Raw genomic sequence first — 72,089 nt, forward strand, 5'->3', positions numbered from 1 at the left:
ATCTGCTGCGGCTGGAACTGTCATCAGGAAGCGTTTGTCAGAAAACAGCATTGTATTTCCATATTTTTTCGATCTTCAACAAGCGTACGATACAGCATGGCGATATGGTATCGTTCGCGACTTGTACAATTTCGGTGGACGCGGTCGTATGCTCCGCTGCATTGCAAATTTTCTACAGGACAGAACTTTTAGGGTCCAGTTGGGCACATCACTCTCACGTTCTTTTATTCAGGAGAACGGTGTGCCACAGGGTTCCGTTCTGAGTGTCACACTCTTCATAGTCAGAATGAACTCCATTGTGCACGCTATTCCGCCATCCGTCATGTACTCACTATACGTTGACGACGTTCAGATATCTTGTTCGTCACAAGCATTTCAAGATGTGAGAGACAACTCCAGCTCTGTGTGAACAAATTAGCAAAATGGTCATCTGAGAATGGGTTTAATTTCTCACCTGAGGAAACGGTTTGCGTATCCTTCTCAAGAGTAAGGGGTTATGTTTCCTGAGCCAGAATTTAAATTGAATGGCCAAGATATTACGGTCAAATCTGAGCATAAATTCCTGGGTATACTTTTTGACCGCAAGCTCATTCCAACCCTCACATAAGGAACCTAAAAGTAAATGTGGGAATCGCTGAACATTCTCAAAATCTTGTCACATAGATCCTGGGGTGCAGACCGTGAGGTTCTGCATCGCATCTACACATCTTGCATCCGTTCCAAACTGGACTATGGATCTGTCGTGTACGGCTCTGCACGAAAGTCCGTCTTGAAAGCCCTAGACCCTGTCAGTAGTATGGGATCAGCTCAACTGGCCCACAACTCTCACAGTGGCCTGGACGCCATTAATGAGCAATTAGAGCTAATTGGGACCCCCCACAGTAATTAGGACCCACCAGGGAGTCATTACACTAATTGGGGGCATCTAGGACGTGTCCAGACCACTGTGTGAGTTGTGGGCTAGTTGAGCTGATAAAAAATAAAAAAAATAGGTAGAAAATAAAATGAAAAGATAGATAGAGTGGAGAGAAACAATTTATTCGAAAATCAACGATGCCGCGGCGAAGAAGCCGCTCCGCAACACCCGAGTGACCAGCGCCGCCATGTTGGTAGTTTGCACCCAGCAGTTGCAGAGATCGACGACAGGTGGCCACTTAGTTGCAAGGCATCACACCAGATGGCGCCACCATCATAGCTCTAGACGAGAAGACAGAACAAGATACTAGCGGCAGGTAAAAATGACAGCACTGCTAAACAAGTCTAGGCATGCGAGAGAAAAGGTCTAACCGCTACTGCTAAACAGAAAACAGTACACATCGGGGAAAAAGGCTTACGGGGACGATCGCTTAGGCCTAACCACAACACTACGCAGCTAACACAAGGCGGGAACCACACATCGCTAAACATGCGCAACAGCGCGGTCACCGCTAAACACGGCAAACATACGAGAAAAGGCTTACGAGCGCGCTTGGGCCTAACCTCAACACTACGCAGCTAACACAAGGCGGGAACCACACATCGCTAAACATGCGTCAACAGGCTTGGACACCGCAAAACAAGTCTAAACATGCGAGAAAAGGCTTAACACGAGCGCGGTCACCGCTAAACACGGCAAACATACGAGAAAAGGAGCGCGTCAAATCACTCACCTTTTCCCCCGCGGCAACTTCCAGGCAGAAACTGAGCGAGCGCGGAGAACACACGTCTGCTCTCTACGAGAGGCAGCCAGAAACTGAGCGAGCGCGCGGAGCGCACGTCCGTCTTCCGCGACGGTCCGAGAGAAACTGAGAGAGGCGACGCGCAGCGGCGCTATGGATGCGCGCGCGCCCTCTGCTCCACCCGTCCGCGCATGCGCGCGCTGCTAGCTCCCTCTGCGCCGGCCGCGGGTGTTTTCGGTTTCGGCTCTCTGCTGCGCGCGCGCTCCTAGCGGCGACGGGTGGCTTTTCAGTTTCGCTTTCATTCTCCGTTCTTTGCGCGCGCGCGTTTATCTCTATAAAGGCAGCGCGCACCGCGCTCGCGTCATCACTACGTGAAGATGTTCAGCTACCACTCTTTACAAAATTGTTCCCGCACCCACGCTTCTTGGGAAGAAGTGGAGAAGGAATGTTTCAACGGCGAAAGTCCCCGCAACGAGCTCGTCATCACTGCTTTTCGCTACGTGATAGACATGGTAGGCTTTGGCAATATAGGAGAGATCTCGCCGGGGCCCTGCAGGAGATGGTGCGTCGGATCTACGCCCGTTACAAGAACGTCTGCATAACGGTTCCTGACGGACCCCTGGGACTAATGAGCGAATTTGTGAGCTTGGCCAACGCAGAATTCAACTACATCGCTGCAGACATCGTGGACCTTCTCGCTCGTGCCATCGCTCATATTAAGCACGCCCTGCGGAAGCAGCGACATTTGCAAGCAGTCTACATCGCCAATTTGTCATTGATTTATTGAAATACCGATTGGTTATTGACATGCAACGCATTAAACAGTCCGAATAACTTTGACGAGACTCTGTGTGTTCTTTCACTGAAACATCTTTATTGAATACATACAAAGGACTTGGTCAATAGATGCCTGCACCCTCCCTCCCTTGTCTGATCTCACGAACAGAACGAGATGATCAGACGTGCCAGAAAAGGGGAATCTTCATCGCAGCGCCGTCATTGCGCGGGTCACTGCGTCAGCACGATGACGGAATGGTCATTCTTTTCGTACACCCATTCCGCTACCACACTGCCACGATGACCCGTGCTTCTCCTGTCTGAGAGAGAGAGAGAGAGAAGCATGTCTCGACTAGAACTTTTATTCTCGATTACATGCGCGTGCAGCTCTTTGTTCGCGGTTACTCGATGCCTGACGACGACGCTCTCGGGCTCTCTTCCGGGTTTTCCGTTGCTGCACAAAGAGAGAGCACTATCGTAATCCTATACGCGTCAAAACATACAAAGCTTACCGTATTCGCAGCTCCCATAAGGGAAGGAGTGTACGGCATCCACGAGATAGCGCTTGTCGTCGTAGGGGACCAAGCTCTTCTTGAGTCTCGAAATGGTGTACATCGTTTGCTTTATACTCTGGATGGTGCACTGCTTCTGAGAGACCGCCTTTTCATTGAATAGAGAATCACGGTACACTTCGTGCAATAAAATATTTCCTCACCAGTCCTTCTTAACTCCTTTTCGCTCTCGCGATCTGCGTGTGCGACCAGCCAAGAGAATGCTGTACTTTTTCGCTCGGATGGCTACGACTTCCTGAATAAACTCCGCCCCCCGTCTCGTCTTTGAAGTACCCCCATCTGGTTCGCGTGCTCGTCGTTGAAAAGCGGGTGGTCTGGCGGATAGGAAGGACAGATCTAACTCACTCTCAATCTTCATCAGCTGCTCTTCCAGGCTTTCACACGTGAGAGAAAAAATTATGCTGTCCGTGTCGCTATAGATCAATTGCACTGGACATGTCAAGCGAGAAAAGAGCGACTCGTAGATGAAGCTGTACATTCGGACTTTGGATTTTAGAATGGCAAAGCCCACGTAAAGGGGGTGCGTGCATTTGATGCGGCGCGTTTCATCTCGTACAAGATGCACTTATCACTCAGAATGTGAAAATGCTGACTGTCGACGGAGCTAGCTTTTCGGAGCGCGCTTTCTTTGTCGTAGGCTAGCGTACTTTTCATCCGTCTCACATTTTGTATCGACTTACCGAACGTGCTGTTCGACATGGTTTTGTACAGAAGTCGCTCGAATTTCGTGGTCGCGGCATTCCTCAACGCGACGTTTCTCTGCACGAAGGTTCGCAAAAAGTTGTCTTGGCGGAACGAGAGGATGCTGTGAACACGTTTTATTTTCATGCCCAACCTCACGTACAGAGCGAGCAATGCATAATGAAACGACGTAGCGTTCTTTGTCGTAGCACGTCAGAAAGAGTTTCTTGGTGGGAGGGGCGTTCGCGACCACGCATCTTTCAGGTGGCGTTGGTAGGGGGAGAGTTCGTCTCTCGTCCACGCACCTGTGTTCGGGTGCCAGGGGAAAATCCCTGGTGAGCGCGTGCAGTTCTTCTGGATACGACAAGTTACTACGTAGACGTATCCCACTTCCGAATCGTGAGGAATGTTGAGAAAATCGATCTCGCTCCACTGAAGGATCGACCCACTCAAAGCCCCCTGTTGGGAGATGGAAAGTCATCGCGTAGGGGTACAAACTGTTCACGTCGAGGTACTGGATAAAAGTCTTTTCTTGCTGGGGATCGTAATCGTCGCACTTCTCGTGATTAGCCCGACAGTGTCTGTGGAAGCTGTTACAAATGCCCTCCCTGATTCCCTTCTCGATCGTTTCGCTACATCTCTTGGTCGCTTATGAGCTCGAGTTTGACATTGGTGAGCTTCAAAGCGCTACTCCACGCGTAACTGGCGAGGGACACGGTGCGTAAGATATCTATCCCATCCGTCTCTAGCGCAATCTTCCTGAAATACAGTACGACGTCGCAGAGCTGACAGGCGTCGAGCGTGACGTAGAGACGCGTGTAATCTCCTAGGTCTTGCATTGAACAATTCGAAAATCTCGAGGGCGTACTGATAGTCCTCGTCCGTGATCTCTTCATCGTTCAGGTCACTTTTGAAAGCTTCCTTTGGCGGTAGTGCGGGCAAATTGTACGCTTCGAAACTGTCGACGAAGGTGTACGGGTAAATTCCCTTCTGAGAAGCGTCGGAAACGGTCACCAAACATTTGACGGGTACAATGAAACGCGCTCGCCACCGCTGGCGAGAGGGTTTCCACCAGGTTCGACAAGGAGAGGTTGAAAAACTGCGTGGTATCGCGGAAATGGAGATCGCCAATATTGAACCCTCTTATTTTTCCGAGCTCGAAGCTAAGATCCACGGTTCGCCCAGATTTAGAACGTGCATGTGGCGGAGAAGGGAGCTCAAATCGTATGCAGGTTGTGCACGCACACGACGAGATTCTTTGGTGTTACGACAAGAAGGTCTACACGTATCACACAGGTCGCAACAAAATTCGAGGAACCGGGGTCTACGAAACGAGTGTGGTCGTGATGCGACACCTTCGCGTATGTCGGTTTTAAATTCGATTCCACAAAATTCGCAGTGCCGTAGCGCTCGCGTGCGAAAGTGGTCTTCCATTACTCATGACCAAACGGTGAGGGAAGACGGTTCAGCCTATCGATTTGTTCGCTAAATCGCTTGAGCGAGAGCAAGCATTGTTCTGCCCGGTTGGGTCCCCAATAGCATCTAAGTCCATTATTTTCCCTTCACAACTTCTCACTAGCACTATGCTATACGAGTCATCCTGTGCACACTCGAGGCGTCCTTCACGAGCGCGTCCTTTTCAGTATGCTATTCCGTGTCCAACACCGCAAAATATGGATAGGGATGCATGTACTGTATCTTGTGAAGGAGACGCTCTCCCCCGCTTTTGGCATTTCGAGAATACTTCGTTTACGTCTCGACACAACGTTCGTGCTGCTCCAACGCCCTCTCGTCCTATAACCGCTCGTGCATTTCTCGCAATAAAATAGTCACTTCGTCCCATGAAAGTGCTAAATTTTCGGATCCCATAGAAATGCTCCCTAACCTCGAGCAGGTGGACTTTATCCTATAGAGCGTGCAGGGAACCCGTCCGGTAGATATCGAACTCGTCTGCTCGTCGAACACGTAGATGTACACGGAGATTTTGTTTTTTCTCTCCCACAGGGCAATGTCTTCGTAAGTGACTGGGAAGCAGGGTGGCCAGTACGTTACGCGCGTCTCCGGATTCGAAGGATTCATGTATTTGTGGTATCTACATAATCGTTTGGTTGTTCCTCAACGGATGCAAGAGTGCCAGCACGCTATACTTGAAACACTCGTTTTCGTGATTCGGTGGAAGTTTGACGTTTGTGAGAGTCTTTGTTTTTCTCTTCAACATTTCGGGAAGCTCGATCGTGCACCCAATCCGCTTCGGTTTTAAGCGCGTAGTTTTAAGTCGATACATTGGACGTCGTTCGAGGTGAACCAGACCCTTCTCTCGCATAGTTTTCTACGCGTTGCGAGGATTCTTCGATGCAGCATTTATCGCGCCTTCGATTTCTTGGCGGTTATGAACGACTCTCAAGTTGAAGGATCACGTGGAGGAGATGTAGAAGTCAACCCATCGCTCCGTCCTTAACCATGAGCGCTTTCGAGCACAGACAAAATTTGAAAGGCATGGGATAAGCTTCGAGGACGCGCGTGATTACTGGAGCTATGCTCGTAGATAGAGTCGCAAAATCTCGACGTTGTCGTCGTGCGGGGAACAGAGAAGAGTGTACCTAGTAGCCCGTTCCGTCAAATGCCTCATCAGTGACAAAGAAAGGAAGGAATCGTCTCTCCGTGACGGAGGGATGATTCTCTATGACGTGTTCTCTCACTTCAAACGATTCTACGACCCTGGACAGGCTCAGCTTCGTTTTGAAATTCTGGGCTTCGCATCTGGTGATTCATCTCCAACCCTACCAGACAGAGGAATGAAAATCTGCATACGACTGATCCCCTTCCACATGGAGCAATTCGTCTGCATTGTCATGTCCTTCTAGGGGTTCGTCGTCGTCCGTTTCAGGTATTACGAAAGGCGGACTACTGTCTCTTGTCGTCGTCGTCATTCTGAAAGGACGAATGGGCTATTACCGAGATTCTCTATTCTAGCTTCGTGCTCTCTTTTCTACGGCACGAGCATGGCATCGATGGGGTCGTACTGACATACGAGACAGCGCGGCACTGCGGTCAAACAAAATCAGTACGAGATTTCCTCTCACGAAACAATGCTCACTTTTCCCTTCAGTTGAGGAACGCTTGAGATGATGATGATGAGAGAGAGGATGGGATGAGACCTGTGTTCAGTGACATGCGGTACAGCGGCTATTGGTTCTGAAAAACAATGTCATGCATAGAATACACTCTCACAGCAGAGACGGTCAACTTACATTTTGGTCCACGAAACGACTCACGTCGTGGATGAATGCCCCTCGTGGGCTTCGATCAATCGTCGTAGAACAGCGCACCTTTTATAGTCGCTACACCGCTCTCCTCCTCCTCGCATTGCGACGGTGTCGTCTGTACTTTGACCACCCCGCCTTCCGTCTTTCGCGCCTTTTTGCGATGTCGCATATGACAATGATGTCATCGACGTTGAATAAAACATTACACTAATTTCTAGCTAACACTCTGGGACTTCTTGTGTCATGACAAGTCGACCCAGAGTGGGATTCGAACCCAGGATCCTTCTACACTGGGCGCGACACACTAACCACCAATCTAATTCGTACTGCGTGACGTTTTTCGTATTGCGGGGTTCGTGTCTACACACGTCACAACATGTTCAAACACGTCCAAACATGTTCAGACATGTTCAGTGACGTCACAACATGTTCAAACACGTCCAAACATGTTCAGACACGTTCAATGACGTCATAAAGAGGAAGAGAGAGGAACGAGTGTGTCCAGGGGCGACTTCGCCGTCCATGTCCGAACATGTTCAAACACGTCTTAACATGCCCAAACACGTTCAATGACGTCATAGAGAGTGAGAGGCAAAGCTTTACTATAAATGTCGAAGCGAATGGTCGATCGTCATTCCATTATGATCAGCTTGGTAGATCCTCGTAAGTAATACCCATGACGTCATCATCATCGTCGAAATGTTTGAAGAGTTTCGTTTCCAGTGTACAACACTTTTGCTGCGCGTGAAGTCGGTTTTTTCCCGCCTCACATATTTCGGGAGATTGGCAGGGCCCGCTTCTTCTGCACCAATTGCGGTGGATTGTGGTCCAAAGGTACGCTTCCTCGTTATTTTTTTTTTAATACGTTCTATAACCGTTCACATTTTTTCAGAGCAAAAGCATTGGACGGACCGATTGATTCGCCCGTTTCTCGGCTGTCGGACGGTACCGTTCGACGTACGTTGCGAAGGACTACGACTATTGAAGGAAGATGGAGAAGATGGACCATCAGTGTCACTCTGTGACTGAAGAAGATTGTACGTGTGTGTTTTGAGATATAAAAACACGCGTTTCTCACACTCCTTTCGTTGCAGATTACGAATGGCTACTGACGGGAGATCTACCCTGGTCCTAACCTTCAAGCCTCCTCCAAAGACCTTCTTTTTGCGAATCGGCGATCAACTGACTACCTGTCGCTGCGGTGGGCTCTGGTCGAGAAAACCCCAGCCATTGGTTAGACTCGAGCCTTCGTCCGTATTTGGGCTGCCTTCCCGGCTACGAAACCAAAGCTGGAGCCTAATTCATGTGTAACGAGGAAATAAAAAAAGGTTGTCTACTCTCATTCCGTCTCAGTCATGATGACGCCCGAGCAGAGGTTTGCCACCTTTGTGCAAACACGAATGTATCGGGACTTGCTGCGATTACGCGATTATATTCACGCGATAGCTGCGAGGGAGACTTTCGCCTCGATTCTCAAGACGATTCCCTTACGTCTGTTCACCGTCAGTGGGAAAGATTGCAAAGAAAATGAAGCGTTTCGTAGATTACAAGCTCGAGCTGCTGGAGAAGTATAGACGAGGAGAGACAGTCGACCCGTGTCTCATCAACGCGGGTTTCAACCGACCTATCGTCCGTCGCTACTGGCTTCTCACACATCCCTCGACGTCACGGTGCAGACCGGCGACGACGGCGGTGAGCGTCGGGTCAGCACGTTGGAAGATCGTCTCGCAAGGGTCTTGTGTATGTCCGTGAATAAATAAATAGTCTATTTTTACGAAACGAGTTCGCTCACGAGGAGACGTTTTATTGTTTTGTCATTCTCTTCGAGGTTACAGGAAAACATGGATACACAACTTTTCAAGCTGTAGCGTTTCGACATGCGCGTGGCCTACGTAGATACAAAAAAGCCCGCAGTAAGGCGAAAAAGGCGATTGAATACACTTATCGTTATACTCGTCCACTACAGGTAAAGTCCTTCGAAGGTTTGCTTCGATGGGGGAAGTCCGTAGCTGTCGAAAAACACGGTAGACCCGTCGTAGTTTTTCAGGTAGAGCACCCAGTGCTGCCCGCGTCTTCTTCGCTCTTCCGTATTGATGATTAAATAACCGGGCTTGCGTAAACGAAGGCTTCGTTGAAGCGCAAATGCCTCTCAGCATGGAGGAAGCGAGGGGGTTCAGGGACACGAGTTCCAAGATGTCGCTCTCGTACATCTTTTCTTATGGAAGGTGACCGTACGGTCCTTGTCGACGTACATGAGCTTGGGACACTCGGAAATCAAGAGGACGGTGACCGCGTGTGGAAGGGCTTTAGCGAAGCGTAATTGCAGGCGAACGTTTCCTTTTCGCCACTCGTTCAAATGCGAAGGAGAAGAACACTTGTCCACGTCCAAGTTAAAGTAGAGAAGGAACCCGTTCGTTTTAAATCGCTCGTAGCTATACTTGAAATGTTTCTCTCCCAGTTCTTGCAAGAAGTTAAAGTAGGGAATTTTGACGAGGTCGTTCTGAAAGTCGTACTCGGCTCGCACTTGCTGGCCGTCCACGGAGAGCATCGAATGAGACAGGTCGTAATGACGGAATTTGTAGGGGTTCGATTGGATGTCGCCGAGAAAGTCGGACGTGGCGAGCAGGGCGACGCATAATTTGGAAGGTACCCTTTCGGGGTAAACGTTTTCAAAGTGAGCGTCCAAGCTCCCGGCACTCAAGCTCCGCACCTTGGTTTCCAATCCGCGTAACACGTAGATGGCCGGCGTGGTCTGAAGCCGCCGCTCGTATTCCAAAAACAGGGAAGGTGCCAGCGTCACCTTTTTCAAGTGTAACGTCATTTCTTTAATGTCCACCTCGTAATTGTACGTTTTCTTGTCTTTGGGGGCCGATACGAGTTTAAATTCGTCGTTGTTTAATAGGAAAACGACGCGAATTTCGACGGCAGGTACCATCAGGCGCGGCTGTTGAAACAGGTCGGTATTGATCTGACCGACCAGGTTAAAGTATTTTCCACCCTTCGTCGCTTCGTAACGTTGTTTCGGACCGCGAGAAGAGACGTCGTAATCGTCCTTTAAATGTTCGTCGTCCTCGACATAAAGTGCAGCCGCGTGCACTGTTTCTTGAGCCGCGGGCGTGGAATGAAGCACCACGTCCAAAATACTCCTGTAGGCGTACAACTCGTTGGAACTGACGAGCTTGTTGTTCGCGTAAACGGTGACCGTCTTAAACATGCCGCTCAACAGGTGGTTTATTGGGAAAACGACATCTTTCTCGTCCATTTCTTCCCCGTCGTCGCGAACAATGCGCACGGTCAAAGACACGAAACTGCGTAGAGATCCAAGTGTGCCCTTTGCAAATTTTGAATACAAAACTCGATCACGGAATTATTTACTCCGTTGACCGGATAAAAAAGTTGGTACGAAGTATCTTCCACGCCGTATTGAATGGAAGGGGGTTCGAATATCATCACATCACTCGTTAGACAGATCGGCGTCTGTATTTTTCCTTTCGTTGACGTCATGACGGAGCGCGCGCAGCGGATGTGTGACCTTCACGGCGTACCAAAGATATCTGCAGGTGCGTCGTGTGTCGGCGCCTTTTGTTGTCGTTTGCGGCGTTTCTTCCCATTGTTGTTTCCAGAGCCCTCCATGGAATCCAGCACGTCTCTCCCCGTTGCTATGGCCGTCTTTTTTACTGCGCGCGATATTCCTTCGCCATCGGCCAAATTCCGCGCCAGGCGCTTCAACGTTCTCTTGGCGATCGGTTTTATTTGCTGCCAGATGGGAACGATAAACTTGGATATGTTGCTCAACACACCGCCCCCTCGTTGGAAAAGAGGTCCCGTGTACACGGGAATTATTTTGGGGGAATTACGGTACATATTTGAAGTGCAACGTTAGATTGGTTCTGCCTTTGGACCGCAACGGCAAACGTCTTCCCGTTTCGTCCGCGAGAACGATCGTCACTGAAGGAATTTCGAATTGAGACAGGTTAAAATACTGGATGTTATCTAACGTGTAGGTGACGACGTGCTTGTCTTTCTCGTAATAAAAGGGTAGTATTTTTAATATCGGTTTTTTCCCGCTCCCCACGTACGTGGGTTCCACGATATCCGTGTACACGATTATGTTGTGAAACGGGGGTTCCAGGAGTACCTCGACGGAGCTCGTGGCATCCTCATCCCCCGTGAACACGGTACGCGATTCGAAGCCCAAAAGCACGGCCAGGTACTCGGAAAGTCTTAGGGTGGAGGTGCCCTCGGAAAGCCGAATTTTACATTTCTGTTCGGTTCCGTCGAAGCTGAAGCGCGCGCGTTCGCCTACGCGCTGATTAATCGCACTTAGAAGTGCTTGCGGCGTCGCATAATAGCCGGGAGGCAGATGTACTTGCAAAGATCGAGGAATTTTCGTCTTGATCGTGAAAGAAAATTGACGCGCTACGGGGAGAGAGACGCGTAGCGTTTCTTCGTGTCCCTCGACGGGTGTGAGATGTAGCAGCTTGACAAAGGGTTCCGGTACGTGCAACCCTTTCGGTGTTTTCAGAGAGTACACGTTATCCGCGAATTCTAGCGAGGCGTCCAGCTTGTGCGTCTGGAAATACTTGTTGAGTGTGTTCCGTAGGGACGTGGTTTCCGAATTCAGAGTGACGTCGCCGAAAGCGACGGCGGCTGCGGCGTGCTCCAATAAGATGGAGGTGGCTTCGCGTTCGCTCAATTTGGGGGGTTTCACCGCACGACCTGCTTCGCGGGACGCTAGCGAGGCGTCGAGCGCTTGCGCGAGCCGAGGGTCCAATTCCACGGCTTTCACGTCCACGGGTAAGACGAAGTCGTATCGCGATTTATTGTACGCGAAAGAAACGTCGAATTCCGAAAGGGCTTTTCCCAAATCCCTCTCGAGATCCGAGGTGACACGAAAAGTTCTGCTGGCTTCCACCGTGTCCTCGAAAGAAACCTCGATTTTCGCATCTTGCCTTTCGTACCCGATATTTAAAAAATCGTTACTTATGCTGAGATCCATCAGACCGACTTTATACCGATTCGAGAGCTGAAGCGGACTATCGAAAGCTACCGTGAAGGCGTTGAGTTTATTCGAGGGAAACTTATCCATGCTGGCGTTCGAGAGTAGGTGGACGTAGATGTCTGACATCATTTCCCAATCTTGACCACGTCGCTGCTCGGAACCCAACTGTCGTGTTCTTTGTCGTAACCGAACCAGCGAACCAAGGAGAAGCTCTGACCGTTCACTTGCTTCTTTCTCAGCACTTTCGTTACTGGCCAAGGCTGATTGGCGTCTCGGGTTACGACGAGTACCTCCTCCGGGTAGAAAGATCCGTCCACTTCCTTACCCCGGTAATCTTCCAGGTGTACGACGGGAGGAGAGGTGTCTCTCAGGCGGGAGACGGTGAAAATCTGAGGCGACCAACTCCCTTCCGAGCTCTTATGAAAACCTTTTCTATGTAGTAGGACCCTCACTTTATCCCCCAGTTTGAGCTTCTTTTTCACGGAGGGTACGACGGGCTTCCCATTTATCTTATTGAACAGCTCCAATTCGTTTTCGGGCGTGACTTCGGACGGGCTGATGCCCAAAGTCCTGTGTTTGGTGTTGTTGTAGTCGCGCACGATCTTGGGAAGCGCGGAAACGAAGTGGTATTTTCCCGTTACTCTAAAATAACGGAATATTCTGTCGCGTAAAGTGCGTATGACGCGTTCTGCCTGCGACGCTTTGATTACTGGAGAGAAGGTAGAATAGATGTGTACCTTCTTTCGTGAGAGATACTCCTTGACGGTCTTGTTGTAGAATTCCCCGCCTCTGTCGCAAAAGATGCGTGTAGGTACGTTACCTCCCCGAAAAAGTCTTATCATGGCCCTTTTCATTTCGGCGGGGCGCTTCGTCTTTAGTGGGAGGGTGCGCAGAAAGCGGGAGAGGGAATCGATCGCCACGAGAATGTAGCGGTAGCCACCGTTGAATCTCTTGTATTTTGAAAAATCGGCGAGATCCATTTGCCACACGTCGTTGATCTTGAGCGCGATGATGCGTCTCCTATTAAACTTTCTTCTGACCGGATGGTGGAGCGTGTAGGCATCCAGCTTTCTGAGAATGGCGAGAGCCTTCTTTTTGCTCAAGTGATGCGCTTTTCTATAGCGTTCCACACCCCCCAAACCACCCTCTGGTTTCTCATATCCCTCCATAAGTCGTCCACGCAATGGAGGCCTGCTGCTGCTGCTGCTGTTGAGGCTCGCGAGATTTGGGTAGAGAAATCAGACGCAATAGTTTCGAGACTTTGGGGAACCAGGAAGGTTTCTTTCCCGTCTTACGTTGCAACAAATAATTGACGAGTTCGTAAACGGAGGAGTGTCTGATGGGCTTGCCCGACACGGAGACACAACCCTCGCGATCCCAGGAAAGAACCTTCTTTAATTCCGAGACGACCCTTTCCGCTTCCTCTTCGTCCACCTCTGGAGAGAGGAGCGAATAGTCAAAGTCATTTGTAGCGTCGGACGCCTTGTTTTTATTGTCGTAGGGGTCAAATCCGTACTGCTTGAGTATGCGATACAGTGCTTGCAGTATGAGTTTCACTTTGACGTCGTCACTCTCCTTCGAGGAAAGAATGTTTCCGATGGAGGAGGTGGTCACTTCAATTCTCTTGGCCATTGGCGAAAAGGTTCAACACGGCGGAAAGCAGGAGAGGAACCACCGACGAAAGAACGCCCTGTCCTCGCTGCTGAGACAGATAGCGCTTCAAACGTTGCGGATTCTTGTGAATCTTTTTGTAGGCGAGCCGTCGTAAAAAGCGTTTGTGCTTCTTCAAACGCGCGAACGTATCTGGAGCTAGAGCCACCTTTCCGTTCAATACATTGAGGCAAATTTCGGAGAGGTGTTTCATGTCGGACGAGGACGAACGTCTCAAGACGTCGCGACGGCGTGGAGGGGGTAGAGTGGAGAGTACTTTGAGTAAAGTGAGGTGAGGGCGGAGATTCATTCGGAGCGTAGATATATTGACGTTCTCCCGGAAAGATATTGCTACGCAACCTGTGATCCTCGTGCGTATAGTTGTGAAGATCCACGAGTAAATATGCGTGGGGCGACGACATCGCTTGTTTATATGCGTCCAGAAAATACTCCAATCTTTTTCTGCCAAATAGCTGTTGGCCGAAATGTTCCATCTGGTGCACGCTGCGCACGGTGCGCCACAGGATGACGTAACTGGCGTTGTAGGATATTGTTCTAAAATGGCTACTGTCGAAAAAGATGTTTTGAACGAGTAAGAAGATCGACGCGTTGGCGTGGTGAGAACCCCGAATGAAAAGATCGGTCACCTCCTTCAAGGAACCGGCGTCGGTCATGTGATCGTCGACGACGATCAGCGTAGCGCGCGACGTGTCCCACTCTCGCGGTAGCTCCTTGGTAAATTTTACGGAGTCCCCGAATTCGTCCTGCATGCTCGGCGAAGCATATTTCTGCACGTAGAATATTTGTGACGGAGGCTTGTCTACCACGTCGTTGAGGTTCCTCAACACGTTAGCAACGAAAGTAGATTTGCCGCACATAGAGGGGCCGCTTAAGATACAGCGAAAGGGATGACGGAAACGAAAAGGTTCGGGGGAAAACATGTTACGTGCGTACACGTTTCACGAAGAGAAAGAAGAGACTGAGACTCGAAGAGAAATGCATCGCTTTTATTTACACATCCTCGTCGTCGTCCTCTACATCGGAACTGCGTTCCCAATACAGATTGTCCAGGCTAAAGTTGGACTTCTTTTTCGCCAGTCTGTCCGCCGCTAAGATGCGGTCGAGCGTCTTCATCTTGTCCTGACACATTTCTTGACGTGCTTGCAACCATTCCAGGCGGTGGACTTGAAAGGCTTCCTCCACGATGCCGCGTATAAATTCGCGAAGTTCTTCGTTTTTTGTCTTTTCCTTGCGACGACGAGAAACGCAGGAGAATAAACCACACATGGCGTTTTCCACGTATCGGTCAGAATGATGACGCGAGCGCGGTACGCGCTGCCTTTATAGAGATAAACGCGCGCGCGCAAAGAACGGAGAATGAAAGCGAAACTGAAAAGCCACCCGTCGCCGCTAGGAGCGCGCGCGCAGCAGAGAGCCGAAACCGAAAACACCCGCGGCCGGCGCAGAGGGGGCTAGCAGCGCGCATGCGCGGACGGGTGGAGCAGAGGGCGCGCGCGCATCCATAGCGGCCGCTGCGCGTCGCCTCTCTCAGTTTCTCTCGGACCGTCGCGGAAGACGGACGTGCGCTCCGCGCGCTCGCTCACTTTCTGGCTGGATCTCGTAGAGAGCAGACGTATGTTCTCCGCGCTCGCTCAGTTTCTGCCTGGAAGTTGCCGCGGGGGAAAAGGTGAGTGATTTGACGCGCTCCTTTTCTCGTATGTTTGCCGTGTTTAGCGGTGACCGCGCTCGTGTTAAGCCTTTTCTCGCATGTTTAGACTTGTTTTGCGGTGTCCAAGCCTGTTGACGCATGTTTAGCGATGTGTGGTTCCCGCCTTGTGTTAGCTGCGTAGTGTTGAGGTTATGCCCAAGCGCGCTCGTGTTAAGCCTTTTCTCGCATGTTTAGACTTGTTTTGCGGTGAGCAAGCCTGTTGACGCATGTTTAGCGATGTGTGGTTCCCGCCTTGTGTTAGCTGCATAGTGTTGTGGTTAGGCCTAAGCGATCGCCCCCGTGAGCCTTTTTCCCCGATGTGTACTGTTTTCTGTTTAGCAGTAGCGGTTAGACCTTTTCTCTCGCATGCCTAGACTTGTTTAGCAGTGCTGCCATTTTTACCTGCCGCTAGTATCTTGTTCTGTCTTTCTCGTCTAGAGCTATGACGGTGGCGGCATCTGGTGTGATGCCTTGCAACTACGTGGCCACCTGTCGTCGATCTCTGCAACTGCTGGGTGCAAACTACCAACATGGCGGGCGCTGGTCACTCGGGTGTTGCGGAGCGGCTTCTTCGCCGCGGCATCGTTGATTTTCGAATAAATTGTTTCACTCTATCTCTATCTTTTCATTTTATTTTCTACCTATTTTTTTATTTTTTATCAGCTCAACTAGCCCACAACTCACACAGTGGTCTGGACACGTCCTAGATGCACCCCAATTAGTGTAATGACTCCCTGGTGGGTCCTAATTACTGTGGGGGGTCCCAATTAGCTCTAATTGCTCATTAATGGCGTCCAGGCCACTGTGAGAGTTGTGGGCCAGTTGAGCTGATCCCATACTACTCCTGTCCACCACCAGGGACTGCGACTGGTCTTGGGAGCGTTTCGCACATCGCCGGTCGAGAGTCTCTATGTGGAGTGCAACGAGTGGTCATTAGAAAGGCGGAGATTTTACCTTGCCTCCACATATGCACTAAAAGTACGAAGTTATCCACAGCACACAGCTTTCTCTTGTGTTACTCAGACACGCTGCAAACAGTTATTTCTTAACAAACCGTCATGTACACCTCCTTTCAACTTGCGAATCCTTCAGGAAATTGAAACACACAGTTTTTCAGAGTACGATTCTACGCCTGTAGGAACTAGTGGGAGGATTGCTCCTTGGCAAACACCGCCCGAACACAATACATCTTCATTGCAGCACAAGAAACACGAAACCCCCACAGCCGTACTCCTGCAAGAGTTTCTGTCTATAAAAGAAGGTTTTGGGCACCATGTCGAATTTTACACAGATGGTTCCAGAACGGACACCGGCGTCTCACGTGCAATGGTTACAGACACATCTTGTAGATCGCATCCATTGCCAAACACAGCTTCCATTTTCACAGCAGAAGTCTATGGCGTAATCTTGGCACTTAATCATATACTACGACTTTCCATCAGGTCATCAGTTGTGTATACTGATTCACTTAGTTGCCTGCAGGCTATATGTAGCCTGCAGCCACCAAAAAACCTGCTCGTTCTGCGACCAAAACACCTGTCTAGCCGCATAATAAACAGAGGTCATTCCTTGGCACTTTGCTGGGTGCCCAGCCACGTCGGGATACCCGGTAACGAGCTCGCGGACACAGCGGCTACCAACGCACTCTCAGGTGACATAACCCCCTTTGACGTACCAGCACAGGATCTGAGGTCTGCCTTGCGTAGAGCAATTAACTTAAAATGGCAACACGACTGCAACACACAGAAAAAATAATAAATTACATTTGATCAAGTGCAACGTAGGTAAGCCTGAAGGAGTTTTCAAAGAGAGGCTTTATGAAGTAGTCATGTCTCGTTTGCGTATCGGCCACACATTTCTCACACATGGGTTTTTAATTCTCCAGAGGGACCCACCTCAGTGTGTGCACTGTGCTGAGCAGTTGTCTATTCTTCACATTCTCATCAGCTGCCCTCTCCAGGAACATCATCGCCAAACTCATTTTTCTGAGTTCTGCCGGTATAGAATTCCTCTTCACCCAGCCCTTTTGCTAGGCGATGAGCCGCTTGTAAGTTTTAGCAGAGTTTACAAGTTTTTTAGGGACACTGGATACCTAAGAGATATCTGAATTCACATGAATTTTTTATGTATATATCAGTTTTAAATTGATCGTTATCTTTTAACTGGTAAAGAGATCATATATCACAGTATTGGCGCATTATAGCCTTAGTTGCTCATGCGCCATAAAAACCCGAATCATCATCATCATTATTTTTTACACAAATTTCTCTTTATTGGAAGAGATACCATAGAGTCTGGGTAACAGCTAACATTACGAGGCAGCTTCACCGATGGGGGTAACCACCGATGTCATTCTGCCAAAGACCCAATAGGATCTTACATTTCCTTGAACTGCGATAACTGATATGGTGCTTATGTCCCGCTTGGAGAGACCCATTTGAGCAGCTGGTCCGCACTTTCTCTAGACCAAATTCCTTTGAAATTTAACGTAATGCTACTTGCTGATATTGGAGAAGGGTTATGAGCCCCACGTTGGATTTCCCGGAAGACATCTTCTCTTCCGTACTTGGGAGCCTTGTGGCCATGTGCAAGGTCCAAGGCGATGCCTGTACCCACCACTTGGGCATCGAGAATTACAGTCTTGTCGTCTCTCCGTGCAACGATGTCTAGCTTAAGTCTCCCGTCATGGACATCGATGATGGGCTCGATGGTCGTAGCCCAGCCTAGATCTCTAAGTCGACGATCAACAAAGTGTACCACGTTGTCGTGTCTGCGGACCCTCGCGCCATGGGTGCGATGGCAAACTTGTACTATATGCGCCAGCGTTTCTTGGGAACGGCACCCAGCTCTGCAACTTCTTTCTATGGACAGGCCTCTTCCAGAGCGCACCTTGCAGGGCAAAGCATTAATTCTAACTTTAATGGCATCAACGTATTGCCTGCCCTGCATCAGTCGTGTGGCTTCTCCAACCCATGTACGGGCAAACGGAACTGAAGCTGCTTCGTTGAGGGCTTTGCCGTCATTGCTGGCGTAAAGGCGGGAGGCCCAATACTTCTTGGTTTGGTAGGGTGTACGAAGATGCCTCCCTTGAAAAGTGGAAGCTTCTTCTGCTCGACGCAGAAGATCCTGCACAGAAGACGATTTAACTGCTTCCCGCACAGCTGGGTGAGATGACGTAGAAAGCCGTAGAAGCCTTGTTCTTTAATTGACGGGGACATCGATACGGAGGGAGGGGACACCAAGACCTCCCATTTTTGTGGGTGTATAGAAGAATCCTATCGGTGTATCATGTGGTAAGAATAACCACTTCCTTACTGCATTCCGGACGGAGAGATCAAGTTTCTCTAGTAGTTTCAGATTCCATCGTCCTAATGCAAGTCGGTGTTGAATTCTAGGCAGCAGGTAAAAACGAAGAACCATCCTCTGCTGCGGTTTTAAAGGTGCTTTTTGTATTCTTTTCAGACCCTCTACGAGGTCAGTGAACTGTGGTGGAGCACGATCAAAAGGGTCGAACTGTACACCCAAGTACCTCCATACAAATTGAGGACCGGCCGCAGGTACTGGTGTGTTCATGACTGTAAATTTCCTCTGGTCATCCACCTTAATTTTCTTTTCACGTCCTGAGGCAACCAGCGAAACGTAAAGGTCTTGTTTATGTTCACCTGTAGTCCTCGCTCTTGCAAAAACGTTACAACTTTGTCTAATCGATGCTGTAAGCCCGCAGGTGATGAGGCAGCGACGACTAAATCATCGGCAAATGCCATGGTATCCAGAGGCTCCTCACCAATAGGGAATCCGATGCCAGCATCCGTCTCACTCAGCATCTTGTCCAGCACAAGGTTGAATAGTATTGGAGATAAAGGATCTCCCTGTCGAACTCCTATGGTGGGCTGAATAAGGCGGTGACTACCCTGGACGCAAAGCAGCGTAGGAGAATCTTGCAATAAATCCGCGAGGTAGTCAACAAAATCTTGTGCAATTCCTCCTTGACTCGCTCCTTGCAGTATCGCATCCCTGGAGACCCGATCGAATGCCCTGGTTAGGTCAAGGATACCCAAGAAGAGGGATTTCTTCTTAAGGCGAGCCTCTGCGATTGCAGTACGAACCAGGAGAACATTGTCGGCACATCCGTCGAGAGGCAGGAAGGCACGCTGTCTATAGTTAAAGTCCAGGAAGCTCGTCAGACGTTGTGCCAGTATCCGGTGGAATAGTCGTAGAAGAACGGAGGAAATAGTTGTAGGACGAAATTCAGAAGGCTGCTTGGCGTGGGTGGTCTTGGGGATGAAAATAGTTCTTGCGTTACGAAGACTAGTAGGTAGTCTTCCTAGTGTCATAATCATGTTGAGTACCATTCGTAATACTGTGACGGGAACTGCTCGTAGTTGTCGCGCTGGAAAATTGTCGGGTCCTGGAGATGAATTCTTGGGTGGCATGCTATTCTTTATGTCCTGTGCCGTGATAATGTAGAATGGTTTAACTGACACATCTGTGTTAGATGTCGGGAGGACTGGAAGGTCTCTTGAACTTGTGAACGTCTGCTCCCAACTATCCCGGAACGCCCGTTCGTCCTCGACTGCAGCCGGAGCGTAACCATCGAGGACGAGACGGGCGCATTTTGGCTGGTTGCGCCGAAACAGATCCTGGGTTCTCGCATACAGGATTCTCTTCTGGCGGCGTCTGCTTAGGGGAGGCGTCCGTTGTGGTCCTTGGCGGGGGGAAGGCCTATCCGGGGCCGTTGGCAGGACAAACACATCCCTGATGTAATCATTGAAGGAAGCGGTGATATCAGCTCCTGCTAGAAGCTGGTGACCCAGGTCATACAGTCTGGAGGCTTGATAACCTTCAGGAGGATTTCGTGTCACTATTCTCCTAACCTCTGCAAGCAAAGTCTCGTGTCTTGTGGGACCAAACCGTTCTTCAGTTGGTGCAGCAGGTCGTGGGGAAGACTGTAGAGGAGGTTCCATTTCCTCAGGAATCACCAAGAGGGATTCAAGGAGGGCTCTGTAGGAAGCTTGTTTCCGATGCGATTTGATACCTTCCAGTGAACGCTCAGGAAGAACTTCATGCAAAGCCAGATTCATGAATCGAGGAGGCCTTTCCATTCCGAGAAGGCGCACTTCTGCTTGCAGATGATTCTTACTGCCGCATATCACTCGTCTTTGAACAGATTGTATTTCAGAAACATGGTGGGTGCCATACTTGGCCGTGCTTTGTGTCATTTAGCTATTAACTCTTTATTCACCACAAGGGAAATAAATCATTTGCTTTATAAAAAAGCTTAAACAAAAGCATGTCGGGTTGAACCCCGAAACATGTAAAAACAGTGGACAGAACCCAGACCGACGAGGAGGGAGAGGAGAGCCAGGGCTCTCGTTGTCCACCCAAGTTCTCTAAGGAAGGAAACCGCCATACGCTCCGGGATCCCGCGCTCGGTGAAGGTGACTGGTATATGAGAGATGTCCGCCGCATCGGACAGATCCATGATTTTGTCTTGTAGTCCCGGCAAGGCGTATTTCCGAACCTTCTCCTGGGCGAACGCAGAGAGGGACCTGAACTCCCCCTCACCTGGACGTCCATCACAAAGGCAGTAGCGTTCCTACAAAAGAGCAAGTCAGGAATGAATACACTGTCACCAACTTGAATACGAGGCTCCTTGAATACGGTGATCCCCTGCTTTTCTAAAGTCGTCTTAATACTCCGCACCACCCGATCATGCCGCTTAATGCGGGCGGCATGGGTTCTGAATCACGACTGTAGAATATGGGAGTTAGTTTCAGCCAAAAGGCATCCTGCACTACAGCGTGTTTCCTTACGACGTCCCCTAGCGCAGCGAACCCTGGTGGGAAGCGCGTGAATGCGGAGTTTTATAAGATCCACATATTCGTTAGCTGACAGAAAACGGGGGGGGGATGGTAAATCCAAAAGGGGGAAGGCGACCTCTTAGCCTCTCGCAAGCCCTTCCCGTCCGTGGAGTTGATCAAGCGGGACCGCCAATACTCATGTTGGGTCATTTTAGTAGTAAGGTCCCAGCTGCCCCGCTGAAGCGCGCCACCCAATTTTGCGATCTCACGGATGTAGGCGTCTTCTCCCAACAGGGCAGTCAAGACCGGGTCCTCCATTTTCTCCCGGAAAGCAGTCAGGCGGTCCCGTCTGATCCTCGGGATGGCAAGCTGGAAGCAGGGGAGCCGAAGACCCCCAAGCGCAATCGGGGAGTAGAGAAACGCATTAGGGGTATCATGCGGAAGGTGCAGAAACTTCTTCGTGAGCGAGCGGATGCTGCGATCGCACCGCTGAAGAAGTACAAGGTCCAGATCTGCAACAGACCAATCATAGATGACTCGAGGCAAGAGGTGATAAAACAGCATGACCAACTTCTGGTGAGGTTTTAACGGGCATCTCACCAGGTGGTCCAGTTGGGTCTCGACACTGGTGACTTGGGGACTAACTTTGCCGAAGGGATCGATACATACCCCCAGATACTTAAAGGAATCATTTATCGAGATGATGCCAAGAGGATCCTGGCCGACGAGGTATTGGTGGGGAGTGACTTTAACCAACTTCTGCCTGCCTGACGGCTGAAGGGTAAGAGTGAACGATTTAGCAGCGTTAATTTCCAAACCTCGAGCCCCCGTGAACAGAGCAAAGCGATCTAAAAGATCTTGCAGTCCACCCGGGGATTCCGCCACCAACACGACGTCATCAGCAAAGGCTAGAGCAGAAATACGCTGATTACCGACCTCGCTGCCTATTCGTTCGGGTAAGTCTGCTATAAAAGCATCCAAAACCAAATTGAATAAAAGCGGCGAGAGGGGATCCCCCTGGCGAACACCCCGACGAGGTTGAACTGTTTTTGTGCAAGAACCAGCCTCGAGAGTCACCGACCCCTGATCGTAGTAGTTAGAGATATATTCTACGAAAACAGGGTCCGCGCCAACCTGCTCTAAGGCCCCAAGAATGACCGCATAAGGAATACTGTCGAAAGCGCGCTTGAGATCGATGACCCCGAGGGCCAGCCCCCTACATCTACGCCTCGCCGATCGGATAAGATGGCGTAGGAGGAATAAGTTCTCGAAGGTCCCGTCCATGGCCCTAAAGGCCCTCTGAGAGATATGAAGCCTAAGGGAGGAACGCAATTTTAGGTCAAGGATTTTATGAAAGGTCCTCACCAGCATGGATGCTATAGTTATCGGACGAAAATCATTAGGGTTCACGCTAACCGCCTTTTGAGGTAGGAATACCGTCCGTGCCATAGTCAAACTAGGGGGAAGCTTTCGTAACCACAAGAAGAAGTTAAAGAGTGACGCAAGAACGTCCGTACGTAACTTACGCAGATCTGAGGAAGATAACCCATCCATCCCCGGGGAAGACGCCTGACCCCTTAGAGCATTTGCCACTTCCTCCACTGTAACAGGATAAAGACAAAAAGACTGCGTAACAACCTGACGTGGCTCCGAAAAGAGGGCCACCTCCGGCCGCTCCCCCAAGATCTCAGCCCAAAAGTCTACAATCTCCGAGGGAGTACCTCGGTTCTCCTTCTCACCATCAAAGATTTTTGAAGCGAGCTTTCGCTTATTTTTCTGGAATAACCTCTGATATTCCGCATAGCGACGTCTACGGGCCACGCGATTAGAGACAGGGGGGGGGGGAGGTCTAAGAGTAGGGGGGTGCTGAGGGTGACGTGTGTAAGAAACACCCAGGTCATGGACCCATCTGTCCAAGTCAGCCATGCTGACATCACCCTGAAGAGCCCGGGAAATAACCCTCTGGAGCTCCCTAGTGGAGGCCACGTCATAGTTGGATTCACAAAACTCCTTAAGGGATTGTTTGAGCATATCAGGAGTATCAAGGAGGGAAACAGGCGTCGGGAGAGGGGGGGTATCCTCCACCGCCCCAGCTATTTCTGCCAGCTGTTGAGCTAAGTTATCCGTTTCTATATCTGATAGAATCTCACGGTAGGCGGCCGTTTTTCTTTTGTATTTAATCTGTTCGGCCGTCACGCCCGGAAAACAACCGGCCAGCGCGACATAAATATGGGTAGGGGGATCAGTTTGCATCAGATCATACTCCTTAGTGGCCAAAAGAACAAGCTCTTCCCTGGACCAGATATGATTATGACGGCGGAGGTCCACCCGTGCATCAGCAAGGTCTGGAGCGCACTTTTTTAAGTGCAAGGTAAGCCCCCCTTTTTTATACACATTGCCACATCGTGGGCAACCCTCCATGACCACGGGACCTGTCGCCTGACAGGCTCAAAACTACCAAATTCTAAGGAAATGCCCGTGGGAAAGAAAATTTAAAGAGGGACCTAAGCTCACAACAGACAAGTGTGAACAGAGCACCAAGGTCAGACTAATACAAAAATATCATATCATGTACGGGAGAAAAGGGGGAAGGTGAACGAACTGTCACTAAAAACCCCACACTACAAAGACAATCAATACACTAATACAATAAATACACTGTAAGGAGGCAGTCAGGTGGGACAAAGAACAACGGGAAAATAGAGGTGCGTTACCCACCTGTATAAGTACAAGAGCCCGATTAGTCCCCTTGGGGGAAAGATTCCACCAGACTGCGAATGTCCTCTGGTGCCGCACGCTTTTAAAGGGGACAGGGGACGCTCTTATTGGCTGGAGGGTCGGAAGATATGCAAAAGAGCTAGCTCTGAGCGCCACCTGGCGACACGCAAGGTAATTGGCTAGAAGAGGGTGGTGTATGCAAATGTTGATTCCAGAAGCACATCACAGGAGCACTAAGGCGCCGCCTCGCGGGAGCTGGCAAAATTAAGGGCGGGCAGAGCTATAGTCTTAGCCTGACACACAATTTAACACTGATCAAAGATCGGGCACCGCAGAACTCCCTTAGGCACAACGTATATAAAAAAAAAAAAAAAACGACGGGGGTTTGCAGTTATATCCGGCTGTACTCCACTGGACAGTCCTGCACTCCACAGCAGCCGCCCGCAGCTTCCACGATGAGTCAGGTTCAAAGCCCCAAGATGATCAGGCACGCCACTGGTAGTCCAGATTGAAGAAGTCCACGCACCGTCAGCCACACCACGCCACCTGTATAAGTACAAGAGCCCGATTAGTCCCCTTGGGGGAAATATTCCCACCAGACTGCCAACAGATTATTATTACAGAAAGCAGATTATTCTTACTGCCGCCTATCACTCGTCTTTGAACGGATTGTATTTCAGAAACATGGTGGGTGAAACACTTGGCCGTGCTTTGTGTCATGTAGCTACCGAAAGCAGATTATTCTTACTGCCGCCTATCGCTCGTCTTTGAACGGATTGCATTTCAAAAACATGGTGGGTGTCATACTTGGCCGTGCTTTGTGTGATTTAACTACCGAAAGCAGATTATTCTTACTGCCGCCTATAGGGCTGTTGCAGTGAAGTTTGCACAGCGCCATTCCGGGCCCAAACGGCGGCGGATCACAACAGTAAGGAGTTCCATCAGTGGGTTTTGTATGGTGTGTCAAACGGTATGGTGCTAAGGAAGCTACGAAACCTGTAGGAAATCAACAGAAAAAGCGGTGCTTCTTGAAAAGCGCGAACAACTCGAAACCGTGTACTTGAAAGTGCCGCGTCGTCTGCTAAACTGGGGAGTGTTGCATGATTTGGGGCGCTGATGTTGCTGCTCACACGCGCCACCTCGCCCAGAGCAACAGGCCCATCACTCGTCTTTGAACGGATTGCATTTGAAAAACATGGTGGGTGTCACACAGGATGGGTGTAATGTACTCTCTTAATACAGGAAGAGATACCTCTCTACTAATACATTGCTACACTACTTAATACAATGGTAGCTGCAATATTCCCGCTAAGGGGGTCCCAGCCCCTCCATCACCCGTGGTGTTGCCACAGCCGCCATCCGACCGAACACTTTGTAGATGTGTGCGCTGCCCTGTAGTCAGAAGATTGCCAGGAAAACGATATCCTTTTTGGAGAGACCCATGAACATTAGCTGATCAGCGCTTTCCTTTGCCCATATTCCTTAAAAGGACATTGTAACACTCGATACAGTTGTAGAAGTTGCTGTCAGATTGTTCCTTTCCGCGATTTGCTCAATAATGTGTTCTCGGTTATATTTAAGCACTTTATGCGGATGTGCTAAGGCTGTTGGGATGCCCGTGCCCACTATTTGGGCATCTAGCAAAACCGCTTCCTCTCCCTTCACAGGGACATTGTCCGGTTTAAGGATGCCTTCTGGAACACAAAATCTTTGTTCTTGGGTGACACTCCATCCGCACTCTGTTAGTCTTGGCCACATGGCGACATACGTTATCGTGTCTCTTCACTCTTGCTGAGTGAGTTCTATGACACACCTGTTCGACGTGTGCCAAAGTTTTTTCCGATGAGCATCCCGCGCGGCAGGTCTTCTCTCCTTAATATCCTCTATCGGACCTCGCTCGACAGGGAAGAGCATTGATGCGGATTTTAACCGCGTCAATGAATTGGTGTCCAGGCATAGCTCTTGTGCCTTCCGGTACCCATCTATGGGCGCTCGGAACTAACGATGAATCCTTCAACGCTCTCTCGTCATTGCTAGCCTGAAGGAGAGAGGCCCAGTACTTATTCGCTGCGCGAGTTGTCCTTAGAAATTTTCGGTTGATGGTTGAGGTAGCTGTTGCCTTAGATAAAATGTCGTTTAACGTAAACTGTCTGGACAGCCTCCCTAACCACAGGATTAGAGGACTCCGCAAGCCGTTGAATTTTTGACAGTTGAAGAATAGGGATAGGGATAGTAGTAGTGAAAGCGGGAACTCCTAGGCCCCCATCGGACACTGGGGCGTGGAAAAATCCCAGCGGCGTATCATGGGGTAATCTCAGCCACGAATGGCACTACGCACATCGATGTCCAGACGGCGAAGGGTCTTCACTGCGAACCTTCCCAGCACCAGCTTATGGTACACTCGCGGTATCAAATAATACCGCAGCAGGACTAGGCGCTGTTGTGGCTTTAATGGTGCTGCCTTGATTTTAAGAAGCCCTTCTCTGATCTCCTGTAGGGGTGGCATTCTTCTGAGCTCAGGGTCCATGGACACCCCCAGATACCTGAATACAAATGTTGGACCTCCTGCCGGCATTATTTCACCCTCTACCTTGAACGTCTTTGTTGTGTCCACAATAATCTTCTTCTCCTTTCCCGAAGGCAGGAGGGATATCGTAAACGATCTCTGTGAGTTGATGGATAGCCCGCATTTTGCCAGGTAGTGATAAACTTCTTCTAATCGATGTTGCAGACCAGCCGGTGTGGAGGGAGCCATGACGAGGTAATCGGCAAAGGCCATGGCATCGAGGCTACGTGCCCCGATGCGAAAGCCAATGCTGGGGTCCATCCTCTTGAGCAGGCCATTAATAACTAAATTAAATAGAATGGGGGAGAGCGGGTCTCCCTGCCGTACTCCAGTGATGGGCCTCACCAGCCTCTCCGCACCGCCATCAGTCAGGAGCGTTGGGGCATCCCCGTAGTGGTCGTCCAGGTACTCCAGGAAGATATCAGATAATCTGTTAGAAGCAGACGAGGAAGTACTTGGACCCGGCTGGGGAATATTTGATGAGTGTGGTTGAGCGGCCTCTGGAAGTACATGCTTCTTTAATGAGGCGTAAATACGTAGACCTTTTTTCGTTGTGAAGGTAGCGCCACAGGTGCAGACAGGCGCAACAAGCTCATCCACGCAGAGTCGGTCAAGGACCGAAGAACCCTCTTCACGGGAGTTGGCACTGGGAGCCGGCACCACTCGGCGTCGGCTTCCTCTTTCTTCGTTTATCAAACTTGTACCCAGTGGATTTTCGTCTTGATAGGGTTGGCAGCCCCATCGGGACAGGGGGTATGCAAGAGCTCCGTCAGTTCCCTGCCCCGCCGAAGCGGTACCAGGGGTAACAGGTAGCACCACGAGAAGGTGGAGTTGACCATTTCCGCGTGAGAGGCTATGTATTGCGCATCACACGGCTTGCAGCAGGGAGATCCTATAACCACTACCGTCAGCACGAGCCGATAGCGCCCAATTCACTGGGTAACAGATCGCCACAACGCGATCCCGCTAAGGCCGACAGGCACCTCGGGGCCCTTCCTTATTCCTCCACACCAGCCTCCTAGTCGCTGGATAACAGGGTGAAGCCACACGCCCCCAGCCCTTGGTGAGAGGTTACGGAAAGAGAGTCATAGTTACTCCTGCCCTTTACGCTTTCTAATTTCGAAAGCAGATTATTCTTACTGCCGCTTATCACTCGTCTTTGAACAGATTGCATTTCAAAAACATGGTGGGTGTCATACTTGGCCGTGCTTTCTGCTATTTAGCTACCGAAAGCAGATTATTGTTACTGCCGCCTATCACTCGTCTTTGAACGGATTGTATGTCAGAAACATGGTGGGTGTCATACTTGGCCGTGCTTTGTGCCATTTAGCTACCGAAAGCAGATTATTCTTACTGCCGCCTATCACTCGTCTTCGAACGGATTGTATTTCAGAAACATGGTGGGTGTCACGCTTGGCCGTGCTTTGCGTCATTTAGCTACCGAGAGCAGACTATTCTTACTACCGCCTATCACTTGTCTTTGCACGCATTGAATTTCAGAAACATGGTGGGTGTCATACTTGGCCGTGCTTTGTGTCATGTAGCTACCGAAAGCCAGATTATCCTTACTGCCGCTTTTCACTCGTCTTTCAACAGATTGCATTTCAAAAACATGGTGGGTGTCATACTTGGCCGTGCTTTGTGCTATTTAGCTACCGAAAGCAGATAATTGTTACTGCCGCCTATCACTCGTCTTTGAACGGATTGTATTTCAGAAACATGGTGGGTGTCATACTTGGCCGTGCTTTGTGCCATTTAGCTATTGAGAACGTTTATTCACCCGAAAAAAAACGGGGTATACACACATTCCTCCCTGAGATGGCAGGGAGTCACCATTACAGGCATTCACCGAGTCCGCAGTTATGCAGGACACAATACATTAGCTTGGCGCGTGGTCGCGGCCGCACTTGCAGTCGCGCTTTTGAAGGCGCGCCATGCGTAGACCGTCCCTTCAATGGTCTTCACAGAGGACAACTTCATGTGCCGGAGACCGAGGCCCAGATGCTTGAGGGCCACCAGTGACTCCGAGGCCCAGACGCCCAGGAAATTGAGGGCTGCGGATGTAAACATCACCGGTGTCCAGGGCTCAGCCGAAGCTCGAAGAAGTTCGGCAATTTTCGGGGAATCGTAGACGGCGGCCTTGGACCGGTGCAGGGAATTGAGGCTACGTCCGCAACCCACCACCTGGACATCGATGACCCAGATGGCTCCCGGACGAGAGATCACTATGTCCGGTTTCCGGAGTCCGGCGGAGGTGTGAAGATGTCGCTCCCTTTGTACATGCCACCCCTTGGCACGCAGGGAAGTGGACAGATGCTTCGCTACGTTGTCGTGTCCCCTATGTCTGGCGGCGTTGGTAATCGGGCAGTGTTGGACAGCATGGGGGAGAGTCTCGGATGCCCGGCATCCGAGACGGCACTGGTGATCCTGGTCCGGGCAGCCCCTGGACATCCGGGCTCTCGTGGGAACGGCATTGATCCGGACCTTGATAGAGTCAATGTAGTCGCGGCCGGTCATCAGAGTCGTTCCATCAGCACCCAGGAGTGTGTGGAAGGAACCGCAGGTGCGTCTCGAAGCCCTTGCCCGTCGATGGAGGCGTAGAGTGACCGGGCCCAATAGGTCCGGACTTGCTGCGCGGTAGCAAGGAGGCGCTCGTTCAATGTTGAGGCTCGGCGGGCCCAGGCCAGCTCGTTCCGAATAGGTGGTAGAGAGCACGCCTCTCTGGCGGCCGCCCAAGGAGACACAGACATACGCTGTAGCCGGGCAAGGCGAAGTCTAGGGATCTGCGTAGATAAGGCGGGAACTCCAAGTCCGCCGTCCCGGTGGGAGGCATGAAAGAATGCCACTGGGGACGTCCAGGGGAAGTCGCAGCCAGCATCGGACCGCAGCTCTGACCAAAGTGTCCAGCTCCCGGAGTAGTGGAAGACGCGCTCCCCCCAGGACCAATCGATGAAGGAGCCGTGGCAGTACATGGCACCGCAGGATGCCGAGCTGTTGTTGCGGCTTAAGCGGTGCGCTCCGAAGCTTACTCAAGTATAACCGGACCTCGTCTGCAGGAGATGGCGGTCGGAGACCGAAAGAGCTGAAAGCGACGCCCAAGTACACCCACTCAGCAGCAGAAGTGGAGGCAGGTAATGGGCCCCTGAGAGGTAGAAGGTGGAGGGGCGCACCACATTTTTCTTCTGTTTTCCGGCCGCGAGGATGGACAAGGTCCTTCATTTGGTCACATTAAAGGCGAGTCCCCGAGGACCCAGGAAGTCGATGGCCAGGTTTAGTAGGTGTTGGAGGCCCGCAGGTGTCGAAGCCAGCAGGACCAGATCGTCGGCGAAGGCAACGGCATTCACAGTGGCGGAGCCGACGGCTACACCAATGTGAACTGGCAGCGACGAGAGCAGGCCGTCCAGGACGAAGTTAAATAAGGCGGGACTCAAGGGGTCCCCTTGCCGGACACCCCGTGTTGAGGAGATCTTCCGAGAGAAGCCGCCGATGCTAATTGACACGGTAGAGGTAGCGTAGACCCTCGGAATGTGTTCCAGCAAAAAGTCCGGGACACCACTCCGGCGAGCTGCCGCCATAACTGCGCCGAAGGACACCGTGTCAAAGGCCTTCTTGAGGTCAAGTGTGGCCATGTAGAGTGGTTTGCATCGACGGCGGGTCTCCTTGATGATCGTCTCCAGCATAACGATACTCTCAGCGCAGCCGTCAGCTGCGATAAACGCCCGCTGTTGTTCCGAGAAGGGGCACTCGCTGCGAAGACGGGTGGCCAGAACCCGATGGAGGAGCCGTAGCAGCACCGACGAAATGGCAATGGGTCTGAATTCGCCGGGGAGGGTAGGAGCTGCAACCTTCGGGATGAAGGCTGTCCTCGACTCACGGAGACGAGCCGGAAGTTGGTTCACCAAAAGCAGAAGATTGCACACGATCGCCAAGATGGAAGCAGGCACCGACCTCAGGCCGAGACAGGAAACCCCGTCGGGGCCAGCGGCCGTGTCGTGCGCTGGTAGGGCTGCTAAAACCTCCTCCGGGGTGACCGGTACCACCAGGTCAGGAACGGGATCGCGGCAACCACGCTCAGGAGGCTCCTGCCAATCGGGGACACCAGGGGCGATGACGGCAGACCAGAAGTCCAGAAATTCCACGGGGTCGCCAGGGAACGAGGCTGCCGGGCTATCCAGGATCATACGCGCGCAACTCGACCTGGACTTCTTGTAGAGGTCCTGGCATTTGGCATACTCGGCCCGGCGTCGATGGCGACGGGAGGATGACTGAGCAGGAGCTGGTCTCGCAGGCCCCGTAGGTCGAATCTGCTGAGGGGGAAGAAGGTCGTCCAGAAACAGGGCCAGTTGCGTGGTGAAGTCAGTCCCGGCAATAGCAGCTCTGGTGAGACGCATAAGCGCCGCCTGACGAGGCCCCCTCTCCAGGTCCTCCAGGGTCACAAGAAGATATTCCTTGATCTTCTCAGCCGGTGGCACCGGCACTTGGTACAGCGGCAACGAGTCAGGACTAAACGGAGCATTTCGGTCAGCTTGGGCGCAGGGAAGGGCATCAGGCGACACGGTCGAGTCAACCGGTCGGGCAGGCTCGTGCGCGTCCGTCTCCGGTTTGACGACGAGGGACCCGCCCCCAGACACACCAGGACTGAGGCGGTCGGGGCCCAAAGAACCACCAGAAGGGGCTGAAGACGCAGGTGGTGAAGATGGAGGAGTCGAGGAAGGCAGGGGGTGGTTGGCTCGTAGACGGAGATGCTGAGTGGCAGCCCGCACACGATCCTTGTGGCCGGAGGTGCGGCGGATCCCCTTGATACCCTCAAGGGTTCTCTCCGGAAACGCCCGGACAGGGCTACGTTCATAAACCGCACACCACCTCCAAGCATAAACTCCGCCTCCTTGAACGCTAGCATCTGCCTCTCCTCTTCACTCCACCGTCGCCGGGCTCGGTTCACGTTCACAGCAGCATCCGCCTCCCGGGGATGGGCACGGCGCATGTGAGGGCCCAAACCATTGGCAGTGGTGAAGGCTCGGAGACAGCCCTCCACCTGGCACATGTGGGCACCGTCGCCGGCGGGGGGATTAGGCCGCAGCGGGACCTCAGCGACACCACCCGGAGAAGATGCAGGTATCACAAAGTCGTCGCCAGGATGACGCCAGTTATGATGTGCCCGCAAGCCGGGGATTGATCGGAACTGCGGACCACAGAGACGGCAGGTAATGACAGCGCCAGAAACTTCTGATCCAGCCTGACTTGGGCTGGTAGCGGAACGGGCATCCTCGGGAGCAGAAGTGGCAGCTTGGCCGTCATGCCCTCCAGGATCAGCGGCAGAAGAAACAGGAACAGGATCCGCTGCAGGAACAGTAACAGTAACAGAAGCAGGAACAGAAATGTCTCCAGCGACACGAACTGGAACAGGCGCCACGAGACCATCGTGGGCCAAACGCTGATGCTGACGGAGGCCACGCACAGTCCTGAAGGATCTCCCACAGGAACAGGAGACCATCTTGACCGGTGAACACTGCTGGGCTACTGGACCTCAATCGCAGCGGCGGCGAGGCGCAAAAACAGCTTTACACAACTAGCCAGTAGCAGGGGGCGCTGACTAGCAGGCAACACAGCGCCGGAAACTTCACCACCTTCTTCACCTTAGACCGGATTTAGCCACCTGCTCGATCAACCAAAGAGGAATCACATCGAAGCAGGGCCCAGGGGAGACCACGTGGAGGTACCGGTAAGGATTTTCCTCCCCCAGAAAGCAGATTATTCTTACTGCCGCCTATCACTCGTCTTCGAACGGGATGTATTTCAGAAACATGGTGGGTGTCATACTTGGCCGTGCTTCGTGACATTTAGCTACTGAATGCAGATTATTCTTACTGCCGCCTATCACTCGTCTTTGAACAGATTGCATTTCAAGAACATGGTGGGTGTCATACTTGGCCGTGCTTTGTGACATTTAGCTACCGAATGCAGATGATTCGTACTGCCGCCTATCACTCGTCTTTGAACGGATTGCATTTCAAAAACATGGTGGGTGTCATACTTGGCCGTGCTTTGTGTGATTTAGCTACCGAAAGTAGATTATTCTTACTGCCGCCGATCACTCGTCCTTGAACAGATTGCATTTCGAAAACATGGTGGATGTCATACTTGGCCGTTCTTTGTGTCATTCAGCTATCGAAAGGAGATTATTCTTACTGCCGCCTATCACTCGTCTTTGAACAGATTGCATTTCAAAAACATGGTGGGTGCACCCTTGACCGTGCTTTGTGTCATTTACCTACCGAAAGCAAATTATTCTTACTGCCGCCTATCACTCGTCTTTGAACGGATTGTATTCCAAAAACGTGGTGGGTGTCACACTTGGCCGTGCTTTGTGTCATTTACCTACCGAAAGCAAATTATTCTTACTGCCGCCTATCACTCGTCTTTGAACGAATTGCATTTCAAAAACATGGTGGGTGTCATACTTGACCGTGCTTTGTGTCATTTACCTACCGAAAGGAAATTATTCTTACTGCCGCCTATCACTCGTCTTTGAACGGATTGCATTTCAAAAACGTGGTGGGTGTCACACTTGGCCGTGCTTTATGTCATTTACCTACCGAAAGCAAATTATTCTTACTGCCGCCTATCACTCGTCTTTGAACGGATTTCATTTCAAAAACATGGTGGGTGAGTAGTGGTATATATAAGATCTTATAACAATGGGCCGCTCAGGTTACATGCGATACGCACACGCACGATAAGATATATCAGAAAACAATGGAAATCATGTATCGATAGTGTGAACAATGGGTTCCCAGGTTTCAATAACATGCGCCGCCAGGATAAGGTAACGGTTAACTCGGGTAAACAATGGGAACTCACGTGTCGATAGTGTTTGATGGGCACCTGGATGCACGTTTAATGACATTTAATAACACGCAATGACATGTAATAACGCACAATGACATGTAATAACACGCAAATGACATGTAATAACACACAAATGACATTTAATAACAGGCAATAACATCTGATGACATTTAATAGTATTTTTTCCGATCGGGTTGACGTCAGTCCGTCACCTAGTTTGGTTGCCACGTCAGAGCGCCAGGTAGTTTCGGTTCCCACCAAGCGCCCTCTAGTTTTCAAGCTTTGCCCGTCTGTAGTTTCGGTTTCGGTTTTAAATGAATGGACGCCAAGCTTGGTTGCTCCACGTGTAGTTCTGGTTTCAGTTTCGAATTCCTAGGTGTTGCCAGATGCCCTCTGGTTTCAAGCTATTGACCGACTGTAATTTCGGTTTCAAACCGCAGCACGCTAGTTTCGCTGTGACAACGTCAGCACATTTTCTGGCGATATAAATTAAGCGTACGCGTAGAAATTTCATCAGAAAAAGAGAAGAAAAACATGGCTGACCAGTTCTATGTGAACCTGCCCTCAAATGCATCTTTGGATGTGTTTCCCGACAACACAATGAGCAAGTTCCGAGTAAAGCTAGCCCATCCACAGACGTTGAAGGGTAGGTGGGAGGCCGCTTTAACAGAAATCAACATCCCTTTTGCGATTAAAAATGTAACTGACACAGTCAATAGTATATCGGAAACGACATTCCTTGGTTCTACGATTGAAGCAACAGAAAAGGTCAAGTTCAACGCTAATGAAAACATTCTCTTGTCTTTGAGACAATTTTTAGCAAAACATTTGCAGCATAAGACAAGAATTATACGTGGTAGCGGTCATTATGAGATACAACTTCCTCTGAACTATGGTTTGGAAATTAGCGCAACTCTTGCCGCTAAGCTTGGCATGGCTGAAAAGATAATCGGCTGTGGAGAGTTGGACAGAGGGTCACCCGTGAAGCTACTCAAATACCAGGTGGATACGGAAGAAACGATTAACATAGTTACCTATCGTTCACGAACGGTAAAGTATGAAGTTGCAGAAGGCTACTACGAATCGGGGAAGGACCTCGTTAATTCCATTAACCAGGCCTATCGAACAAAACTTCATTTGTCTCAAGATGCTCGTCTCCTCGTATGTAACCCATACAACGGAATTTGTCACCTGGAACGCATGAACGATGGCTATGTGACCTTTCATCCTTATTTGGCTTTGATGTTGGGCTTCGGAAAGAGGACAACTTTCTCAAGTTATGCAGTCGCCGAACGAGACGTTTGTCTATTCCCTGCTCAAAACTATATTTTCATATACTGCGATGTCATCGAGAACGAATTTGTGGGTGACGTGACAGCACCACTTCTTCGATCGATACCATTCGGAGTCCAGGGTAGGAATGATGTGATGTCTTATTTATTCACAAATCTGTGTGAAATTTATTCTGTACTATAAATATGTATCTGCGAAGGAATTGACAACCATTCAAATCGAGTTGGCAAACGAGATAGGTGATTTCATTCCATTCATTTCTGGCTCTGGACGTGTCGGGTTGACGATCCACCTACGTAAATGTATATAACAAACCCACCATGTTGCATAGCACATTTTGGTGCAGGAAAGCGAGAGCATCTACCACACTATACTGCTCCCGAGCTTTATCAGATTGGAGGAGGCATATTTGGTGACGTATTGAGGGGTTTCTTGCCCATACTGACCAAGAAGGTAGCGCCATACGTTGGAAGAAAGCTCCTTGATACTGGAAGACATATAGCCGAGGAAGTCCAGCAAGGAGCATCATTTCGAGAAGCCGTCAAGAAAGGAGTAGACCGCACAGTGCATAAAACTCGTGACGAGTTACTTCAGAGACTCACAGGGAAAGGAAGAAAACGCAAGGCCGTTAAAAAAGCTCGACCTGCGGAGAAGCGGAGGAAATCTGACTTCTTTACTTGACAGAAAAAAAAAGTCTATTGCAGTAGTGCATAAAGATTCCTGTCTGTGTACTACAAACCAGCTGGAACACTTCTCTCTTCCACCTACAAATTTTGCTTTGGAGAAGTCTGAATACGTCGAGTTTTTCCCAGTATCTGCTCCGACATCAAGCGGAGTGATCGAGTACAATGTTCCGGGACTCGGTGGGGGCTTCTTTGATCTTCAATCCAGCTTTTTGCATATTCAGTGCAAGATCATTCGAAAGAATGGAGATCCAGCGGTAACTACAACAAGCACTTCAACAACACCTGATGCAGTCATACCTGTCCAAGCGTTTGGTTCATCGTTGTTTCAACACGTACATATCTACCTGAATTCAACCTTGGTTTCGAGTTTCGAACATTATGGCTACCGTTCCTACTTGGACATCATTACGAATGCCAACAATGTAACTCAGACACACACCCTTTCAGCAATGTTATACGAGCCAGACCCTTTAGGCACGAGTGAGGTATATGCTCCCACATCTGATTCAAAAGGAGTTTTCGCTCGTTACAAGCGAACCAAAGGATCGGCACTGTGTGACATGTACAGCCCAATCTTCAGCGACATATGTCAACAACAGAAGCTCATTCTTAACGGAACCGACATTCGAGTTGTGCTACGTCAAGCGTCGGATGATTTTCGTCTCTTGCAAGCTGATGGTGCAACAGAAAAGCACACTGTGGAATTTTCACGTATCGTGCTCTATCTCCGACGTGTTCAGTTATCGCCGAGTATACTTGTTGGTATAGAACAAAGACTTCAAACAACACCTGCAGTATACCTTCTCCGAGGACTGGAAATTAAGTACAGAACCATCGCCCCTAACCAATCTCAGGTGATATTTGACGACTTGTACAGCGAGCGAGTTCCCTCCAAGTTAACAGTATTGATGGTCAGGAGCGATGCCTACCAAGGTAGCAGACCACGAAACCCATTCAAGCTTGAGAACTTCAAACTAAAACGAGCACTACTGGACGTTGGTGGACAACAGTACACGGATGAGTTCGACTTCCAACGAGACATCTATTCCAAAGCCTATATACACCTGCTTCACAAACTAAAACGCAAGGATATACCAATAGCTCCAGCTGCGTATGCAAAAGAGACATTTATGCTTTATTACCATCTGACTCCAGATGCAGAAGTGAATGCTCTTTGTCCTGTTGTTCAAGCCAACGTTCGTCTGACCCTAACGTTTGCTGCCAATCTAACAGAAGCAGTTACGGTGTTGTTTGTATCCGAAACACCACGTGTGCTAGAAATCAACAAAGACAGACGTGTGAAATTTGTCTGAAAAATAAACATGGAGGAGTGGCAGTTCTATGCAGCGTTCAGTAGCCACTACTGCACCAGAGAACTGTTTCGGGGAACCTTTGCATGCAATGAAATCGCAAGACAGGAAGCCATACCCGGGATTTATGTGATTAACACAGCTCCAAGGAGCAGTAACGGTGAACACTGGACCATGACTTATGTTTCCGGTGACAATGTGGTTACGTATTTTGATAGTTACGGCATTCAGCCCGTCTACAAAGAATTCTACCAATTCATTCATCCTACCAGGTCATTTTACTATAACAAGAAAAGACTTCAGGGCTATGGATCAGCTACATGTAGCCTCTACTGCCTGTATGTAGGCAGCATGCTCGCTTGTGGATTCTCGCTCCGAGAGTGCACTCAGAGATTTTCGTCAACGAACTTCACACTGAACGACAAGCTGGTACCCGTCCTTGTACGGAAGCAATTCCCAAGAAAGACAGACAACATGTCATGTTGCAGTGTACTTTGACACAATAAAATTGTATTTATTTCCATGTCGTTACAGGCACAATCTTATATATATATATATAAAAAACAGCATTACAACAACAACAGCCAGGTAGGGCAACATATGCATAAAAACTGTCTACATCTTTCCATTGGATGCGTACCCAATGGGTAACGTGTGGATACCATCCTCACAAATGAAACGCTTTGTGTCTAGGGGATTTAAAGCTACTTTCGTCACACATACACTTTTATTTATATTTTCCTTGCGCACAATGAGGTTCTGACAAACTTTGTACACTTTACCAAGCTTAAGAGAGTCTATGTACATTGAATAATGCAACTTCTGGGCTTCACATTGTTTCACCCCCTTAGCACGATTGTATCGTCTTTTACTATGGAGGTCTAGTGCATAGAGCTTTGGTTTCAGGCAACAGAACCCTAGGATGTGGTCGTGGGGCATTTCGTTCTTAAATTTTCCTAGCACCATCTTGTTTTTCGTAGAATACATCGAGTCATCACAAGAATGACCAGATGTATCAAGGTGGGTATCGGCGAGCTCCGCAAGGGCCTTCTCATCGCTCAGCATCACGATATAAGAATCTGTGTCCATATACAAGAGCCTTGTGTCCGGGGCTACCCGAAGCAAGTTGTTATAATAAAAGTCATACATCATGACTTTAGACAGCTCGAGAATAGTGAACCCCAGGTACAGAGGCTGTCGCATACGGACTATCGATTGAGCGAACTGAAACAAGACTACGTTAGAGCTTAGAGCCCTGAATTGTTTGAGGTTCGGTTTACGCAAGAATCTCAACACTTGCTCCTCGGAAGTTGCTAAGCGACAGTCGACAAACTTTCGTACATTCATACATGTTTTCCCATATACGGAGTTAATTAAACACTTGTACAGGTTACGTTCGAAGGTATTGGTTGCCTGCTTGCGTAGTTCATGATGGAAGTCAACATAGGATCGCAGGAATGGTTTTGTTTGAACCTGAGCACCCGGTGAATTTTCTCGAGCCGAAGACCCAACTGTAGGTACAACTTTAGACTGCGATAATGAAGAAAATACTTCTTCTTGTCAAGCAGTGTAAGGAGTAATTTCGGTTCTATATCATGCTGTGGGAGGTTAAATTTTTTCATCAGGTCTTTCTGATAATCCGAAAGCAACTCATACGGGACGCTCATTTTTTCGGGCGCGAGCGGTAAATCTTTATGTCGTTCGTGGAGCTCTTGTACGTAGGCCAGGTCTACCTCTAAAAAATAACCAACGTGTGCATAATCTGCAACAAGGGTTACATCTAAACCTGCAACCTCTTCGGGTGACAGCCATTCAAAGTCTCCCGGCGTCGGGAACTTGGCGCCCCCATCGCCCGGCAGCAGCCGCAGTAGCCCCCTCCTGCACCAACGGTTGGGTCGCCGCAGGAGGGAGACCCCCACGTATAGCTGTGCGTGGCTTTCCCGTGTCTGGGGAAAGGGGGATCCTGGCGGTTGAGTGGACCCGGAGGTTGTTTAGGACCCTTCGGGGCCCTCTCCGGGGAAGCAACACACCGCTTTGGCCCCTGCTTCCCATAGTCGGGTGGTCCTGGAAGACCCGGCCAGGATTATTCAGCTAGTCGCCATCTCCCCCTTCATTACTTTTTCTTTCTCCACTCCTTCACTATCTTCCTTTTCCTCCCTTCACCTTCTTTGGCGGCAAGGGTCAACCTTGGGCAGTCCTTTCACTCTCCAGAAGCTGCACTAGGGTATAGTGCAGAGGCAGGCGTTAGCGTGTGGGACACGTTCCCTTGTTGGGCTCCATGGTGGGCAACGCACCACTGCACTGAACCACAACATTTCTTTTATGGATTCTTCAAACTCAAAAAAACATGATCGGTACCGAAAGCGGCACCGCACCGATGTACTAGCAACACAATCACTGGACCTCACACCAGAACCATGGTTTGCAAAGGTCCTGATCATCCATGGAGAAAACGAGTCTAAGCCCCTGAGCAAAGTATCACCATTTGCGATCGCGAAGGAACTGGAAAAAGCCATAGGGAAGTCCTATTCCGCGAAAAAGTTGACTACAGGAGACTTGCAGATCGATGTCCAGACACGACAGCAAAGCTCGACTCTGCTTTCCCTGAACAGAATTGCTGACGTACCTGTTACAGTTTCGAGGCATCGTACGCTGAACATAGTGAAGGGCGTGATATCTGAGCATGAACTTCTTGATTGTTCAGATGCTGAAATCGAAGAGGGTCTAAGGGATGAAGGTGTTGTGACAGCGCGGCGAATAACTATGCGTCGAGACGGTAAGGAGATTGCCACTAAACACATTGTCCTTTCATTTCAATTACATAAGCTTCCCACTACCATTAAAGCAGGGTACATCAACTGTCACGTCCGGCCATATATCCCAAATCCGCGGAGGTGCTTTAAGTGCCAACGTTTTGGCCACGGCTCGCAGGTCTGTCGTGGACACGCCACCTGCCCGAAATGCGCAGGCACGGATCACGCCTGTGAGAAGGATGTCAGATGTGCAAACTGTAAAGGTAATCATCCTGTCTACTCTCGCTCCTGTCCACGGTGGAAGGAAGAGAAAGACATACTGAAGGTCAAAGTGACACAGAATCTTTCGTACAGAGATGCAAAAGCGCAGGTTGAGTTTTCAAAAAAGGGAACCTTCTCCGAAGTGGTGCGCAGGGGGGTAGCACCACTGAGGAAATCTGTAGAGACCCAGACTACTGGGTCTCTACCCAATACTCCCCAACAAAATGGAAAGGACACCGGCGTGTCCCTTCCTGTTTCTGGGTCTCCTCCGGAGACAGCCACAACTTCTACTGGAGTTGATGGCACTGCCTCCATCTGGGATGGGGTCACACCAGGCCAATCCCAGGCCACATTGCAAGACATGGACATGGACGACGACGACTGCTTATCGCAGAAGTCGTCGTCTAGTATCCCAGGTGTACTCTCTCAGGGGAAAGAAAAGAGAGAGTTGACATCTAGCCGAGGTAGAGGCAGCAGACGAAAAGGTACACAGAAAGTGCTTCCACCAAGGATAACTCCTCCCTAAATAACACTCATGTCCAAACAGTCCACGGGATTCGGTATTAGCGACCACATGTTAAGGATTTTGCTGCTTCTCTCTCCCATCCTTTTTATGGGTGCACAGGTTATAATCCAATGGAATTGTCGAGGTCTTTTTTCAAACTTGGACGACGTTCATGACCTGTTTGAGGAGAACAGTGCAATGTGTTTCTGTTTACAGGAAACGTACCTAACTTCGGAAAATTTAAATCCTTTTTGTAAGTACACTATTTTCCGCAAGGACCGTGCGCACACAGCTCGTGCATCTGGTGGTGTGGCTGTTGTCGTACCACTCTCTGTCCCTGCAAGGAACATTCCACTGGTGACAGACCTTGAGGCTGTAGCCATACAAATTTGCTTAGACCAGATCATTACAGTCTGCTCTTTGTACTTGCCTCCCTCAGCTATGGTACGTCAGAGGGACTTTGAGCAGCTTTGCGACCAGCTGCCTCAACCATTTATGATTTTGGGAGATTTTAATGCCCACAATTCTTTGTGGGGCAGTGCAAAAACTGACAACCGTGGTAAGATGTTGGAAAGAATACTCTTTTCCCGGTCAATTTGTTTGTTAAATAGAGGGTTGCCGACCTACATGAACTCTGCAACCCAGTCACTCTCTGCAATTGACATCTCATTATGCAGTCCCACTCTTTACCCCTTTGTTGACTGGAAAGTCGACCAAAACCCTCGAGGTAGCGATCACTTTCCGGTTATCCTTAAATTCTCTGGTACCAGTAATAAAAGAGCACGGCCACCCCGGTGGAAGCTATCTGAAGCAGACTGGGAATTATTTACCAAAGAGGCAGAACTTGCACCTTCATCTTTTGATCGTCTCTGTGTGGAGGAGGCCAACAAGGTGATCACAGACAAAATTATTCATGCTGCTACACTATCCATTCCACAAACAAAAGGGAATCTCCCCAGGCGTCCTAAACCCTGGTGGACGAGTGAATGTGAGAAAACACGCAGGGAGCAGAACCGGGCGTGGGGGATATTTCGAAGATACCCCACAAGTGCTAATCTGCTTGCATTTAAAAAAGCTCGTGCTAAAGCCGCTAAAGCCCGATGGACGCGACGCCGAGCCAAGCAGGAGTCGTGGAAAAGATTTGTATCCTCTCTAAACTCTAACACCCCTTCAAAAACACTGTGGGATAGACTAAGAAAAATTAAGGGCGACTACGCCAGCTTTTCGGTACCTCTACTACAGGTTAATGGCACAGTTTGTAAGAGCATAGATGAACAGGCAAATGCTCTTGGTGAGCACTTCTCAAACGTTTCGAGCTCATCACATTACACACCTGACTTCTTAAGGTTCAAGGAGCGTGCGGAAAAACAAACACTCTCAAGCGCATCAGGTGACAGATGTGGCTACAATAAGCCATTTACAAAACCAGAACTTCTTCAAGCCTTGTTTTCTCGTAAAGCCACGGCACCTGGACCAGACAACATCACTTATTCTATGCTCAGCCATTTGTCAGACACCTCCCTTGACAGTCTTTTGGACTTCTTTAATCGGGTCTGGCAAGAAGGCATGCTACCTTCTAGCTGGAAATTGGCAACAGTCATCCCTCTCTTGAACCCAGGAAAAGATAAATCTGATCCATCAAGCTACAGGCCGATTGCTCTCACCAGCTGTCTCGGAAAAACCTTCGAGCGCATGGTGAACAGTCGACTTGTGTACTACCTGGAACAAAACCAGTGTCTGGACCGTTTTCAGTGCGGCTTTAGAGCTGCACACTCAACAACTGATCATCTTCTGCGCCTAGAAAGTACAATAAGGGAAGCTTTCATCAGGAAACAGCACTGTGTTTCTGTCTTTTTTGATTTGGAGAAGGCCTATGACACAGCGTGGCGTTATGGTATTCTCAGGAACCTCCACTCTCTGGGAGTGCGTGGTCGCCTGTTTCGCTGTGTCAGAGACTTCCTTCAGGGTCGACTGTTTAGAATTCAGTTGGGCACTACTTTATCGAGGCCTTTCGTACAGGAGAATGGTGTCCCGCAGGGCGCCGTTCTCAGTGTCACCCTTTTTGTAATCAAAATGAATTCACTGGCCAGTGTTATACCCCCATCCGTCTCGTATTCTTTGTATGTAGACGACCTGCAAATATGTGTTTCGTCTTCTAACCTTGCTGTGTGCGAAAGACAGCTCCAGCTGACTATCAACAGGCTAACCAAATGGTCATCTGAAAACGGGTTCAGGTTCTCACCCACCAAGACTGTTTGCGTACCGTTTTCCAGAACAAGAGGTCTTTTTCCGGATCCATCACTCCAAATGAAAGGTCAGGATATTTGTGTTCAGTATGAACATAAGTTTCTTGGTTTGATTTTTGACAGAAAGCTGACCTTCCTGGCCCATGTGAAGGATTTGAAACGCAAATGCTTAAGATCTTTGAATGTGCTGAAGATCCTCTCTCACAGGTCTTGGGGAGCAGACCGCGAAACCCTCCACCGCATTTACATATCCACTGTCCGTGCTAGGCTAGATTATGCATGTTTCGTGTATGGGTCTGCACGTCCCTCAGTTATGAAGGCCTTAGACACAGTGCATCACCTCGGATTAAGGCTGGTCCTTGGAGCCTTCAGAACGTCTCCAGTTCAAAGTCTTTATGTTCAAGCAAACGAATGGTCCCTAGAAAGACGACGGTTTTATCTCGGTGCGTCGTATGGGCTCAGAATTAAAGGTTACCCTCAGCATCCTGCGCTGCTCTGTGTGGAGGGCACACGTTCCGAACGTTTATTCATGAATAAACCGAATGCCATACCTGTATACAGTATCCGGCTCCAACAAGATGTAGAGCACTATACTTTTACGCGGAGCTACAATCTACCCCCGCCACAGTCCCCACAAATGCTCCCTCCTTGGCGAACACCCGTGGCACATGACACTTCGTTAACCAAATTTAACAGACAAGAAAGACCTGCTGTGGAAATACAGCAAGAATTTGAGATCCTCAAGGAAGGCTTCGGTGAACACACTGATATTTACACGGATGCCTCAAAAACTAGTACAGGAGTATCGTGCGCCATGATTTCAGGAACGTGTACAAAATCGCATTCTTTGAACAGTGTTCTGACAATTTTCAGCGCAGAAATGTATGCGATTATTGTTGCACTAAATCATATTCTAGAAACACGGATAACGTCGTCTGTTATATACACAGACTCACTGAGTTCCATACATGCCATTTGTAACATCAAGCCACACAAAAATCTTTTAGTTCGACGTGCGCAGCATTTAGCAACTGTCATATATGAGAAAGGGTACAGTTTGAAACTTTGTTGGGTACCCAGCCATGTCGGTATAAGCGGCAACGAGAAGGCTGACCGTGCAGCTCTCGCTGCCCATGGTTATGACAACACTTCTTTTGAAATTCCTCTCCCTGATCTACTGCTGGATTTGAAAAGGGTCATCCGCAGGAAGTGGCAAGATTTCTGGTCTGGCCAAACAGATAACAAATTGCACACAGTTAAACCTCAAATTGGAGCCCCATTTCAAGTATTTAAAAACCGGCTACACGAGATTTTGTCAAGTCGGTTAAGATTGGGTCACACACATTTGACCCATGGGTACCTTTTACGAGGAGAGGAAGCACCTGAGTGTGCACACTGTGGCGCAGACCTTTCCATTTTGCATGTACTCATTAGTTGTCCTTCTTTTATGACACATCGCCAACGTCATTTTCATATCTTCTACAAGTACTGTATCCCCCTTCACCCCGCATTATTACTAGGGGATGAGGCTCTCATCCCTTTCGAGGACGTTTTCCTATTTTTAAGAGATATAGGCATCGTGAATGAATTGTAATATCTTAGTTATCTCATTTTATATGGTGATTTACACACCTATCGAACCAACACCTTTCGATTCCTTTTGATTTTAAACAAATCACTCTATTTTTAAGTTAAATTTGTTTTAAATAACACCAGAGTTTTGGCGCATTATGATCCTAGTTGTCGCTGCGCCACAAAACTCCCAATCATCATCATCATCATCAACCATTCAAAGTCTCCGAATGGGAGTGGTTCACGCATCACTGTGCCATAGAGTCCATTTATGTCCATGTAATGAATTATGGTCTTTGGTTTTTCGGGATCGTACTGATCTGTCCCTGGGACATTTGCAGTGGCCATTCGGGTTGAACACTGGGTCATACCACCACGCAGGCCCCAGATTAACAGATAGGCATCGGGATCGTGGATTAAATCCAGATTAATCCGGCTCATTTTTAGTGCGCAAGACATGCTTAGTCCCGGGAGTGACACGAAATGAAGTGGTTCAATTTTGTGCGTCTCCAACGCCCATATTCGGAAGTTTTGAAACACGTCTGCCAGAAGTAATGCGTCCGTCAGAAGGTACAAATCCGAGTACTCGCCCAGGCTCTTCAGTTGAAATTTTTCAAACACATTTTGCGCATGGCGGTAATCTTCCTCGCTCACTTCTGATCCGTTCAGTTGGTTAAAGAACTGGTCACGTGATGGCAAACAGGGCTCGTCGTAACGTTCAAAAGAGGTAACGTAGTTATAACAGAAAACCCCTTTACGTACAACCAACCTGAAGTAGTCCTCCTCTGCGAAAAACTGACGCAGACACCTGAAGTTAGATTCACCTTTGTCACATAGATTTTTCGTCAATGTGTCGAGACTAGCATTGAGGAAGCTTAACGAGTCTATGAAGCGGAACACACCAATGTCTATAGCCTTAAACTTTTGACAACTGGAGGCTATCACTCTGATATCTGTCTTCCGAAGCAGGTGCAGATGAGCTACTATGAATCCGAGGTCATAATTGGCATTATGTGCAATGATGGGCACTTTCCGTGGTATCCGCAGTTTCAGATTACATCCCTGACACAATGATTGGCGAAATTCTCCACTTACGTGATCATGGTCTCGCACTTTCTGCTTCTTAGTGAATGGTTCTTTACAGATGTTACAGTGAGTGGCTTCAGAATGTTCGAGTTCGTCTCCTGGGGTCATTTGCAAGGGCACAGTCTCGTGCAACATCGCATACAGCTCATCATGCAAATTACGCAATAGTTCCATGAAAACGGAAACGCAGTCTGCACCACGGTAAATATGTTTCTTCAAGACATACGAATCGCACGAGCGTATGACGAGGAGACAGAAGGATGAAGGGATGTGTTCCTCGTAGACATTCCCGCCTCCCGAACACGGTGATAGTACACTCTCAAAGTCGTATACACAGTAGAAGGGAACTTCTGACATCAAATGCTCTCCGGCAAACGACAGTGTCTCACCCTTCTTTGGAAAAATAGTCTTGGACACTTTTTGTTGTTTACACATTAGTAGATGATCGGCGAGTACACCCGGGGTGGTGAAACCCATCGTACACCGTTTGCAGTGAAAATAACCAGGTGGTGTGAACAAAGCATTGAAATTAGTAATGAGTACAAAATGGAAGTCAATCAGCAGTAGGTCGACATGCTTCTTGCACTGGTCGTCAACAACCTTAATCGGGTAAACATATTTTTCATCTTTGTCATAACCGTACACGTTAATGCTCACATCGTTCTGCTTCTCAAACATTTCTACATCTTTCGGGAACACTACAGGAAACGTCTCTGGAAATACATATTGAGACAGGTATGACCTGCAGGATGAAGCTCTGCGTCTGTAAGAACCCTTTGCAGGATGTAGACCGGCAAGTACGCAAAATGCGAAACACATGTTCTGTTCACTATCCTCGTGAAGGTCGACACTCAGAAGACACCGACACTTTTTTTTCAATTCGTTTGGCAATTCAAAGTCGGTACAACCAATGAGCTGTGGTGCGAGACGACCGACATGAAGAATGCAGGCATGAATTCGAAATAAGAAAAATCCCGACCCTTGCATTTCAAGCTTTTCTAAATTGTTGGTGACTTCTGTGCCTACTTCAATGACAGCACGTTCTACGTCTCGTTCCGACCACAGCGTATGCACACTCGAAGGAATAAATTGAGTGACAAATATGATCTCATCCTCAGGCGTATGTCGACCGAGTTCCGCCTTCAGCAAAACATAAAAGCGTAACGGAAATCCGAAATGTCGAAGTACACCGGCAAGGTAGCGTCCGTTTTCATGAAAGAATGTGCTGACATCCTGCCCGTCGTCGTCTCTGTCATGTAGATGAAGCTCATAGCGGTTGGTATAGTTGCGGAGCGTACAGAGTGTCTCACAAAATGGGATACAGGGTGTTGCAAGGTTATGAACGTTAGCCAGATGAACTTGAAGTCCCAGCGCTGTTGTGTAGTGCTGCCGATCGGCCGGAGGACAAAGGTGGCATGTCACCATTTATTTTTATTTTTTTACTCAGATTGACCGAACACGATGTCTGGCGAAAGAAGAAGTTTCCCCTCTTTTCCAACTCGCTCTTTCTTCTCCATTCAGAGTCCGCTCGTGTTCCTCATGTCTTCGATGTCTTGAGTGCTTAGTTTATGAAACCGAGCTGGAAGGAACACCTTTACGTGCTCGTGATCCTTCATAATTTCTACGTAGACCGCCTCGCCATACCTCGTTTCAATTTTGTTAACATCAACCACATCATACTTGATGTTTTTAGGAATTGTCGCCATTTTTTGAAACTCTCCACATTTCTTTAACTTGTCAAGTTTATGCAAGATCGACGAAGACATGATGCTTACTTGTACACTGATGCAATGATGACGACGATGATCCTTCGGACACGTTGGACCGACTGAAAACAAAAGGAGCACATGTTAGAACACTGCAAAATATTTCATCATTCTGAACACCATACCTCCTCAGAAGGAGGTTCGAGAGTGAAGGAGCTGAGCGTCAGACAGTTCTTATATAAGAAGTTGCCAGCATGGCAACCTTGAGGGGTCTTCTTTTTTTTTTACATCGTCAACTCTGCAGTCGAACCTACCTTTGCAGTTTGCTTTTTTTCCCTGCAGTTTGCAAGCACGGACTTGTTTATCTAACGAAACGTATCTTGACCAGACTTCATTCCCTTGCACGAAATGACAGTGATAGCACCTTTTAGGTTCGTGACGCCTGCCTCGGTGTCAATTTCAGGGGCTAGTCAAAGTGGGAAATCCACCTTCGTGGCACGACTAATTAAACACAGAGCTGTCCTCTTTGACAAACCGTTCAAGCAAATATGGTATATCTATCTTTATAAGCAGCCGGTATTCGATACTCTTCCTGAAGTAAATTTCAGTCAAGACATCCCTGCAGATCCGGAGAATTATAGCCACTCATTATTTATATTTGACGACTGTTTAGCCGACCGGCAAAGACTCAAAGAAATCTGCAAATTTTATATCGCTGGGTGTCACCACCTGTCAATCACGGCTGTGTTCATCTCGGAATACCTGTTCGTCAACGACCCTTTGTATCGCACAATACAATTCAATAGCACGGCTCTCGTTTTATTTCGTTCACCACGCACTACAGACCAGCTGCGTATGCTGTCCAGGCAGATTTTCGGGCGAAATGATTTGTTGCCCACGATATATAAAGATGCCTGTCAGAAACCATACTCATACTTAGTTATCGACTTGTCTCAACAGAGCAACGATCACTATAAGGTGTGGACCAACATTTTCCCGGATGATCACAGACAGATCGTATACAGGTCATGAAAAGGCTTAACAAACACATTCGTTTCCTTCGTATGATCGCTGAAGCAAAGACAGGGGAAGATCGTTACAACCTGATTCAACATGCCAGCAGGGAACAGCTACGAACAATCAGGGAGATTTGTATGAACCTCTGCAAAGGAAACATCGACGTACCGGCGAAAGTTAAAAAGCAATTGCAGCCTTTTGCAACACCCATTATGACACTGGCTTCCAGACAAGACCGTGCAGATGTGAAGAAAGTTAAACGGATTCTTCATCAGTCCGGCGGGTTTTTGCAATTTTTGTTGCCCCCCTTGTTAGGTCTCGTTTCAAGTTTAGCGGGCAAAAGCATCGCAAAAGCAATCGGCATTTAAATAATGCAGAAATACGAGCTTGTTCCCTATCGGGAAAGCACTATTCCGTCGATATTGAATAAACAGGAGCCTGATGATATCAAGGCCAAGGAGATCATCCAGTACTTGCACAAGCTATTGCATCCTCCCGCGAACACATTAAGACAGCCTAGTGCAGCAGGTGAGGAGACAAATCATGTGGCATCGACAAGAGAGCAGACACAGATTCAAGCGGACGAGGAGGAAGATGCCATCGTTAATTTTATGAGCAGCGGCTACAAGATGAGAGCAAGCCAATTACTGCGTTTACTAAAACCCGTGCTCGGCTGGAATAGTAAAACGTTTGAGCTCATTGTCAATGGTGAACAAATACCAAATACCAACGTTGTAGACCTTGTTTATTATTTGGTCACAAGAGCGCGAAATGTGTGGCGACCCGCGTATCTGGAGAGGATCCTACCACTATTGGTCAAGCTAAATATACCGACACTTATCGTACATCCATCTCGACTTGAAAAGGAGACTGCAGAGCCATCAGCCGGTAGTCCTACGTTCACACCTGAGACACCTCGTCGACGCATTTCTCCGGTTATCACAAGAGCGGCTAAGAGACTTCGAGAATGGAACCGGTATTGAGCACGTTGGAAACGCAACAGGAACACTGTGGTTACCTTCGGGACGAAAACATTCTGGCGCATTTTCCCGCACGACACAGGAAGAAGGCCCTCGCCATTATGCAGATGCTAAAGACCGTATTTGCGATAGATGAAGAGGGAAGGATTATCTGTCATTCTCGCGTTGTTCCAAGTAGTTCCGTCATCGAGCTTATAAAATACGAACTGCACAATCGATCGCCCTCTTGGTACAAAGGTGACGTGGCAGCCGTTATAAATGCCTACTTGTCATTCGACGGACTTCGTGTTCGTGGAAGAAAATTGTGCTAATGGCTGCTTACGTGGACGTATACCATCCTGGTGCTCTAGGTGGTGTTCAACGACTCGCACGAGCGATCGGTGAAAAGCCGGCGAAGGTTGCCAAGTTCCAGGAAACCAGTGATGTGTACTCTCTCTTCAGAGAACTTAAGCGACCACGTCAGTTCCGGAAGACCATCGTTTTGGGTGTGAAGGATATATTCCAAATAGATTTGAAAGACCTTCAGAAACTGTCGAGATACAACAAGGGTTTTCGCTATCTTTTGTTTTGTATCGACGCATTTTCTTGTATGCTTGCTGTAGTGCCTGTGCAGAATAAACGAGCAGCGGAAATTATACGTGGACTGAGACTCGCTTTTACACGTATTGGGACTCCGAGACTGATTCATTCAGACAGAGGTACAGAGTTCACAAATAAGTCAGTCGGAGCATTTTTAAAATCAAAAGGGATATCTCTCTTCCACTCTAATTCAAATACGAAAGCAAGTATTGCAGAACGATCTATTCGAAGTCTCATGACGCCACTTTATCGTGCTTTTGAATATCAGGGACATAAATCGTACTTGAAAATTTTACAGCCTCTGGTCAAAGCATATAATCATCGTGTTCATAGAACTCTGTCGGCACGACCTGTGGATGTCAACAAAGAAAATGAACATTTATTTAGACAAAAGCTCTATCCTACTCCGAGCAAACCCCCAGAGAAGCCACGTTTTCGCGTTGGCCAGCTTGTCAGAATAGCAAACTCTAGACACCAGTTAGTCAAAAGTTATCTTGGTTCGTTTACGCGTGAAATTTTTGTGGTGAGAGCAGTCAAGATTGGTTACCCGAATACCTATCTCTTACGTGACCAGCAGGAAGAACCTATTGAAGGTCAATTTTATGCAAGCGAATTAACACGTGTGCAGCCTGGAAAGGGCCACCGCATTATAAAAAGACGCGTTCGGAATGGAAAGGTGCAGTACCTGTTGCAACGTTCTGGAAGTCGTAGAAGGACTTGGGTTCCGGAGAACTACCTGCCACCACCGACGACGAAATGACTGGCGATCACTGGTCCGATGTCGAACAGCCAGCCAACGCTGGCGATTCCTGGTCCCAATCGGGTGACGATGTGTGCGGCATGCGGGACGTTACCCAGGATCATCAACTCCAAGGAAAATGTCGCCGTCCTCATACCTGTTGGAATGACGTGTTAGAATGCGGTTCATCGAAGTCAACGGACGACACAGTGCTCGTCGCAGCATTTAAGATAACCAGAGACATTTTCCTGTTCCAGTCCCTGCCTCTGAACCTTCCCGCGAAAAAGACTGTGTGGGAGTCTTCAAAAACAATGTATGCCCGGGTGCACAGGAAGTGTGAGCACCTATCCGACCACCTGTTCGACCTGGTCTCCGAATGGGGAAAACAGATGAGCTCAATATTCAGCTATTACGGTGATCGTGACGTCGACGTAATGCAACTGGTGGCCGAAAGTCTATGTATCATGTACTACGCAATGAAGACTGGCTACCATTACCTGGCTGTGTACATAAACGACATGACAATTGACCTGTTGCAAAATAGGTTGTCACCCAAAGACGCTTACCAATAAATATTGAAATCCATGACGAGTTGTCTCATTTTACTGTAGGTCGTCATGGTAAATAGATGTCCGGAGATGTTCTGCTACACCTTGTCCTTTCTGAGTGCTGTTTCCCTGTTCGTTTTCGTAGCTACAACAGAATTTACAAAACCAACACTGAAACAGGGAAAATGCACTACCGTGACTCAGATTGACCATAACATCTACGTCCACCGATGTCCAGCTGCAGTAGCTGCCGTACGCCTTTGGCTCAGCAATGGTCATCCGACGAGATACGGAGTAAATCTGTCGCAAAATGATACACTTGAATGATACACTATGGCATTGCTTGAAAGAAGCAAATGTCGCGCACAATTATTATAACTTCGAGTGCTCGAAGCTATGTGAAATAAGCTTCGAACCCAGGCAAGTAATAGAACGATGTCCCGGCAATGTGTACAATATTGCAAGACTCATTGGGAATGAAAAGCACAGCGGTTACGGTATCACTCTTTCGAAATCGGCTACCATGTCTCTGCTGTCTCATCTGAGCGAAACAATAAAAAGAATTTAAAACAAATACATGCCCGCATTTCATTTAGCTATAAGATACACTGTAACACAAGAAATGGTCTGAAATACTCACATCACTTGGCTCTTACGTGGCACACTCACTGCTGGAAGCTCGTACGTGGCAGACAGCGTATACCACCAGTCGAAAATTCATCTTGCGAGGGCGATAACGGTTTCTTTTGTGTGTGTGTGTGGTTGGTGTTCCCAAAGAGCGTTTGGAAAAAGCCAGACGGGTGTTTCGCGGTTGTGTTATCATACCAAAAGAAGAAGAAAAAAGAGTGCTTCGGCAAGAGGTATCGCATTTCACATGCTGCTCCTGCGAAAGGAGAAGCTGTCCACGATGCATTCACGTGATCCTTCCTTCCCTTGAAATAAAACAAAAATGAAGGGTCTTATAAGCTAGCTGTCGACGACTGAGACCGATCAGACCTTCATCGACGACGCAACTTTGAAAGGATGTGAGTATACCTCTTGTCTTTATGCCTTTTTTTTGTTATTTTTATTTCGAAACCATCACAGCTGGTAACCGCAATACGTAGTCATGCAATGCTTCTCGATTCGTTGTATGCTGTTGTCGCAATGCGCAACACAAGTTTGGAAATGTGTGTGTATAGAACACCTCTATTTTATTGTGATTGTTGTCACTGGGTTATTTACTTCCAAACGTCGTACTCCTATGCAAATGCATGACACAGTAACAGAGACATATCGGAAAGTGGAAAACGTTAACCGATTCTTTGATAATGCTTCTTGTTGTTGTTGCGTGACACCTGATCGAGATTTGAGTCATCCTAGACTTTGTCCTGATTGAGAAGAGCATTCACAGGATGTTTCGTTTTCCCTTTGTTTTTGCAGATTGCTTCTGTACAAGGATGAAGTCAAGCAAGACTCTGGTAATTAACATATCTTTCGTTAGTTGAATAAAAGAGTAGTAAAATAATGTGCTGAAATAAAAAAGGAATATATACAGTGTTGTCTGGTCTCTGATATACATCATTATTTGAGTGTACTTATCAAATGGGGGAAAAAATCATGCTGTGACGCGGCATTTATTTTTCTGTCAAATGAAACCGTAAGTACAGACGGACAAAAGCTTGAAACTAGAGGGACATCTGGTAACCATTCAAAAACCTGCGTTGACGTTGTCACAGCGAAACTAGCGTGCTGCGGTTTGAAACCGAAATTACAGTCGGTCGATAGCTTGAAACCAGAGGGCATCTGGCAACACCTAGGAATTCGAAACTGAAACCAGAACTACACGTGGAGCAACCAAGCTTGGCGTCCATTCATTTAAAACCGAAACCGAAACTACAGACGGCCAAAGCTTGAAAACTAGAGGGCGCTTGGTGGGAACCGAAACTACCTGGCGCTCTGACGCGGCAACCAAACTAGGTGACGGACTGACGTCAACCCGATCGGAAAAATACTATTAAATGTCATCAGATGTTATTGCCTGTTATTAAATGTCATTTGTGTGTTATTACATGTCATTTGCGTGTTATTACATGTCATTGTGCGTTATTACATGTCATTGCATGTTATTAAATGTCATTAAACGTGCATCCAGGTGCCCATCAAACACTATCGACACGTGAGTTCCCATTGTTTACCCGAGTTAACCGTTACCTTATCCTGGCGGCGCATGTTATTGAAACCTGGGAACCCATTGTTCACACTATCGATACATGATTTCCATTGTTTTCTGATATATCTTATCGTGCGTGTGCGTGTCGCATGTAACCTGAGCGGCCCATTGTTATAAGATCTTATATATACCACTACTTGGGTGTCATACTTGACCGTGCTTTGTGTCATTTACCTACCGAAAGCAAATTATTCTTACTGCCGCCTATCACTCGTCTTTGAACGGATTGCATTTCAAAAACGTGGTGGGTGTCACACTTGGCCGTGCTTTGTGTCGTTTACCTACCGAAAGCAAATTATTCTTACTGCCGCCTATCACTCGTCTTTGAACGGATTGCATTTCAAAAACATGGTGGGTGTCATACTTGACCGTGCTTTGTGTCATTTACCGACCGAAAGCAAATTATTCTTACTGCCGCCTATCACTCGTCTTTGAACGGATTGCATTTCAAAAACGTGGTGGGTGTCACACTTGGCCGTGCTTTGTGTCATTTACCTACCGAAAGCAAATTATTCTTACTGCCGCCTATCACTCGTCTTTGAACGGATTGCATTTCAAAAACATGGTGGGTGTCATACTTGACCGTGCTTTGTGTCATTTACCGACCGAAAGCAAATTATTCTTACTGCCACCTATCACTCGTCTTTGAACGGATTGCATTTCAAAAACGTGGTGGGTGTCACACTTGGCCGTGCTTTGTGTCATTTATCTACCGAAAGCAGATTATTCTTACTGCCGCCTATCACTCGTCTTTGAACGGATTGCATTTCAAAAACATGGTGGGTGTCATACTTGACCGTGCTTTGTGTCATTTACCTACCGAAAGCAAATTATTCTTACTGCCGCCTATCACTCGTCTTTGAACGGATTGCATTTCAAAAACGTGGTGGGTGTCACACTTGGCCGCGCTTTGTGTCATTTACCTACCGAAAGCAAATTATTCTTACTGCCGCCTATCACTCGTCTTTGAACGGATTGCATTTCAAAAACATGGTGGGTGTCATACTTGACCGTGCTTTGTGTCATTTACCGACCGAAAGCAAATTATTCTTACTGCCGCCTATCACTCGTCTTTGAACGGATTGCATTTCAAAAACGTGGTGGGTGTCACACTTGGCCGTGCTTTGTGTCATTTACCTACCGAAAGCAAATTATTCTTACTGCCGCCTATCACTCGTCTTTGAACGGATTGCATTTCAAAAACATGGTGGGTGTCATACTTGACCGTGCTTTGTGTAATTTAACTTTTTTTTAAAAAAAATTCTCTCTTTATTGGAAGAGATACCAGAAAAACTACACCACGAAAACACACACGCGGGTAGTGACCCGCGTCCGCTCCGGGCCGGCTCCCTACTTCACCGGTGGGAGGCCACCGTCGTCATACGTCCAAAAATCTTGTAACTTCTTCCCGGCGTCGGGAAATTGGCGCCCCCATCGCCCGGCAGCAGCTGCAGTAGCCCCCTCCTGCATCACGGTTGGGTCGCCGCAGGAGGGAGACCCGCACGTATAGCTGTGCGTGGCTTTCCCGTGTCTGGGGAAAGGGTGATCCTGGCGGTTGAGTGGACCCGGAGGTTGTTTAGGACCCTTCGGGGCCCCTCCGGGAACGCAACACACCGCTTTGGCCCCTGCTTCCCATAGTCGGGTGGTCCCGGAAGGCCCGGCCAGGACTATTCAGCTAGTCGCCATCTCTCTTTTCATTTCTTTCCTCTTTCTCTCTCTCCTCCCGCCCACTTCTTCCTCGTTTCACCTTCTTTGGCGGCAAGGGTCAACCTTGTGCAGTACTCCTTTCTTTAGAAAACTGCACTTGGGTATAGTGCAGAGGCAGTGTTAACGTCTGTAACACGTTCCGTTTCCTCGTTGGGCTCCATGGTGAGTGACACACCTGCTGCACCGAATCACATATTCCACTTTATGGATAACACAAGCTCACAAAAACATGATCGGCGCCACAAAAGGCACCGCACCGAAGCACAAACATTGCAGTTTTTTGGTTCCTCTCCAGAACCGTGGTTCCCGAAGATACTGATCCTTCATGCTTAAGATGAGACAAAACCAATAGCTGGTGTATCTCCCTTTCTCGTCGCTAAAACTCTCGAACAAGTAATAGGTAAAGCATACAATGAAAAAAATGGAGAACTGGTGACATACACATTGAGGTCCAGAGCAGGCAGCAGAGCTCAGCACAATTGTCAGTAAAACAGATTGGTAATATCCCAGTTTCAGTGACTCCACACCGCACACTCAACACAGTCCGAGGCGTTATATCTAGTGAGGAGCTACTGCAGTGCTCCGAAAGTGAGATCGAGGAGGGTTTAAAAGATCAAGGGGTGATCAATGCCAAGCGGATTTCCATCCGCAGGGACAACAAAGAAATACCACCCAGGCACATCATTTTATCCTTCCAGTTGCACACGCTTCCCACAGAAATAAAGGCTGGATATGTAAACTGCCATGTCCGACCCTATATACCTAACCCGCGTCGATGTTTCAAGTGCCAGAGATTTGGCCACCATTCCCAAGTATGCCGTGGGCACCTGATCTGCCCCAAGTGCGCGGGGGATGGCAATGACCATACTCCAGAGTCGTGTAAAAACACTTTCCGTTGTGTCAACTGCGAAGGCAATCATCCATCCTATTCAAGAAGTTGCCCACGCTTTAGCGACGAGAAGGAAATCTTGAGAATTAAAACTGTACAGCAGCTGACATACAAAGCAGCGAAAACACAACTGGAATTTCAGAAAAAAAGGATCTTTCTGTGAAGCGGTGCGCCGGGGAGTGGCATCTGATGATGATGATGATGATGATGATTGGGAGTTTAATGGCGCATGGGGAGTGGCATCGCTCAGAGTATCCGTGGGGACCCAAACTTGTGGGCCTCCACTCTACACTCCCCAAACACAAGAAAAGTCTGCGGAGAGTTCGCCTCCGCCGGCTCCCGCCACAATCTCTACGGAGGTTGATGGCGCACTTTCAGTTTGGGATGAGCTCACTGGGAGCTCACCCCGGACTGCCACACACTCAATGGAGCTTGACGACGATTACTGCATGTCGCAGAAATCGTCGTCAAGTCTTCCAAATACGCTGGACCAGAGAGCTCTTTCCCAAGGGAAGGAGCAAAGAGAAAAGCACGGAGGTCGCGGTAGAGGCAAGTCGAAGGAGAAAGAGAGGCTTCCCCCGCTCCCTTTGCTCTTCCTTATTTCCATTCTAATTATGGGACAGGTTTTCCTTCAGTGGAACTGTCGAGGCCTCTACAGTAACATTGATGATGTACACGATCTTTTTGAAAAGTACACAGCTGTCTGTTTCTGCCTACAAGAAACATACCTACACGAAGAAAACTTAAACCCTTTCCGCCGACATAATATTTTCACGAAGGACCGCACAGATGGCGCACGTGCATCTGGGGGTGTGGCTGTAGTCCTTCCACAGTGCATACCTGCAAAACACTTTCCACTCGTTACAGGCTTGGAGGCAGTAGCAGTCGAAGTATGCCTCGACAGGACTTTCACGGTATGTTCACTGTACCTGCCCCCATCAGTGGTAATAGAGCAAAGAGATTTCGAAGACTTATGCAATCAACTCCCCCAGCCGTTTATGATTTTAGGCGACCTGAATGCCCACAATCCTTTGTGGGGGAGTTCAAAACTAGATGCACGGGGGAAAATGTTGGAGAGGGTCCTCCTTTCAGGGTCACTCTGTCTTCTGAATACTGGGCTACCTACTTATGTGAACTCTTCAACACAAAATTTTTCTTGCATAGACATTTCACTATGCAGCCCATCCATATTCCAGTTTCTTGACTGCACAGTCGAACAGAATCCCCGAGGTAGCGACCATTTTTCGCTCATTATTAAATTTCGTGGTCACACTAACAACATGAGAACACGTCCACCACGGTGGAAATTACAAGAGGCAAATTGGGAAATATTTGAAAGAGAAGCCAGTTTCCTGTCTTCTGCTTTTCATGGTTTGAATGTTGAGGAGGCAAATAAGTTGATCACTCATACAATTATAAATGCCGCTGAACAGTCCATTCCACAAACATCTGGCCGACTCCCCAAGCGCTCCAAGCCTTGGTGGACGAGCGATTGTGGAAGCACACGCAAAGAACAAAACCGGGCGTGGGGTGTCTTTCGACGGCACCCCACTACAACAAACCTAGTTGCTTTCAGGAGAGCTAGAGCGGAAGCACGTTGGACGCGAAAGCAAGCAAAGAAAGAATCTTGGAGAAGTTTCGTATCATCCTTAAATGCTACAACTCCATCAAAAATAATATGGGACAGACTAAAGAAAATAAAGGGCGACTATACAAGCTTCTGTGTACCATTGCTACAAATAAACGGTACCGTGTGTCAAAGTATGGAGGAGCAGGCCAATGCCCTCGGGGAACATTTCCAGCAAGTGTCAAGTTCATCTCATTACAGCAGAAATTTCTTAAAAATTAAATCATCTGCTGAAAGACAAACATTTGATAGTGGGTTAGATGAGAGGTGTGGTTACAACTCACCTTTTTCAATGGCGGAGCTGCAAAGGGCCCTGTCATCCCCTAAAAACTCGGCACCTGGACCTGATCGCATAGTGTACGCCATGCTTAAACATCTGTCTTTAACTTCATTAAAGTCTGTCCTGGATTTCTTTAATCTTGTCTGGCTAGAAGGTGTTCTCCCTTCTGGCTGGAAGGAGGCAATCATAATTCCACTGCTGAAGCCAGGAAAAGATCCCTCGCACCCGTGCAGTTACCGACCCATAGCGCTGACAAGTTGTCTGGGGTAAACCTTTGAGCGCATGGTCAATAACCGTCTTATGTATTTTCTAGAAGAAAATAATTGTTTAGATAAATTTCAGTGTGGCTTTAGAGCTGCGTGCTCAACAGTCGACGAACATTTGCGTTTGGAGACTACTATTAGAGAAGCCTTCGTCAGGGAACAGCACTGTATGTCTGTGCTCTTCGATCTAGAGAAGGCATACGATACAGCATGGCGATATGGTATCCTTCGAGACTTGCATGCACTTGGTATACGTGGTAGAATGTTCCAATGTATTACCAATTTCTTACGGGGGAGAACTTTCAGGGTACAAGTTGGGACAACACTATCTCGTCCATTCATCCAGGAAAATGGTGTCCCGCAGGGGTCCGTACTTAGCGTGACCCTTTTCATCGTGAAAATGAATTCTATAGCAAGTGTTATCCCTACATCAATCAAGTATTCGTTGTACGTCGATGATGTTCAGATTTCTTATTGCTCCTCTAACCTATCTGTGTGCGAACGTCAGCTACAGCTAACAATAAATAAGCTGGTTAGATGGTCTCAGGAAAATGGCTTCAAATTCTCTCCCGACAAGACCGTTTGTGTTCGTTTCTCGAGGGTTCGGGGAATGTTCCCAGAGCCCACCCTCTGTATGTGCAACCAAAGTATAAGCGTGAAACCTGAACACAAATTCCTTGGTCTCATTTTCGACGAAAAGCTGTCTTTCTCAGCTCACCTGAAAACTCTCAAGAAAAAGTGCATAAAGTCTTTGAACATTTTAAAGGTACTCTCACACCGATCATGGGGCGCAGATCGCGATACATTACACCGGATCTATGTCTCCACTGTCCTTTCAAAACTTGATTACGGTTGTGTGGTGTATGGGTCAGCACGACCTTCTACTCTGAAAATGTTGGACCCAGTACATCACCTGGGACTGCGCCTGGTCCTTGGAGCGTTCTGGACCTCTCCAAGATCCTGTGAACGTTAATGTCCAGTTCCGGACCTCGCCAGTCGAGAGCCTTTATGTAGAAGCCAATGAGTGGTCTCTCGAAAGACGGCGGTTCTACCTGAGTACGTCATACGCATTAAGGATTAGAGGCTACCCACAAAACCCGGCGATCCTTGCTATAAGAGAGACACAATATAAACAGCTCTTTTTGAACAGACCTTCAGCGGTATTGCCATTTAGTATGCGCATGTCGCAGGAAATTGAGCACTATGGCTTTTCAGAATATAACTCAATGATCCTTGAGTGCAGCAAAAAAATCTCACCATGGCAACCTTATCCAAAATGTGATAAATCACTGACCAGATTCGACAAACGTGATACGCCAAGCATTGTATTGAAACAGGAATTTGAGCACCTAAGGGAAACCTTTGGCAGCCATATTGAATTCTACACTGATGGATCAAAAACAAATACCAGGGTTTGATGTGATATGGTTACTGGAATAGTTACCCGTTCACACCGTCTAAAGAGCACCATGTCTATTTTTACTGCTGAAGTGTATGGAATAATTTTAGCCCTCAACTACATCCTAGAAAATCACATAAGATCCTCAGTAATATACACAGATTCTCTCAGTTCTCTGCAGGCTATTTGTAACATACACCCCACTAAAAACCTGGTAGTTGCTCGTGCAAGGAGCCTGGCAAGCACTATAGCTAATAGGGCCTATCAGCTACTCTTCTGCTGGGTACCCAGTCATGTTGGGATACCTGGCAATGAGCGAGCTGATCATGCTGCTACGGCTGCGCTAACAAGTGACATAACCCCTTTCGAAATTCCATATCAAGACCTCAAACTATGTCTAAAAAAGATGCATCAATAACGACTGGCAGACATCTTGGGACCGGCAAACCAATAATAAATTACACAGTATCAAGCCCTATGTAGGCTCCAGTTCACCTGGTATGTCCAGTCGACTATATGAAGTGCTATCCTCTCGCCTTCGTTTGGGACACACATACTTGACGCATGGGTATCTTCTACGAGGAGAAGACCCACCGGAATGGTGGTGGTGGTGATGGTGAAAGGGCTTGCCGTTGTCGGCCTCACGTATGTGGGCAACGTCACGACTGACGCCCTGGGGATATGTGCGTCCTGGGCCGACTTCTAGGGGAACTGTGCCGACATATGTCTGCAACCACTGTGGGGAACAGCTTTCGACCATTCACATCCTCATCACGTGTCCAGCGCACCAACATCTTCGTCAACATCATTTTGCTCCCTTTTATAGAACCTTCTTGCCCCTCCACCCAATGCTTCTGCTGGGTGATGACAGCTTTGTTTCTTTTGAGAACGTGTGTAGGTTTTTTAAAGATACGGGGTTTTTAAAGCATCTCTGATTTTAAATACTAATGCACAGTTACTCACATTTTAGTCCTACACATGTACCTTTTAACTGACTAGTCTTCAGTGGTATTTGGCGCATTATGGCCTTTGTAGCTGATGCGCCAATAAAACCCGAATCAAATCAAATCAAATCTTGTAACTTCTTACTCCGCCTTGGAGAGCTATGATCGAAATAGTTCCTATATCTCTCCTGCTGAGTCCCATGTCCAACAGCGTATCGCCGTTGGACATCGGAACTTGCCTTAGCCCATATACCTCGGAATGAGAGTGTTATGCTCCCCACAAGGGGGTCTTCTTCATTGTCACCCTTTACTTTGGACAGTAGGTCTTGCCTGCCGTATTTAAGGATCTTATGTTGATGGGCAAGCTCAAGGGCGATGCCCGTGCCCACCACTTGGGCGTCCAATATAGCTACTTGGGCACCTCTCTTCACAACGAGGTCAGGCTTCAGCGTGCCTTCTGGCACAGTGTATCGTGGCTCCAGGGAAACTGACCATCCACATCTTGAAGCCTCTTTGCGACGAAGCGCACTACGTTATCATGGCGTTTTGTCCGTGCGCCATGCGTTCTGTGGCACATCTGTAAGATGGGCGAGAGGGTTTCCTCCGACCTACATCCCGCCCTACATTCACGTGGCCCCTCAAGACCGCGCCCAGACCGGGTGCGGCATGGCAGTGCATTGATCCTGATTTTGAGACAATCAATGAATTGGCGTCCTGGAAGGATTTTGGTGCCCTCAGCAATCCAGCGGTGCGCGAAGGGGACGAAGGCGGCGTCCGCTAGGGCTTTCCCGTCGTTCGTGGCGTAGAGAGTAGTCGCCCAGTACTTGTGGATGTGGGTCTTTGTAGAGAGGAGATGGCCGCCATGGTGGGAAGATATCTTGGCCCTCTCCAGAAGTGATCTCATGTTTTCGCAGCGGAGAGCCTCACGGACTATGGGATTGGAAGATCTGGTAAGTCTCTGAAGGCGCTGGTGTTGCTGGACCGGGATAGAAACACGTAGCGAGGGGATACCAAGACCGCCGTGAGTTGTGGGGGCATGGAAGAAAGCAGTGGGTGTGTCGTGGGGAAGGTGGAGCCACTCTCGTACAGCCCCACGGATAGACATGTCGAGACGCTGTAGTTGTCCGGTGCTCCATAGGCCGAGAACCAATCTGTGGAGTAGCAGTGGGATGAGGTAGTATCGAAGTAAAACTAATTTCTGCTGGGGCTTCAGGGGTGATTTCCGAATACGGACGAGTAACTCTTCCATTTCATGAAGTACAGGGCGTGGTCGACCATCAAGGGAGAATGTGACACCAAGGTAGCGCCACGTAAACTCGGGGCCAGCTGCGGGGATGGGTGATCCAAGGACCGTAAATTGCCTGGTCGTGTCCACCTTAATCTTCTTATCCTTGCCAGCTGCCACCAGAGACACGGTGAATGATTTCTTCTGGTTGATGTAAATTAGGTTGATGTAAATCAAAAAAAGACACGGTGAATGATTTCAAAAGGTTGATGTAAATTTTTTCAACCCACGGTGTTGAAAAAACTGACAAGCCTCGTTGATCCGCTGCTGGAGGCCTAGGGGGGACGATGCTTCCAAGACTAGATCGTCGGCAAAGGCCATGGCGTCGAGGGAGCGTTCCCCGACACCAAAGCCAATGCCCGGGGAGATATTGTCCAAGAACCCGTTCAGGACTGCATTAAACAAGACTGGAGAAAGCGGGTGACCTTGCCGTACTCCGGAGGTTGGTTTAACGATGCGCTTTTCATGGCCAATGCGCAGCAGAGTAGGCGCGACACGATAGAGGTCCATCAGATAATCCAAGAAGTCGGGGTCCAGACCGGCGAGTCGAGCACCTTCAAAGATCGCCTCACGGGATACCTTGTGGAACGCCTTTGTTAAATCGACGACGGCTAGGAATAATGATCTTCTTTGCTTCCTCGCTTCGGCGATGGCGGTGTTAAGCAACACGATGTTTTCGGAGCATTCATCGACCGGCAAGAAAGCGCGCTGGCGATAGTTAAAACGCATGAACGTTGATAGACGTTTGGCGATGATTCGATGAAACAGACGGAGCACAACGGAAGAGATGGTGATGGGTCTGAAGTCCATAGGGTCGGTGGCGCCGGGTTTCTTGGGGACGAATATCGTGCGGGCATTCCTCAGGGCCGTAGGGACTTTCTTCTGCAGAATTATGAGGTTAAGGAGGAGGCGAGGCACCACTGATGGCACTGCCCGCAGGGAACGAGGAGTGAAATTGTCTGGTCCGGGAGCTGATCCAAGAGGCGGCATGTTGGCTTTGATGTCTTGGGCTGTGATGAGATAAAATGGGTTGACTGTCACTGGAGTGCGTGTCGATGAAGGAGGAAGCGGGAGGGAGCCTTGTTCAGTGAACACTTGTTCCCACGCGTCGAGAAAGGCCCGCTCGTCCTGGACTGCAGCCGGAGCGTAACCATCCAGGACCGAGCGGGCACAGTCAGATTGTTTGCGCCGGAAGAGGTCCTGGAGCCGCGCATATTGGATCCTTTTTTGCTTCCTCTTACTTAATGTCTCGAAGCTCTTCCGGGGGGGAGGGGGTTGATTAGGATGTCTGGGCCTAAGGTTGATGGACCTTTCGATCAGGAAGACGTCACATATATAGTCGTTCAAGCCGGAGGTGATGTTTACTCCAAGAGCAGCTTGCTTTGCCAGGTAGAAGAGGCGAGCGGCCTGGAGGGACTCCGGGGGCGCACGAGCGGCAATCTTCTTTATCTCGTTCAGGATAACTTCCCTACGGGAGGGACCCAAGCTGTGCGCCACCGCTTGAGAGGGTGAGGCCGTGGCCGAGTCATCTTCAAGTACTGATGCCGCGGGAGGATTGGGGGCGCCATCTATAGCATCATCGAGGGTTGACGGAGGAGATCTTGAACCAGGGCCTTGTAAGCTGGTTGCCTCCTATGGGACTTGACGGCGTCGAAAGTCCGGTCGGGGAACATCTCGTGGAGGGCCGCGTTGAGAGAAGCTGGCTGTGGTTCGTGACTGAGAAGGCGAGCTTGACCTTGAGCTACAGGAAATTTTCTTCTGGAGACCAGCGGGGCCGAACTCTCTGGGTGCAGATTCCCCGATTGTACTCGACGGGGTGACGAGCTTTCTGGTGGAGGCCCAGGCCATTCTTGGTAGAGAAGGCTGCACCACAGAAAGTGCAGAGGAATGGAGTGTTGACGGCACTTCGTGGTTGCGCCGTGGCGGGCCGAGACGAGCTAGGTGGGCAGGCTCGTGCCTCTTGAGTTTCAGACGGGCCAGGAGCAGGATCTGGAGCACCAGGGTCTTCAGGTGGTTCGGATGGCAGGGGATGCTTCTTAAGAGAAGCGTGGATCTTCAGTCCCTTAGACGTTGTGAATGACTTGCCACAGGAGCAGCAGGGCGGCGTTGGTAGTTGGAAGTTATTGGCCAGGAGTCGGTTGACTGGAGTGGGGCGGGTTATTACTAGAAGCCTGCGCCGCGCGGCGAAGGCTTCTTCTTTGTGTACGTTCAGTATCTGTACCTAGTAGATTTCAGCTCAACTCGGGGCGGCAACCCGAGAAGAGTGGGTGGGTGGGTCAGGGCTCCGTTAGTCCCCAAGGTCTGCGAAGACCAAGGGTTATCAGGTTGCACCACGAGAAGGTGGAGTTGACCACTTCCGAGGGAGAGGCTATGTGTTGCGCATCCACTAGGCCTGTAGCATCAAGCTGGCCCCGTCAACAGGAAACTCCGGCCCCCAATTCGCTGGGTTACAGATGGCAGCAGCGATTGTTATTATATATATTATATATATATATATATTATATTATTAGCAGCGGCAATAGCGAAAGCAGATTATTCTCACTGCCGCCTATCACTCGTCTTTGAACGGATTGTATTTCAGAGACATGGTGGGTATCATATTTGGTCATGCTTTGGCGCTGCGCTGGCGGTAGTCGAGGTCGAGGAAGGAAGTCAGCCTGCGTGCGATGATACGATGGAATAATCACAGTATGACAGAGGCCACCGTTATCGGCCTGAAGTCACCTGGGAAATTTGCGTTGGGTTTCTTGGGGATAAAGCTAGTCCTGGCGTTGCGCAATTGCACAAGAAGATTCACAACCAGCAATGGTTTAGGACAGCATATTCGTCGAGGACACCCAGACTACTACAATAGGGCTATCACCGTAGACAGAAGAAAAGCACGGTGGACACCGGAGGAATGTCGATTGCTTGCGGAAACGGAGGTTTCCCTGCTGGGGCCTCCTTGGCTAGCATAAATCAAGCTATCTACGACGTCCTCCGCGCGTGGGGTGTGCCCAGGACCCTAGGGGCGATCAAGGGACGACGACGGTTTGCGGCCCATCGGGAACTGGTGCAAGAGGTTGAGCAGAGGTACAGAAGTCAGCACCAAGAGGACCAGGCCCAGGAACTGGACCTGGTCGCCCAAGAGGACGTAGTTACTCCGTCTCCTCTGGAGATGAGTGCCCCCCTGCTCGGAAATTAAGATATGCAACAATGGTCTGGCGACGAGCAGGATACTGTACCCTCTACTCCTGACAACATTTTCGTGGGAGCCATCCGTGACTTGGTCGATGAATTGCCTCCATCGGACCCCATAACGGCGAATCTCCGTATTGTGGCTGCCTTCTTGTTACAAGGAGAGCCCTATATGGATATCCTGAACCATTTGCTGACAAGGTATTTTGCTCTACCACCAAGACCTACTCCACGACGGGGTCACAGCGGCAATCCAGGACCAGCAACAGCAACGACAAAGAAGCAAAGGCGGGACGCGAGTTTGCAAAAACTCAGGCTCTCTACCACAAGAACCGACGCACCTGCCGCATCGTATATTGGATGGTGATGTAAAGCTACCGCCAAGAGATGATGCATCCTTTTTAGGATATTGGGTCGCAGTCTTCACCTCTCCCACACCACCTTCTATGGACTTGCCCCAGGAAACATCGCCCTTAATGAACATCTAGACCCCCATATCCTGTGCAGATGTGAGTGCAGCTCTTCCAGATAGAGGTTCATCACCCGCCCCTGTCGGATTTACACCAATGGCGTTGAGGCGTTGTCACCCGGCGACGTTTGCCATAATCTGTAACCTGGTTATGGCAAAAGAAGAAGCGTCAGATTACCTAAATAGAGCTCGGATGACGCTTATCCCGAAAACGCAAGACCCAACGGGACATGGAGACTTCGGGCCTATAGCGGTGGCTCCGGTACCCTTACGCCTCCTGCACAGAATCCTGGGGAAACAGCTAGCTGTTGAGCTACAGTTAGATGCCCGCCAGAGAGGGTCTATTAGCGCAGATGGCTGTGCTGAAAATGCTACACTGCTAAACTCTCTTATTATGGAGGTCCCTCAGCGTCTGCGTCCTCTATACTTGCCCGGCGTCGGGAAATTGGCGCCCCCATCGCCCGGCAGCAGCCGCAGTAGCCCCCTTCTGCACTCACGGTTGGGTCGCCGCAGGAGGGAGACCCCCACGTATAGCTGTGCGTGGCTTTCCCGTGTCTGGGGAAAGGGGGATCCTGGCGGTTGAGTGGACTCGGAGGTTGGTTTGGACCCTTCGGGGCCCCTCCGGGAAAACAACACACCGCTTTGGCCCCTGCTTCCCATAGACGGGTGGTCCTGGAAGGCCCGGCCAGGATTATTCAGCTAGTCGCCATCTTCCTTTCTTTGCTTTTCCTTTCTACCCTCTCTTCTATCCCCCTCCTCCTTTCACCCTCTTTGGCGGCAAGGGTCAACCTTGGGCAGTGCTTTCTGTCTTTGAGAAGCTGCACTTGGGTATAGTGTAGATGTAGTGTTAGCGTGTGGGACACGTTCCCTGAGTTGGGCTCCGTGGTGGGTGGCACGCCTTCTACACCGAATCATACTCCCACTGCATGGATCATCAAACAGTCAAAAAGAATGATCGGCCCTTTAAGAGGAGCCGCAACGAAGTACGCACACTGCAGATCGCAGCAAAACCTGAAGAGCCATGGTTCCCTAAGATCCTTGTTATACATTCTGATGATCAAGAAAAACCACTCTCCAAGATATCTCCCTTTCTTGTTGCAAAGACACTTGAACAGGCTATCGGAAAGGCATACAATGCCAAGAAGCTTGGCTCGGGTGACATCCAGGTCGAGATCCAGAGCAGACAGCAGAGCTCGGCGCTAATGTCCCTTGGAAAGATTGGCCAGACTTTGGTCTCCGTCACCGCACATCGTACTTTGAATATGGTGAAGGGGGTCATCTCTGTGGATGAGCTTCTGTCATGTACAGAGTCTGAGATTGAGGAGGGACTCAAAGAGCAAGGTGTCGTTAGTGCAAAAAGGATAGTCCTACGAAGGGATAACAAAGAGATCCCCACAAAGCATATAATTCTGACACTTCAACTTCATGCTCTCCCACCGGAGATAAAGGCCGGGTATGTTAACTGTCGTATCCGCCCGTACATACCAAACCCTAAACGGTGTTTCAAGTGCCAACGTTTTGGCCACCATTCCCAGGTTTGTCGTGGGCAGCTGGTCTGTCCGAAATGTGCCAGTACCAACCACAGTCAAGAGTCGTGCGGCAACGCTTTCCATTGTGTGAACTGCCAGGGCGATCACTCTGCATATTCTAGAACTTGTCCACGTTTCAAAGATGAAAAAGAAGTTCTCAAAATAAAAACTGAACAAAATTTGACCTTCAAAGCGGCACGTGCGCAGCTAGATTTTCAAAGAAAAGGCACTTTTTCTGAGGTGGTGCGTAGGGGAGTCGCACCACCCAGAAAGTCGGTGGAGACCCAAACTGTTGGGCCTCCACTGCAGACTCCCCATCATGTTCCCACGGACACTCAGGTGTCCCCTTCAGTTTCCCTGACCAGCCAAAGTGCTGAGCAGGAAGAAGCAGCTGGCACCTCGAAGGAGGTTGGCAGCACGCTTTCGCTTTGGGATGGGTTTGCTGAAAGCCCTTCCCAGAGTGTTGCACAGGACATGGAGCTCGATGGCGACGACTGCATGTCGCAGAAGTCGTCATCCAGCCTTCCAGGCATGACCTCTCAGGTGAGAGAGCAAAGAGAAGAAAAGCTGGTGGCAGAGGAAGGGGGAATAAACCCAGGGACAAAAGCAAACCGGCCCCTCCAAGAGTGCTACCTCCCTGAATGCTCTTCTCTTACAAGATGCCTAAGCAAATCCCTACACGCACTCAAATGAAACAGTGGTCTTTTATTCTCCTCCTCTTCCTCGTACTCCTTATGGCTCCTACTAGCATTATACAGTGGAATTGCCGGGGTCTTACCACAAACATTGATGACATCCATGATCTCTCAGAAAAACATAATTCCATATGTTTCTGTTTGCAAGAGACATACATTTACCCTGAAATTTCCAATCCTTGAAGACAATGGAACATCTTCCGGAGAGACAGGGTAGACGCAGGACGAGCAGCAGGAGGTGTTGCAGTGCTGACTCGAAAGGAACTTCCTGCGCGAATTGTCCCACTCACAACAACACTCGAGGCAGTTGCTGTACAAATCTGTTTCGATACTGTTATAGCAGTATGCTCTTTATACCTTCCACCTTCAGTTGCCGTGGAACAAAAAGAATTTGAGAAACTCCTAGATCAACTACCCGAGCCGTTTATTTTACTGGGAGACTTCAATGCGCACAATCCACTGTGGGGCAGCAGGAAGGCTGACGTTCGTGGCAGGATGTTCGAGCGAGTTCTACTTGCACGACCGCTCTGTCTGTTGAACACAGGGTCACCAACGTATGTAAACAGCTCCACGCAATCATTTTCTTCAATTGACATCTCGATGTGTAGTCCGTCTGTGTTTCAGAGCATACACTGGGAAGTGGATGAAAACCCTTACGGCAGTGACCACTTCCCGATCGCACTGAACTATTGCTCTACAGAAAGTAGTTTAACTTCCATCCCACCACGGTGGAAGCTGTGTTCGGCAGACTGGAGCGTCTTCGCACAACATTCTGATCTGTCGTCTTTGGTTTTAGAGGGAATGACTGCTCAAAATGCAAGTAACGTCATTACAGATACAATAATAAGCGCAGCCTCTCTCTCTATTCCGCAAACATCTGGTCGTCTACCAAGGCGGCCGAAGCCTTGGTGGACGGATGAGTGCAAAAAGACCCGCCAGGAGCAACATCGCATGTGGGGTATTTTCCGAAGGTACCCAACTGTGGCAAACTTACTTGCTTTTAAAAAGGCTCGAGCTAAGGCACGATGGACAAGGAAACAATCTAAAAAAGAATCCTGGAGAAATTTTATCTCGTCACTGAATAGTAACACACATTCCAAAAAGGTATGGGAAAGGCTGAGGAAAATCAGGGGAGATTATCGAGACATTTCTATTCCTCTCTTGCAAATTAATAATAGCCCTTGTGAGAGCTTGGAAGAACAAGCTAATGTCCTGGGGGAACACTTTCAGGATATTTCTAGCTCCTCCCACTACAGCAGGGAGTTCCTTAAGGTCAAAATGCGTGCTGAGAAACGCAGCATTTTAAATGGTGGTAGTGACAACAGTGCATATGACATGCCCTTTAACATGTCTGAACTCTTAAGGGCGTTACCTCCTTCAAAAGACACAGCACCGGGTCCAGACAGGATAACTTATTCTATGCTACGCCATCTGTCGGGTACATCGAAGGAACGCCTCTTACAATTCTTCAACCTGGTTTGGAGAGAAGGATGTCTTCCATCTCAGTGGAAGGTAGCTACAATTATCCCTGTCCTTAAACCGGAGAAGGAGCCATCGTCACCTGGTAGCTACAGGCCTATCGCGCTCACCAGCTGTTTAGGCAAAACTTTTGAGCGAATGGTGAACAACCGTTTGGTACACTTTCTTGAGGAAAACGAGTGCCTTAGTCGATACCAGTGCGGTTTCCGAGCAGGCTGTTCAACAACTGACCATCTCCTCCGCTTGGAAACTACCATTCGTGAAGCCTTTGTAAAAGGACAGCACTGCGTGTCGGTATTTTTTGACCTCGAAAAAGCTTATGACACCACGTGGCGTCACGGCATCCTCGTAGACTTGCATTCGTTGGGGGTACAAGGCCGTTTGTTACGATGCATTGCCAACTTCCTTCAAGGAAGGACCTTCAGAGTGCAGCTTGGTACAGCTTTATCACACCTTTTTATCCAGGAGAATGGTGTACCACAGGGGGCGATCCTTAGTGTTACCTTGTTTATCGTCAAGATGAACTCTGTTGCCAATGCAATCCCACCTTCCGTAGCCTACTCCTTATATGTCGACGACATTCAAATCTCGTATTGCTCCAGAAGCATGGCCATGTGCGAGAGACAACTCCAGTTAACTATAAACAAACTCTCCGAATGGTCTACAAAGAATGGTTTCACCTTCTCACCCAATAAGACAGTTTGTGTGCCATTCTCAAGGGTTAGAGGAATTGTCCCAGAACCTGACCTCAAGATGAATGGTCACAATCTGCTTGTTGCACACGAACATAAATTTCTTGGTGTTCACTTTGACAGTAAGCTCACCTTTTTACAACATGTCAAACAACTAAAGGTCAAGTGCGTCAGATCACTGAACATACTTAAGGTATTGTCACACAGGTCCTGGGGTGCCGATCGCGAAACGCTATACCGTATATATATCTCGGTGGTTCGTTCAAGGTTTGACTATGGTTCTATTGTGTATGGATCGGCCCGTCAGTCAGTCCTAAAGATACTAGACCCTGTGCATAATCAGGGACTGCGACTTGTCCTCGGCGTCTACCGAACCTCACCAGTCCAGAGTCTTTACTTCGAGACCAATGAGTGGTCTTTGGAGATGCGGAGATTCTACCTTGCAGCCATGTACGCATTAAGAATCCGGAGCTACCCGAAACACCCTGCCCTCCCTTGCGTCAAAGGCACGCACTTAAAACAGCTGTTCATAAGAAAACCGAGGAGTATTCCCCCGTTCAGTATGCGGATGCAGAGAGACATCGAGTTCTATAATTTCACAGCCTATGACTCTATGCTATCAGAGTTCAGCCGCAGAATTCCTCCGTGGGCAGTACCCCCCAGGTGCAACCTCACACTGGCAAAATACAATAAACATGAAACACCTCTGATTCAGCTTCAGCACGAGTTTCAGCATCTGCGGGAGAGTTTTGGAGGCCATGTTGAGATATATACTGACGGATCGAAGACAAACACAGCGGTGTCATGCGCCATGGTGTCCGAGACAGAAATAAGATATCACAGGTTAAAGAATGTTGCATCTATCTTCTGTGCTGAGGTTTATGCAATCATCCTAGCAATGAACTTCATTTTGCAGAATTGCATGAAGTCTTCAGTAATCTACACAGACTCCTTAAGCTCATTACATGCTATATGTAGTCTGAGGACGGGGAAAAACTTCCTTGTACACAGAGCACAGTGTTTGGCATGGACAATTTGCAATAAAGGGTATTCCTTGATCCTTTGCTGGGTGCCAAGCCATGTGGGCATCCATGGCAACCAGTGTGCAGATAGAGCGGCCACTGCTGCTCTCACCGCCGACATTACCCCTTTTGACATCCCATATGAAGAATTCAGGCGCTCTTTAAAGGCAAACATAGACACCAAATGGCAACACCTCTGGGACACACAGGAACAAAATAAGCTTCATGTCATCAAGCCCCACTGTGGGGCCCGTGTAAGCAGTTTAGAATGTCGGCTGCATGACGTCTTGCGAAGTCGCCTCAGAATTGGCCACACATACCTCACGCACGGATTCTTGGTTCGTGGGGAGGACCCACCCTGTTGTACAGTTTGTGGTGTCCAGCTCACTGTGCTGCACATGCTGATCACCTGCCCATTGCATGAACAGCACCGCCGTAGATATTTTAAAGAATTTTATTATCAGTATTTACCTTTTCACCCAGCCCTTTTGCTCGGTGATCAGGCTGTTGTTCCTTTTAGTAATGTACGCAATTTAAAAAAAAAATTAAAATCCCCACTTTAGCCCTTTAGTTTAGACCATAACATATCTCACCTCTGTTTTGGCGCTCTCTAGTCCTCGTTGCTTTTGCGCCAAAAAAAAACCAAACATCATCATCATCATCATCCTCTATACTTGGCGTTGCTCGACTTGAGGAAGGCTTTTGACAGCGCCTCCTTCTCAGCAATCCAACATGCCATGCGAATAGTGGGTATCCCGCCTCCAATGCAGAACTATCTGCATCGAGCATATCAGGGTGAGGTGACCTTAACCTCAGGAGCCATCGGAACAACAGTGGTACCATCACGGGGGGTCCGCCAGGGTGACCCCCTTTCGCCCCATCTCTTCAACATCGTCGTGGATGGGTTACTGAGATCGCTACCTGGGGCCGTTGGATACCAGCTGAAGGAGGCGCGCGTAAATGCACTCGCCTTTGCAGACGATCTCGTCCTCGTTGCCTCCACTCCCCAAAGGATGCAGCTTCTATTGGACAGGGCGGTGGAGTATTTCCATCCCAGGGGGCTCCACTTTGGCTTGGCCAAGTGTCAGACGTTATCATTGGTACCCTCTGGGAGGGAAAAGAAGATTAAGGTCGCGCCCATCGCCTTCTCGCTGGATGGGGCGAGCATCCCCGTCTCTGACTGGAAAGATCAATGGAGATACCTGGGCGTTCGATTTAGCGTGGAAGGTATTGGAGTTCAACCGGATCGTGGCCTCGGTTTGATGGTCCAAAGGCTTACATCAGCACCGCTAAAGCCTCAACAAAGACTTCTACTACTGAAGCAGTACCTACTGCCTAGGCTCTACCACTCCCTGACCTTCGGCCGCCTATCCAAAGGACTTTTGAGAGGCCTCGACCTACGCATCCGAGCGGCGGTGAGGTCTTGGGTAAAGCTACCTCACGATACACCAGTACTGTTCTTTCATGCGGCAGTCTCGGATGGGGGTCTAGGTGTCCCAGCGATGGAACTGCTAATCCCTCGACTACGCCTACAACGGCTCGAACGTATGCAGTCATCGGACATTCCAGCGATCCGAAAAGCCGTAGCGACATCACGACTGCAAATGGAGCTTCAAAGAGTCCGGAACCTAGTCAGGCACGATGGTATGGAGATACGCACGAGAAACGATATGAAGAAATACTGGGGTCATCGACTCAGCCAGTCCTGCGACGGAGCGGCTCTCCGTGATGCTTCGAAGGTTCCGATGGCACATTCCTGGGTGTCTGATGATACGAGGTTAATGCGTGGATCGGCGTTTGTGGACGCAGTGAGAATCAGAGCCAATGCGATCCCCACAAGGGCCCGTACGGCCAGGGGCCGGGGTTACGTCCGGGACTGCCGGGCGGGATG

General features: G+C 49.0%; 2 protein-coding genes and 1 long non-coding RNA gene across 3 annotated transcripts; 2 read left to right on the top strand and 1 right to left on the bottom strand.

Annotated features, from left to right (window-relative positions):
- The first annotated feature begins 38,859 nt into the window (after positions 1 to 38,859).
- On the top strand, positions 38,860 to 40,077 carry LOC135374371 (uncharacterized). The gene has a single exon (XM_064607357.1). The coding sequence runs from the start codon at positions 38,860 to 38,862 to the stop codon at positions 40,075 to 40,077; it is 1,218 nt and encodes a 405-aa protein (XP_064463427.1).
- A 9,644-nt stretch (positions 40,078 to 49,721) lies between these two features.
- Positions 49,722 to 51,334, bottom strand: LOC135374397 (uncharacterized). Its single transcript, XR_010416882.1, has 3 exons — positions 51,170 to 51,334; positions 50,548 to 50,829; positions 49,722 to 50,138 (listed from the first exon to the last, which is right to left on the bottom strand). It is a non-coding gene; the product is annotated as an uncharacterized LOC135374397 (long non-coding RNA).
- A 14,373-nt stretch (positions 51,335 to 65,707) lies between these two features.
- LOC135374372 (uncharacterized) lies at positions 65,708 to 67,003 on the top strand. The gene has a single exon (XM_064607358.1). It carries the CDS (start codon positions 65,708 to 65,710, stop codon positions 67,001 to 67,003), a length of 1,296 nt encoding a protein of 431 aa, XP_064463428.1.
- Positions 67,004 to 72,089: the final 5,086 nt, after the last annotated feature.

The sequence above is a fragment of the Ornithodoros turicata genome, unplaced genomic scaffold (assembly GCF_037126465.1).
Source record: "Ornithodoros turicata isolate Travis unplaced genomic scaffold, ASM3712646v1 Chromosome55, whole genome shotgun sequence".
NCBI lineage: Eukaryota > Metazoa > Arthropoda > Arachnida > Ixodida > Argasidae > Ornithodoros > Ornithodoros turicata.

What these genes read in the sequence shown, in the direction of transcription:
- LOC135374372 (XM_064607358.1), top strand. Translation starts at nt 65,708, where the DNA reads ATGGATCATCAAACAGTCAAAAAGAATGATCGGCCCTTTAAGAGGAGC.
- LOC135374371 (XM_064607357.1), top strand. Translation starts at nt 38,860, where the DNA reads ATGGATTCTTCAAACTCAAAAAAACATGATCGGTACCGAAAGCGGCAC.